The sequence below is a fragment of the Crinia signifera genome, chromosome 4, assembly GCF_055691185.1.
Source record: "Crinia signifera chromosome 4, ASM5569118v1, whole genome shotgun sequence".
Taxonomy (NCBI): Eukaryota; Metazoa; Chordata; class Amphibia; order Anura; family Myobatrachidae; genus Crinia; species Crinia signifera.
This window is the reverse complement of record NC_139220.1, coordinates 61,311,832-61,383,920: the sequence shown is the minus strand read 5'-3', so window position 1 is coordinate 61,383,920 and position 72,089 is coordinate 61,311,832.

The following is a 72,089-nucleotide window of genomic DNA, read 5'->3' as shown; positions in this document are numbered from 1 at the left end:
CAGAAACATTGCTTGACTGAAGTAACTCCGGTCCGATCTTCCGCAGTCAAAAGCCTTCCAGGTCTTCCCTCAGTGTACCATGCATTCAGTGATGTATTCAGTGAACAAGCCGCTGATGTTCTGCCTCCACACCGCCGGTGGGATTGTCCCATCGATCTCCTCCCTGGGAAGTCCCCTCCTAAGGGGCGTACCTATCCTCTGTCAATCCCTGAGACCAAAGCAATGTCTGAGTATATCCAAGAAAATCTCCAGAAAGGTTTCATCCGACCCTCTACCTCCCCTGCTGGTGCAGGATTCTTTTTCGTGAAAAAAAAAGATGGAGGGTTACGCCCATGCATAGACTATAGAGGTCTCAATGAGATAACCATCAAGAACAGTTATCCTCTTCCCTTGATCACCGAGTTATTTGATCGCATCAAAGGTGCGAAAATTTTTACCAAGCTTGACCTCAGAGGGGCGTATAATCTGATCAGAATTCGCCAAGGCGACGAATGGAAGACTGCCTTCAACACTAGAGATGGGCATTACGAGTATCTAGTGATGCCCTTCGGTCTCAGTAATGCACCCGCCGTCTTTCAAGAATTCGTCAATGAAATTTTCAGAGATGTTCTATATAAATATCTTGTTGTTTACCTCGACGACATTCTAATTTTTTCTTCAGATCTCCAGTCCCATCGTTCTCAAGTCAAAGAAGTGCTGTCCCGTTTACGTGCCAATAAGTTGTACGGTAAACTCTCCAAGTGCACATTCGAAGTTCCCCAGATATCCTTCCTAGGATATATCGTGTCTGGCTCAGAGTTGCGAATGGATCCCGCAAAACTCGAAGCCATCAACAGTTGGTCCCAACCAACCACCCTCAAAGCAGTCCAGCGTTTTATTGGCTTTGCCAATTACTACAGAAAATTTGTCAAAGGATTCTCCACCCTCATCGCTCCTATCACAGCTCTCACCCAAAAAGGTGCCAATCCAGCTGTCTGGTCCGAAGAAGCCTTGTCTGCATTCCACCTGCTAAAACAAGCCTTCATATCTGCCCCCATTCTCAAGCAGCCAGACACAGACAAACCCTTCCTCTTGGAAGTCGACGCCTCGAATGTGGGTGTTGGTGCTGTGCTCTCTCAAGTTACAGACGATGGCAAACAGCACCCCTGTGGGTTTTTCTCCCGGAAATTCCTCCCTGCCGAGAAAAACTACTCCATTGGCGATCAAGAGTTGTTGGCAATTAAACTTGCACTGGAAGAATGGCGTTATCTGTTAGAAGGGGCCAAGTTTCCCGTGTCCATCTTCACAGATCACAAAAACTTACTGTACGTCCAGACAGCCCAGTGTCTTAATTCCCGCCAAGCTCGTTGGTCCTTATTCTTCTCACGATTCAGTTTTAAAATTTTCTATCGTCCTGGGTCCCAGAATGCAAAAGCTGATGCACTGTCCCGCTCTATGGAAGATGACACAGTGCTACAAGAACAGCGTCCCATCATCAGTCCTACAGCCTTTGCCGCCACCCATGTGTCACCCGTGCCACCTCGAGGAAAGATGCTGGTTCTACCAGGGCTCCAGCCCAAAGTCTTATCGTGGGCTCACGCCTCGCCTTTCTCCGGTCACCCAGGCGTTCACAAAACCCTGGAAATTCTTCGCCGGTCATATTGGTGGCCTTACATGAAAAAAGATGTCCAGGATTTCGTGGCCTCATGTCCTACCTGTGCCCAGCATAAAGTCCATCGTCAGTCCCCTGCAGGTTCTCTCCTTCCGTTGCACACTCCCATGCGTCCCTGGACGCACATTTCCATGGACTTTATCTCTGAACTCCCTAAGTCTCAAGAATGTAATACCATCTGGGTGGTGGTAGACCGGTTCTCCAAAATGGCACATTTCATTCCATTGACTGGCCTGCCCTCTGCTCCCAAGCTCGCCCAGATCTTCATTCAACACATCTTTCGAATTCATGGACTCCCTGCAGACATTGTCTCCGATCGTGGAGTACAATTTGTAGCCCGCTTCTGGAGAGCTCTCTGTTCTGCCCTGAAGGTAAAATTGAACTTTTCCACAGCGTACCACCCACAGTCTAACGGGCAAACAGAGAGAGTTAACCAAGATCTGGAAGCATTCCTCCGTCTGTATACCTCCTCGTCACAAGACAACTGGGTCAGTCTACTGCCTTGGGCTGAATTTGCCCACAACTTCAGATACCACTCTGCTACTGGCTACTCTCCTTTCTACGTAGTTTACGGTCAACACCCTTGACCACCAACCTTTGAGCCTTTACCAGCCTTGGAAGTGCCTGCCGCATCGTCCACACTCAAAATTTTTCACAAGTCTGGAAAAATGTGCATGTTTCTCTCAAGAAAGCCTCAAAAAGATACAAAATCTTTGCTGACCGTAAAAGAAGAGCAGTTCCTCAGTTAAAACTTGGTGACAAAGTATGGCTCTCCACTCGAAATCTTCGCCTACGAGTCCCGTCCATGAAATTCGCCCCCGATTCATTGGGCCATTCCCTGTGATCCGAAGGATCAACCCGGTAGCTTATAAGCTGAAGTTACCACCATACCTGAAGATCCCAAATTCCTTCCACATATCCTTATTGCGACCTCTCGTCCTCAACCGGTTCCAAAGTACCACTCCTGAGCTCCCCAGAGTCTATACCCATCGAGGGGTTGAATTCGAGGTCGATAAGGTGGTGGATTCTCGCAAAAGATATGGAAACATCCAATACCTCATCGATTGGAAGGGCTATGGCCCGGAAGAAAGAAGCTGGATCAATGCTGAAGATGTGCATGCTCCCCGTTTGATTGCAGCTTTTCATAAAGACAATCCGAGTAAGCCCAAAGGGTGTTCGGTGCCCACCCTTAAAGGGGGGGGGTACTGTCATGATCCCCGGTTCTCGCACTGCTCGCATGCGCCCCTTACCGGCACGCTGGGGTAGTGTCCTCCGTAGGTCGGCTGCCGGCACAGTCGGCAATCCCTGGCGTGATGTCTTTTGCTTCCAAGTCGCCCCTGCGTCACTGTGAGCTCCAGGTGTATTCCCTGATCAAGCTGCGGGTCACATGATCCAGGTAAACTCCAACTCACTTCCTGGTCTGTGCTGCTGCTGCGGCTAATTCCATCACCTGCGTCTGATTCCCTAATCACCTGGAGGGATAAAAACCCAGCTCACAGCCTCCTCCTTGTCTTGAACAACTCGTCAGTTTACCTGTGAGTTCTCCAGCGTTAAGCTCCTGTCAAGACTCCCCACGTGCTCCAGAGGTCCGGTTTCCTGAGTCCGCTGTCACCTGTGTTACTCTCAGCGTCCTGGTTATTCCACTCCTGCCAGAAGTCTCCACGTGTTTCCATCTGCCGTGTGATCCTGTCTTCTCGTGCAGCCCAGGTTACTCTCTCAGTGTCCGGTTATCCGTGGGTTCCCTACCTGTCTCCCCTCGGCTCTCAGGCCGCTCCAGTGATCCTCAGTGATCTCAAGTACCGGCTCCCTAGCCGCTCCAGCGATCCCCAGTGATCACAAGTACCGGCTCCCTAGCCGCTCCAGCGATCCCCAGTGATCTCAGGTATCGGCTCCCTAGCCGCCCCAGTGTCACCAAGTGTCTCCAGTATCTCCAGCGTCCCTCTGTGTTACCCCCGTGTCATCCTCGGCTTCCAGGCCGCATCACTCATCTCTCAAGTACCCTCCGTGTTGCTGTATAGCATTCAGTGCCATCGACCACCATCGATGGTTTAAGTACCCCGTTAAAAGACTCTTGTGCTTCAACTCCGCCAAAGCCACAGGGGAACCTGGGCAGAGGGCCGCGACCTGGTCGGCAGTTGCAGCGAAGTCCATATCCCCTTGCGGGGGTCCCTGGTGAACACCACTGTCGGCTTAGACCCCGCGCCTCCGCTTTAGGTTTCAGCAAATCCCCTGTGTCCCCGGCAGTTCATCTCCCTCCTGTCTCCGTGCATGAGCTCCAGCTATCTCAAGTCTCCTCGCTTCCAGTTCCCTGCGCCCTCCACTGGCGCACCCAGGTCAGTGCCGGGAACACAGACAGTCCAGGCCGTGACAGTTCTATGAATAGAACCCTGTGTTTTATGAATGAAACCATGTGTTCTCTGAATGGAAACCACCCGTGATCTATAAATATAACCATCTGTTCTATGAATAAAACCTTGTGTTCTATGAATAGAACCCTGTGTTCTATAAATGGAACCCTGTGTTCTATGAATATAACCCTGTGTTTTATGAATGAAATTATGTGTTCTCTGAATGGAAACCACCCGTGATCTATAAATATAACCATGTGTTCTATGAATAAAACATTGTGTTCTATGAATAGAACCCTGTGTTCTATGAATAGAACCCTGTGTTTTATGAATGAAACCATGTGTTCTCTGAATGGAAACCACCCGTGATCTTTAAATATAACCATCTGTTCTATGAATAAAACCTTGTGTTCTATGAACAGAACCCTGTGTTCTATAAATGGAACCCTGTGTTCTATGAATAGAACCCTGTGTTTTATGAATGAAATTATGTGTTCTCTGAATGGAAACCACCCATGATCTATAAATATAACCATGTGTTCTACGAATAAAACCTTGTGTTCTATTAATAGAACCCTGTGTTCTATGAATGGAACCCTGTGTTCTATGAATAGAACCCTGTGTTTTATGAATGAAACCATGAGTTCTCTGAATGGAAACCACCCGTGATCTATAATTATAACCATCTGTTCTATGAATAAAATCTTGTGTTCTATGAATAGAACCCTATGTTCTATAAATGGAACCCTGTGTTCTATGAATAGAACCCTGTGTTTTATGAATGAAATTATGTGTTCTCTGAATGGAAACCACCCGTGATCTATAAATATAACCATGTGTTCTATGAATAAAACCTTGTGTTCTATTAATAGAACCCTGTGTTCTATGAATGGAACCCTGTGTTCTATGAATAGAACCATGTGTTTTATGAATGAAACCATGTGTTCTCTGAATGAAAACCACCCGTGAACTATAAATATAACCATCTTTTCTATGAATAAAACCTTGTGTTCTATGAATAGAACCCTGTGTTCTATAAATGGAACCCTGTGTTCTATGAATAAAACCCTGTGTTTTATTAATGAAATTATGTGTTCTCTGAATGAAAACCACCCGTGATCTATAAATATAACCATGTGTTCTATGAATAAAACCTTGTGTTCTATGTAAAGAACCCTGTGTTCTATGAATGGAACCCTGTGTTCTATGAATAGAACCCTGTGTTTTATGAATGAAACCATGTGTTCTCTGAATGGAAACCAACCGTGATCTATAAATATAACCATCTGTTCTATGAATAAAACCTTGTGTTCTATGAATAGAACCCTGTGTTCTATAAATGGAACCTTGTGTTCTATGAATAGAACACTGTGTTTTAGGAATGAAATTATGTGTTCTCTGAATGGAAACCACCCGTGATCTATAAATATAACCATGTGTTCTATGAATAAAACCTTGTGTTTTATTAATAGAACCATGTGTTCTATGAATGGAACCCTGTGTTCTATGAATAGAACCCTGTGTTTTATGAAGGAAACCATGTGATCTCTGAATGGAAACCACCCGTGATCTATAAATATAACCATTTGTTCTATGAATAAAACCTTGTGCTATTTGAATAGAACCTTGTGTTCTATGAATGGAACCTTGTGTTCTATGAATAGAACCCTGTGTTTTATGAATGAAATTATGTGTTCTCTGAATGGAAACAACCCATGATCTATAAATATAACCATGTGTTCTATAAATAAAACCTTGTGTTCTATTAATAGAACCCTGTGTTCTATGAATAGAACCCTGTGTTCTATGAATAGAACCCTGTGTTTTATGAATGAAACCATGTGTTCTCTGAATGGAAACCACCCGTGATCTATAAATATAACCATCTGTTCTATGAATAAAACCTTGTGTTCTATGAATAGAACCCTGTGTTCTATGAATGGAACCCTGTGTTCTATGAATAGAACCCTGTGTTTTATGAATGAAACCATGTGTTCTCTGAATGGAAACCACCCGTGATCTTTAAATATAACCATCTGTTCTATGAATAAAACCTTGTGTTCTATGAACAGAACCCTGTGTTCTATAAATGGAACCCTGTGTTCTATGAATAGAACCCTGTGTTTTATGAATGAAATTATGTGTTCTCTGAATGGAAACCACCCATGATCTATAAATATAACCATGTGTTCTACGAATAAAACCTTGTGTTCTATTAATAGAACCCTGTGTTCTATGAATGGAACCCTGTGTTCTATGAATAGAACCCTGTGTTTTATGAATGAAACCATGAGTTCTCTGAATGGAAACCACCCGTGATCTATAATTATAACCATCTGTTCTATGAATAAAATCTTGTGTTCTATGAATAGAACCCTATGTTCTATAAATGGAACCCTGTGTTCTATGAATAGAACCCTGTGTTTTATGAATGAAATTATGTGTTCTCTGAATGGAAACCACCCGTGATCTATAAATATAACCATGTGTTCTATGAATAAAACCTTGTGTTCTATTAATAGAACCCTGTGTTCTATGAATGGAACCCTGTGTTCTATGAATAGAACCATGTGTTTTATGAATGAAACCATGTGTTCTCTGAATGAAAACCACCCGTGAACTATAAATATAACCATCTTTTCTATGAATAAAACCTTGTGTTCTATGAATAGAACCCTGTGTTCTATAAATGGAACCCTGTGTTCTATGAATAAAACCCTGTGTTTTATTAATGAAATTATGTGTTCTCTGAATGAAAACCACCCGTGATCTATAAATATAACCATGTGTTCTATGAATAAAACCTTGTGTTCTATGTAAAGAACCCTGTGTTCTATGAATGGAACCCTGTGTTCTATGAATAGAACCCTGTGTTTTATGAATGAAACCATGTGTTCTCTGAATGGAAACCAACCGTGATCTATAAATATAACCATCTGTTCTATGAATAAAACCTTGTGTTCTATGAATAGAACCCTGTGTTCTATAAATGGAACCTTGTGTTCTATGAATAGAACACTGTGTTTTAGGAATGAAATTATGTGTTCTCTGAATGGAAACCACCCGTGATCTATAAATATAACCATGTGTTCTATGAATAAAACCTTGTGTTTTATTAATAGAACCATGTGTTCTATGAATGGAACCCTGTGTTCTATGAATAGAACCCTGTGTTTTATGAAGGAAACCATGTGATCTCTGAATGGAAACCACCCGTGATCTATAAATATAACCATTTGTTCTATGAATAAAACCTTGTGCTATTTGAATAGAACCTTGTGTTCTATGAATGGAACCTTGTGTTCTATGAATAGAACCCTGTGTTTTATGAATGAAATTATGTGTTCTCTGAATGGAAACAACCCATGATCTATAAATATAACCATGTGTTCTATAAATAAAACCTTGTGTTCTATTAATAGAACCCTGTGTTCTATGAATAGAACCCTGTGTTCTATGAATAGAACCCTGTGTTTTATGAATGAAACCATGTGTTCTCTGAATGGAAACCACCCGTGATCTATAAATATAACCATCTGTTCTATGAATAAAACCTTGTGTTCTATGAATAGAACCCTGTGTTCTATGAATGGAACCCTGTGTTCTATGAATAGAACCCTGTGTTTTATGAATGAAACCATGTGTTCTCTGAATGGAAACCACCCGTGATCTATAAATATAACCATCTGTTCTATGAATAAAACCTTGTGTTCTATGAATAGAACCCTGTGTTCTATAAATGGAACCCTGTGTTCTATGAATAGAACACTGTTTTTTAGGAATGAAATTATGTGTTCTCTGAATGGAAACCACCCGTGATCTATAAATATAACCATGTGTTCTATGAATAAAACCTTGTGTTCTATTAATAGAACCCTGTGTTCTATGAATGGAACCCTGTGTTCTATGAATAGAACCCTGTGTTTTATGAATGAAACCATGTGTTCTCTGAATGGAAACCACCCGTGATCTATAAATATAACCATCTGTTCTATGAATAAAACCTTGTGCTATTTGAATAGAACCCTGTGTTCTATGAATGGAACCCTGTGTTTTATGAATGAAATTATGTGTTCTCTGAATGGAAACAACCCATGATCTATAAATATAACCATGTGTTCTATAAATAAAACCTTGTGTTCTATTAACAGAACCCAGTGTTCTATGAATAGAACCCTGTGTTCTATGAATAGAACCCTGTGTTTTATGAATGAAGCCATGTGTTCTCTGAATGGAAACCACCCGTGATCTATAAATATAACCATCTGTTCTATGAATAAAACCTTGTGTTCTATGAATAGAACCCTGTGTTCTATGAATAGAACCCTGTGTTCTATAAATGGAACCCTGTGTTCTATGAATATAACCCTGTGTTTTATGAATGAAATTATGTGTTCTCTGAATGGAAACCACCCGTGATCTATAAATATAACCATCTGTTTTATGAATAAAACCTTGTGTTCTATGAATAGAACCCTGTGTTCTATGAATGGAACCCTGTGTTCTATGAATAAAACCCTGTGTTTTATGAATGAAATTATGTGTTCTCTGAATGGAAACCACCCATGATCTATAAATATAACCATGTGTTCTATGAATAAAACCTTGTGTTCTATTAATAGAACCCTGTGTTCTATGAATGGAACCCTGTGTTCTATGAATAGAACCCTGTGTTTTATGAATGAAACCATGTGTTCTCTGAATGGAAACCACCCGTGATCTATAAATATAACCATCTGTTCTATGAATAAAACCTTGTGTTCTATGAATATAACCCTGTGTTCTATAAATGGAACCCTGTGTTCTATGAATAGAACACTGTGTTTTAGGAATGAAATTATGTGTTCTCTGAATGGAAACCACCCATGATCTATAAATATAACCATGTGTTCTATAAATAAAACCTTGTGTTCTATTAATAGAACCCTGTGTTCTATGAATAGAACCCTGTGTTTTATGAATGAAACCACGTGTTCTCTGAATGGAAACCACCAGTGATCTATAAATATAACCATCTGTTCTATAAATATAACCATCTGTTCTATGAATAAAACTTTGTGTTCTATGAATAGAACCCTGTGTTCTATGAATAGAACCCTGTGTTCTACAAATGGAACCCTGTGTTCTATGAATATAACCCTGTGTTTTATGAATGAAATTATGTGTTCTCTGAATGGAAACCACCCGTGATCTATAAATATAACCATCTGTTCTATGAATAAAACCTTGTGTTCTATGAATAGAACCCTGTGTTCTATGAATGGAACCCTGTGTTCTATGAATAGAACCCTGTGTTTTATGAATGAAATTATGTGTTCTCTGAATGGAAACCACCCATGATCTATAAATATAACCATGTGTTCTATGAATAAAACCTTGTGTTCTATTAATAGAACCCTGTGTTCTATGAATGGAACCCTGTGTTCTATGAATAGAACCCTGTGTTTTATGAATGAAACCATGTGTTCTCTGAATGGAAACCACCCGTGATCTATAAATATAACCATCTGTTCTATGAATAAAACCTTGTGTTCTATGAATAGAACCCTGTGTTCTATAAATGGAACCCTGTGTTCTATGAATAGAACCCTGTGTTTTATTAATGAAATTATGTGTTCTCTGAATGAAAACCACCCGTGATCTATAAATATAACCATGTGTTCTATGAATAAAACCTTGTGTTCTATGTATAGAACCCTGTGTTCTATGAATGGAACCCTGTGTTCTATGAATAGAACCCTGTGTTTTATGAATGAAACCATGTGTTCTCTGAATGGAAACCACCCGTGATCTATAAATATAACCATCTGTTCTATGAATAAAACCTTGTGTTCTATGAATAGAACCCTGTGTTCTATAAATGGAACCCTGTGTTCTATGAATATAACCCTGTGTTTTATGAATGAAATTATGTGTTCTCTGAATGGAAACCACCCGTGATCTATAAATATAACCATGTGTTCTATGAATAAAACATTGTGTTCTATGAATAGAACCCTGTGTTCTATGAATGGAACCCTGTGTTCTATGAATAGAACCCTGTGTTTTATGAATGAAACCATGTGTTCTCTGAATGGAAACCAACCGTGATCTATAAATATAACCATCTGTTCTATGAATAAAACCTTGTGTTCTATGAATAGAACCCTGTGTTCTATAAATGGAACCTTGTGTTCTATGAATAGAACACTGTGTTTTAGGAATGAAATTATGTGTTCTCTGAATGGAAACCACCCGTGATCTATAAATATAACCATGTGTTCTATGAATAAAACCTTGTGTTTTATTAATAGAACCCTGTGTTCTATGAATGGAACCCTGTGTTCTATGAATAGAACCCTGTGTTTTATAAAGGAAACCATGTGATCTCTGAATGGAAACCACCCGTGATCTATAAATATAACCATCTGTTCTATGAATAAAACCTTGTGCTATTTGAATAGAACCTTGTGTTCTATGAATGGAACCTTGTGTTCTATGAATAGAACCCTGTGTTTTATGAATGAAATTATGTGTTCTCTGAATGGAAACAACCCATGATCTATAAATATAACCATGTGTTCTATATATAAAACCTTGTGTTCTATGAATAGAACCCTGTGTTCTATGAATAGAACCCTGTGTTCTATGAATAGAACCCTGTGTTTTATGAATGAAACCATGTGTTCTCTGAATGGAAACCACCCGTGATCTATAAATATAACCATCTGTTCTATGAATAAAACCTTGTGTTCTATGAATAGAACCCTGTGTTCTATGAATGGAACCCTGTGTTCTATGAATAGAACCCTGTGTTTTATGAATGAAACCATGTGTTCTCTGAATGGAAACCACCCGTGATCTATAAATATAACCATCTGTTCTATGAATAAAACCTTGTGTTCTATGAATAGAACCCTGTGTTCTATAAATGGAACCCTGTGTTCTATGAATAGAACACTGTGTTTTAGGAATGAAATTATGTGTTCTCTGAATGGAAACCACCCGTGATCTATAAATATAACCATGTGTTCTATGAATAAAACCTTGTGTTCTATTAATAGAACCCTGTGTTCTATGAATGGAACCCTGTGTTCTATGAATAGAACCCTGTGTTTTATGAATGAAACCATGTGTTCTCTGAATGGAAACCACCCGTGATCTATAAATATAACCATCTGTTCTATGAATAAAACCTTGTGCTATTTGAATAGAACCCTGTGTTCTATGAATGGAACCCTGTGTTTTATGAATGAAATTATGTGTTCTCTGAATGGAAACAACCCATGATCTATAAATATAACCATGTGTTCTATAAATAAAACCTTGTGTTCTATTAATAGAACCCAGTGTTCTATGAATAGAACCCTGTGTTCTATGAATAGAACCCTGTGTTTTATGAATGAAGCCATGTGTTCTCTGAATGGAAACCACCCGTGATCTATAAATATAACCATCTGTTCTATGAATAAAACCTTGTGTTCTATGAATAGAACCCTGTGTTCTATGAATGGAACCCTGTGTTCTATGAATAGAACCCTGTGTATTATGAATGAAACCATGTGTTCTCTGAATGGAAACCACCCGTGATCTATAAATATAACCATCTGTTCTATGAATAACACCTTGTGTTCTATGAATAGAACCCTGTGTTCTATGAATGGAACCCTGTGTTCTATGAATAGAACCCTGTGTATTATGAATGAAACCATGTGTTCTCTGAATGGAAACCACCCGTGATCTATAAATATAACCATCTGTTCTACGAATAAAACCTTGTGTTCTATGAATAGAACCCTGTGTTCTATAAATGAAACCCTGTGTTCTATGAATAGAACACTGTGTTTTAGGAATGAAATTATGTGTTCTCTGAATGGAAACCACCCATGATCTATAAATATAACCATGTGTTCTATGAATAAAACCTTGTGTTCTATTAATAGAACCATGTGTTCTATGAATGGAACCCTGTGTTCTATGAATAGAACCCTGTGTTTTATGAATGAAACCATGTGTTCTCTGAATGGAAACCACCCGTGATCTATAAATATAACCATCTGTTCTATGAATAAAACCTTGTGCTATTTGAATAGAACCCTGTGTTCTATGAATGGAACCCTGTGTTTTATGAATGAAATTATGTGTTCTCTGAATGGAAACAACCCATGATCTATAAATATAACCATGTGTTCTATAAATAAAACCTTGTGTTCTATTAATAGAACCCAGTGTTCTATGAATAGAACCCTGTGTTCTATGAATAGAACCCTGTGTTTTATGAATGAAGCCATGTGTTCTCTGAATGGAAACCACCCGTGATCTATAAATATAACCATCTGTTCTATGAATAAAACCTTGTGTTCTATGAATAGAACCCTGTGTTCTATGAATGGAACCCTGTGTTCTATGAATAGAACCCTGTGTATTATGAATGAAACCATGTGTTCTCTGAATGGAAACCACCCGTGATCTATAAATATAACCATCTGTTCTATGAATAACACCTTGTGTTCTATGAATAGAACCCTGTGTTCTATGAATGGAACCCTGTGTTCTATGAATAGAACCCTGTGTATTATGAATGAAACCATGTGTTCTCTGAATGGAAACCACCCGTGATCTATAAATATAACCATCTGTTCTATGAATAAAACCTTGTGTTCTATGAATAGAACCCTGTGTTCTATAAATGAAACCCTGTGTTCTATGAATAGAACACTGTGTTTTAGGAATGAAATTATGTGTTCTCTGAATGGAAACCACCCATGATCTATAAATATAACCATGTGTTCTATGAATAAAACCTTGTGTTCTATTAATAGAACCATGTGTTCTATGAATGGAACCCTGTGTTCTATGAATAGAACCCTGTGTTTTATGAATGAAACCATGTGTTCTCTGAATGGAAACCACCCGTGATCTATAAATATAACCATCTGTTCTATGAATAAAACCTTGTGCTATTTGAATAGAACCCTGTGTTCTATGAATGGAACCCTGTGTTTTATGAATGAAATTATGTGTTCTCTGAATGGAAACAACCCATGATCTATAAATATAACCATGTGTTCTATAAATAAAACCTTGTGTTCTATTAATAGAACCCAGTGTTCTATGAATAGAACCCTGTGTTCTATGAATAGAACCCTGTGTTTTATGAATGAAGCCATGTGTTCTCTGAATGGAAACCACCCGTGATCTATAAATATAACCATCTGTTTTATGAATAAAACCTTGTGTTCTATGAATAGAACCCTGTGTTCTATGAATGGAACCCTGTGTTCTATGAATAGAACCCTGTGTATTATTAATGAAACCATGTGTTCTCTGAATGGAAACCACCCGTGATCTATAAATATAACCATCTGTTCTATGAATAACACCTTGTGTTCTATGAATAGAACCCTGTGTTCTATGAATGGAACCCTGTGTTCTATGAATAGAACCCTGTGTATTATGAATGAAACCATGTGTTCTCTGAATGGAAACCACCCGTGATCTATAAATATAACCATCTGTTCTATGAATAAAACCTTGTGTTCTATGAATAGAACCCTGTGTTCTATAAATGAAACCCTGTGTTCTATGAATAGAACACTGTGTTTTAGGAATGAAATTATGTGTTCTCTGAATGGAAACCACCCATGATCTATAAATATAACCATGTGTTCTATGAATAAAACCTTGTGTTCTATTAATAGAACCATGTGTTCTATGAATGGAACCCTGTGTTCTATGAATAGAACCCTGTGTTTTATTAATTAAACCATGTGTTCACTGAATGAAAACCACCTGTGATCTATAAATATAACCATGTGTTCTATGAATAAAACCTTGTGTTCTATGTATAGAACCCTGTGTTTTATGAATGAAACCATGTGTTCTCTAAATGGAAACCACCCGTGATCTATAAATATAACCATCTGTTCTATGAATAAAACCTTGTGTTCTATGAATAGAACCCTGTGTACTATAAATGGAACCCTGTGTTCTATGAATATAACCCTGTGTTTTATGAATGAAATTATGTGTTCTCTGAATGGAAACCACCCGTGATCTATAAATATAACCATGTGTTCTATGAATAAAACCTTGTGTTCTATTAATAGAACCCTGTGTTCTATGAATGGAACCCTGTGTTCTATGAATAGAACCCTGTGTTTTATGAATGAAACCATGTGTTCTCTGAATGGAAACCACCCGTGATCTATAAATATAACCATCTGTTCTATGAATAAAACCTTGTGCTATTTGAATAGAACCCTGTGTTCTATGAATGGAACCCTGTGTTTTATGAATGAAATTATGTGTTCTCTGAATAGAAACAACCCATGATCTATAAATATAACCATGTGTTCTATAAATAAAACCTTGTGTTCTATTAACAGAACCCAGTGTTCTATGAATAGAACCCTGTGTTCTATGAATAGAACCCTGTGTTTTATGAATGAAGCCATGTGTTCTCTGAATGGAAACCACCCGTGATCTATAAATATAACCATCTGTTTTATGAATAAAACCTTGTGTTCTATGAATAGAACCCTGTGTTCTATGAATGGAACCCTGTGTTCTATGAATAGAACCCTGTGTATTATGAATGAAACCATGTGTTCTCTGAATGGAAACCACCCGTGATCTATAAATATAACCATCTGTTCTATGAATAACACCTTGTGTTCTATGAATAGAACCCTGTGTTCTATGAATGGAACCCTGTGTTCTATGAATAGAACCCTGTGTATTATGAATGAAACCATGTGTTCTCTGAATGGAAACCACCCGTGATCTATAAATATAACCATCTGTTCTATGAATAAAACCTTGTGTTCTATTAATAGAACCCTGTGTTCTATAAATGAAACCCTGTGTTCTATGAATAGAACACTGTGTTTTAGGAATGAAATTATGTGTTCTCTGAATGGAAACCACCCATGATCTATAAATATAACCATGTGTTCTATGAATAAAACCTTGTGTTCTATTAATAGAACCATGTGTTCTATGAATGGAACCCTGTGTTCTATGAATAGAACCCTGTGTTTTATTAATTAAACCATGTGTTCACTGAATGAAAACCACCTGTGATCTATAAATATAACCATGTGTTCTATGAATAAAACCTTGAGTTCTATGTATAGAACCCTGTGTTTTATGAATGAAACCATGTGTTCTCTAAATGGAAACCACCCGTGATCTATAAATATAACCATCTGTTCTATGAATAAAACCTTGTGTTCTATGAATAGAACCCTGTGTACTATAAATGGAACCCTGTGTTCTATGAATATAACCCTGTGTTTTATGAATGAAATTATGTGTTCTCTGAATGGAAACCACCCGTGATCTATAAATATAACCATGTGTTCTATGAATAAAACCTTGTGTTCTATTAATAGAACCCTGTGTTCTATGAATGGAACCCTGTGTTCTATGAATAGAACCCTGTGTTTTATGAATGAAACCATGTGTTCTCTGAATGGAAACCACCCGTGATCTATAAATATAACCATCTGTTCTATGAATAAAACCTTGTGTTCTATGAATAGAACCCTGTGTTCTATAAATGGAACCCTGTGTTCTATGAATAGAACACTGTGTTTTAGGAATGAAATTATGTGTTCTCTGAATGGAAACCACCCGTGATCTATAAATATAACCATGTGTTCTATGAATAAAACCTTGTGTTCTATTAATAGAACTCTGTGTTCTATGAATGGAACCCTGTGTTCTATGAATAGAACCCTGTGTTTTATGAATGAAACCATGTGTTCTCTGAATGGAAACCACCCGTGATCTATAAATATAACCATCTGTTCTATGAATAAAACCTTGTGTTCTATGAATTGAACCCTGTGTTCTATGAATGGAACCCTGTGTTCTATGAATAGAACCCTGTGTTTTATGAATGAAATTATGTGTTCTCTGAATGGAAACCACCCGTGATCTATAAATATAACCATGTGTTCTATGAATAAAACCTTGTGTTCTATTAATAGAACCCTGTTTTCTATGAATGGAACCCTGTGTTCTATGAATAGAACCCTGTGTTTTATTAATTAAACCATGTGTTCACTGAATGAAAACCACCCGTGATCTATAAATATAACCATGTGTTCTATGAATAAAACCTTGTGTTCTATTAATAGTACCCTGTGTTCTATGAATGGAACCCTGTGTTCTATGAATAGAACCCTGTGTTCTATGAATAGAACCCTGTGTTTTATTAATTAAACCATGTGTTCACTGAATGAAAACCACCCGTGATCTATAAATATAACCATGTGTTCTATGAATAAAACCTTGTGTTCTATGTATAGAACCCTGTGTTCTATGAATGGAACCCTGTTTTCTATGAATAGAACCCTGTGTTTTATGAATGAAACCATGTGTTCTCTGAATGGAAACCACCCGTGATCTATAAATATAACCATATGTTCTATGAATAAAACCTTGTGTTCTACTAATATAACCCTGTGTTCTATGAATGGAACCCTGTGTTCTATGAAGAGAACCCTGTGTTTTATGAATGAAACCATGTGTTCTCTGAATGGAAACCACCCGTGATCTATAAATATAACCATGTGTTCTATGAATAAAACCTTGTGTTCTATGTATAGAACCCTGTGTTCTATGAATGGAACCCTGTGTTCTATGAATATAACCCTGTGTTTTATGAATGAAATTATGTGTTCTCTGAATGGAAACCACCCGTGATCTATAAATATAACCATGTGTTCTATGAATAAAACCTTGTGTTCTATTAATAGAACCCTGTGTTCTATGAATGGAACCCTGTGTTCTATGAATGGAACCCTGTGTTCTATGAATAGAACCCTGTGTTTTATGAATGAAACCATGTGTTCTCTGAATGGAAACCACCCGTGATCTATAAATATAACCATCTGTTCTATGAATAAAACCTTGTGTTCTATGAATAGAACCCTGTGTTTTATAAATGGAACCCTGTGTTCTATGAATAGAACACTGTGTTTTAGGAATGAAATTATGTGTTCTCTGAATGGAAACCACCCGTGATCTATAAATATAACCATGTGTTCTATGAATAAAACCTTGTGTTCTATTAATAGAACCCTGTGTTCTATGAATGGAACCCTGTGTTCTATGAATAGAACCCTGTGTTTTATGAATGAAGCCATGTGTTCTCTGAATTGAAACCACCCGTGATCTATAAATATAACCATCTGTTTTATGAATAAAACCTTGTGTTCTATGAATAGAACCCTGTGTTCTATGAATGGAACCCTGTGTTCTATGAATAGAACCCTGTGTATTATTAATGAAACCATGTGTTCTCTGAATGGAAACCACCCGTGATCTATAAATATAACCATCTGTTCTATGAATAACACCTTGTGTTCTATGAATAGAACCCTGTGTTCTATGAATGGAACCCTGTGTTCTATGAATAGAACCCTGTGTATTATGAATGAAACCATGTGTTCTCTGAATGGAAACCACCCGTGATCTATAAATATAACCATCTGTTCTATGAATAAAACCTTGTGTTCTATGAATAGAACCCTGTGTTCTATAAATGAAACCCTGTGTTCTATGAATAGAACACTGTGTTTTAGGAATGAAATTATGTGTTCTCTGAATGGAAACCACCCATGATCTATAAATATAACCATGTGTTCTATGAATAAAACCTTGTGTTCTATTAATAGAACCATGTGTTCTATGAATGGAACCCTGTGTTCTATGAATAGAACCTTGTGTTTTATTAATTAAACCATGTGTTCACTGAATGAAAACCACCTGTGATCTATAAATATAACCATGTGTTCTATGAATAAAACCTTGTGTTCTATGTATAGAACCCTGTGTTTTATGAATGAAACCATGTGTTCTCTAAATGGAAACCACCCGTGATCTATAAATATAACCATCTGTTCTATGAATAAAACCTTGTGTTCTATGAATAGAACCCTGTGTACTATAAATGGAACCCTGTGTTCTATGAATATAACCCTGTGTTTTATGAATGAAATTATGTGTTCTCTGAATGGAAACCACCCGTGATCTATAAATATAACCATGTGTTCTATGAATAAAACCTTGTGTTCTATTAATAGAACCCTGTGTTCTATGAATGGAACCCTGTGTTCTATGAATAGAACCCTGTGTTTTATGAATGAAACCATGTGTTCTCTGAATGGAAACCACCCGTGATCTATAAATATAACCATCTGTTCTATGAATAAAACCTTGTGCTATTTGAATAGAACCCTGTGTTCTATGAATGGAACCCTGTGTTTTATGAATGAAATTATGTGTTCTCTGAATAGAAACAACCCATGATCTATAAATATAACCATGTGTTCTATAAATAAAACCTTGTGTTCTATTAACAGAACCCAGTGTTCTATGAATAGAACCCTGTGTTCTATGAATATAACCCTGTGTTTTATGAATGAAATTATGTGTTCTCTGAATGGAAACCACCCGTGATCTATAAATATAACCATGTGTTCTATGAATAACACCTTGTGTTCTATGAATAGAACCCTGTGTTCTATGAATGGAACCCTGTGTTCTATGAATAGAACCCTGTGTATTATGAATGAAACCATGTGTTCTCTGAATGGAAACCACCCGTGATCTATAAATATAACCATCTGTTCTATGAATAAAACCTTGTGTTCTATTAATAGAACCCTGTGTTCTATAAATGAAACCCTGTGTTCTATGAATAGAACACTGTGTTTTAGGAATGAAATTATGTGTTCTCTGAATGGAAACCACCCATGATCTATAAATATAACCATGTGTTCTATGAATAAAACCTTGTGTTCTATTAATAGAACCATGTGTTCTATGAATGGAACCCTGTGTTCTATGAATAGAACCCTGTGTTTTATTAATTAAACCATGTGTTCACTGAATGAAAACCACCTGTGATCTATAAATATAACCATGTGTTCTATGAATAAAACCTTGAGTTCTATGTATAGAACCCTGTGTTTTATGAATGAAACCATGTGTTCTCTAAATGGAAACCACCCGTGATCTATAAATATAACCATCTGTTCTATGAATAAAACCTTGTGTTCTATGAATAGAACCCTGTGTACTATAAATGGAACCCTGTGTTCTATGAATATAACCCTGTGTTTTATGAATGAAATTATGTGTTCTCTGAATGGAAACCACCCGTGATCTATAAATATAACCATGTGTTCTATGAATAAAACCTTGTGTTCTATTAATAGAACCCTGTGTTCTATGAATGGAACCCTGTGTTCTATGAATAGAACCCTGTGTTTTATGAATGAAACCATGTGTTCTCTGAATGGAAACCACCCGTGATCTATAAATATAACCATCTGTTCTATGAATAAAACCTTGTGTTCTATGAATAGAACCCTGTGTTCTATAAATGGAACCCTGTGTTCTATGAATAGAACACTGTGTTTTAGGAATGAAATTATGTGTTCTCTGAATGGAAACCACCCGTGATCTATAAATATAACCATGTGTTCTATGAATAAAACCTTGTGTTCTATTAATAGAACTCTGTGTTCTATGAATGGAACCCTGTGTTCTATGAATAGAACCCTGTGTTTTATGAATGAAACCATGTGTTCTCTGAATGGAAACCACCCGTGATCTATAAATATAACCATGTGTTCTATGAATAAAACCTTGTGTTCTATTAATAGAACTCTGTGTTCTATGAATGGAACCCTGTGTTCTATGAATAGAACCCTGTGTTTTATGAATGAAATTATGTGTTCTCTGAATGGAAACCACCCGTGATCTATAAATATAACCATGTGTTCTATGAATAAAACCTTGTGTTCTATTAATAGAACCCTGTTTTCTATGAATGGAACCCTGTGTTCTATGAATAGAACCCTGTGTTTTATTAATTAAACCATGTGTTCACTGAATGAAAACCACCCGTGATCTATAAATATAACCATGTGTTCTATGAATAAAACCTTGTGTTCTATTAATAGTACCCTGTGTTCTATGAATGGAACCCTGTGTTCTATGAATAGAACCCTGTGTTCTATGAATAGAACCCTGTGTTTTATTAATTAAACCATGTGTTCACTGAATGAAAACCACCCGTGATCTATAAATATAACCATGTGTTCTATGAATAAAACCTTGTGTTCTATGTATAGAACCCTGTGTTCTATGAATGGAACCCTGTTTTCTATGAATAGAACCCTGTGTTTTATGAATGAAACCATGTGTTCTCTGAATGGAAACCACCCGTGATCTATAAATATAACCATGTGTTCTATGAATAAAACCTTGTGTTCTATGTATAGAACCCTGTGTTCTATGAATGGAACCCTGTGTTCTATGAATATAACCCTGTGTTTTATGAATGAAATTATGTGTTCTCTGAATGGAAACCACCCGTGATCTATAAATATAACCATGTGTTCTATGAATAAAACCTTGTGTTCTATTAATAGAACCCTGTGTTCTATGAATGGAACCCTGTGTTCTATGAATGGAACCCTGTGTTCTATGAATAGAACCCTGTGTTTTATGAATGAAACCATGTGTTCTCTGAATGGAAACCACCCGTGATCTATAAATATAACCATCTGTTCTATGAATAAAACCTTGTGTTCTATGAATAGAACCCTGTGTTCTATAAATGGAACCCTGTGTTCTATGAATAGAACACTGTGTTTTAGGAATGAAATTATGTGTTCTCTGAATGGAAACCACCCGTGATCTATAAATATAACCATGTGTTCTATGAATAAAACCTTGTGTTCTATTAATAGAACCCTGTGTTCTATGAATGGAACCCTGTGTTCTATGAATAGAACCCTGTGTTTTATGAATGAAACCATGTGTTCTCTGAATGGAAAACACCCGTGATCTATAAATATAACCATCTGTTCTATGAATAAAACCTTGTGTTCTATGAATAGAACCCTGTGTTCTATAAATGGAACCCTGTGTTCTATGAATAGAACACTGTGTTTTAGGAATGAAATTATGTGTTCTCTGAATGGAAACCACCCATGATCTATAAATATAACCATGTGTTCTATAAATAAAACCTTGTGTTCTATTAATAGAACCCTGTGTTCTATGAATGGAACCCTGTGTTTTATGAATGAAACCATGTGTTCTCTGAATGGAAACCACCCATGATCTATAAATATAACCATCTGTTCTATGAATAAAACCTTGTGTTCTATGAATAGAACCCTGTGTTCTATGAATGGAACCCTGTGTTCTATGAATAGAACCCTGTGTTTTATGAATGAAATTATGTGTTCTCTGAATGGAAACCACCCATGATCTATAAATATAACCATGTGTTCTATGAATAAAACCTTGTGTTCTATTAATAGAAAACTGTGTTCTATGAATGGAACCCTGTGTTCTATGAATAGAACCCTGTGTTTTATGAATGAAACCATGTGTTCTCTGAATGGAAACCACCCGTGATCTATAAATATAACCATCTGTTCTATGAATAAAACCTTGTGCTATTTGAATAGAACCCTGTGTTCTATGAATGGAACCCTGTGTTCTATGAATAGAACCCTGTGTTTTATGAATGAAACCATGTGATCTCTGAATGGAAACCACCCGTGATCTATAAATATAACCATCTGTTCTATGAATAAAACCTTGTGTTCTATGAATAGAACCCTGTGTTCTATAAATGGAACCCTGTGTTCTATGAATAGAACACTGTGTTTTAGGAATGAAATTATGTGTTCTCTGAATGGAAACCACCCGTGATCTATAAATATAACCATGTGTTCTATGAATAAAACCTTGTGTTCTATTAATAGAACCCTGTGTTCTATGAATGGAACCCTGTGTTCTATGAATAGAACCCTGTGTTTTATGAATGAAACCATGTGTTCTCTGAATGGAAACCACCCGTGATCTATAAATATAACCATCTGTTCTATGAATAAAACCTTGTGTTCTATGAATTGAACCCTGTGTTCTATGAATGGAACCCTGTGTTCTATGAATAGAACCCTGTGTTTTATGAATGAAATTATGTGTTCTCTGAATGGAAACCACCCGTGATCTATAAATATAACCATGTGTTCTATGAATAAAACCTTGTGTTCTATTAATAGAACCCTGTGTTCTATGAATGGAACCCTGTGTTCTATGAATAGAACCCTGTGTTTTATTAATTAAACCATGCGTTCACTGAATGAAAACCACCCGTGATCTATAAATATAACCATGTGTTCTATGAATAAAACCTTGTGTTCTATTAATAGAACCCTGTGTTCTATGAATGGAACCCTGTGTTCTATGAATAGAACCCTGTGTTTTATTAATTAAACCATGTGTTCACTGAATGAAAACCACCCGTGATCTATAAATATAACCATGTGTTCTATGAATAAAACCTTGTGTTCTATGTATAGAACCCTGTGTTCTATGAATGGAACCCTGTTTTCTATGAATAGAACCCTGTGTTTTATGAATGAAACCATGTGTTCTCTGAATGGAAACCACCCGTGATCTATAAATATAACCATCTGTTCTATGAATAAAACCTTGTGTTCTACTAATATAACCCTGTGTTCTATGAATGGAACCCTGTGTTCTATGAAGAGAACCCTGTGTTTTATGAATTAAACCATGTGTTCTCTGAATGGAGACCACCCGTGATCTATAAATATAACCATGTGTTCTATGAATAAAACCTTGTGTTCTATGTATAGAACCCTGTGTTCTATGAATGGAACCCTGTGTTCTATGAATACAACCCTGTGTTTTATGAATGAAATTATGTGTTCTCTGAATGGAAACCACCCGTGATCTATAAATATAACCATGTGTTCTATGAATAAAACCTTGTGTTCTATTAATAGAACCCTGTGTTCTATGAATGGAACCCTGTGTTCTATGAATAGAACCCTGTGTTTTATGAATGAAACCATGTGTTCTCTGAATGGAAAACACCCGTGATCTATAAATATAACCATCTGTTCTATGAATAAAACCTTGTGTTCTACTAATAGAACCCTGTGTTCTATGAATGGAACCCTGTGTTCTATGAAGAGAACCCTGTGTTTTATGAATGAAACCATGTGTTCTCTGAATGGAAACCACCCGTGATCTATAAAAATAACCATCTGTTCTATGAATAAAACCTTGTGTTCTATGAATAGAACCCTGTGTTCTATAAATGGAACCCTGTGTTCTATGAATAGAACACTGTGTTTTAGGAATGAAATTATGTGTTCTCTGAATGGAAACCACCCGTGATCTATAAATATAACCATGTGTTCTATGAATAAAACCTTGTGTTCTATTAATAGAACCCTGTGTTCTATGAATGGAACCCTGTGTTCTATGAATAGAACCCTGTGTTTTATGAATGAAACCATGTGTTCTCTGAATGGAAAACACCCGTGATCTATAAATATAACCATCTGTTCTATGAATAAAACCTTGTGTTCTATGAATAGAACCCTGTGTTCTATAAATGGAACCCTGTGTTCTATGAATAGAACACTGTGTTTTAGGAATGAAATTATGTGTTCTCTGAATGGAAACCACCCATGATCTATAAATATAACCATGTGTTCTATAAATAAAACCTTGTGTTCTATTAATAGAACCCTGTGTTCTATGAATGGAACCCTGTGTTTTATGAATGAAACCATGTGTTCTCTGAATGGAAACCACCCGTGATCTATAAATATAACCATCTGTTCTATGAATAAAACCTTGTGTTCTATGAATAGAACCCTGTGTTCTATGAATGGAACCCTGTGTTCTATGAATAGAACCCTGTGTTTTATGAATGAAATTATGTGTTCTCTGAATGGAAACCACCCATGATCTATAAATATAACCATGTGTTCTATGAATAAAACCTTGTGTTCTATTAATAGAAAACTGTGTTCTATGAATGGAACCCTGTGTTCTATGAATAGAACCCTGTGTTTTATGAATGAAACCATGTGTTCTCTGAATGGAAACCACCCGTGATCTATAAATATAACCATCTGTTCTATGAATAAAACCTTGTGCTATTTGAATAGAACCCTGTGTTCTATGAATGGAACCCTGTGTTTTATGAATGAAATTATGTGTTCTCTGAATGGAAACAACCCATGATCTATAAATATAACCATGTGTTCTATAAATAAAACCTTGTGTTCTATTAATAGAACCCAGTGTTCTATGAATAGAACCCTGTGTTCTATGAATAGAACCCTGTGTTTTATGAATGAAGCCATGTGTTCTCTGAATGGAAACCACCCGTGATCTATAAATATAACCATCTGTTCTATGAATAAAACCTTGTGTTCTATGAATAGAACCCTGTGTTCTATGAATGGAACCCTGTGTTCTATGAATAGAACCCTGTGTATTATGAATGAAACCATGTGTTCTCTGAATGGAAACCACCCGTGATCTATAAATATAACCATCTGTTCTATGAATAACACCTTGTGTTCTATGAATAGAACCCTGTGTTCTATGAATGGAACCCTGTGTTCTATGAATAGAACCCTGTGTATTATGAATGAAACCATGTGTTCTCTGAATGGAAACCACCCGTGATCTATAAATATAACCATCTGTTCTATGAATAAAACCTTGTGTTCTATGAATAGAACCCTGTGTTCTATAAATGAAACCCTGTGTTCTATGAATAGAACACTGTGTTTTAGGAATGAAATTATGTGTTCTCTGAATGAAAACCACCCATGATCTATAAATATAACCATGTGTTCTATGAATAAAACCTTGTGTTCTATTAATAGAACCATGTGTTCTATGAATATAACCCTGTGTTCTATGAATAGAACCCTGTGTTTTATGAATGAAACCATGTGTTCTCTGAATGGAAACCACCCGTGATCTATAAATATAACCATCTGTTCTATGAATAAAACCTTGTGCTATTTGAATAGAACCCTGTGTTCTATGAATGGAACCCTGTGTTTTATGAATGAAATTATGTGTTCTCTGAATGGAAACAACCCATGATCTATAAATATAACCATGTGTTCTATAAATAAAACCTTGTGTTCTATTAATAGAACCCAGTGTTCTATGAATAGAACCCTGTGTTCTATGAATAGAACCCTGTGTTTTATGAATGAAGCCATGTGTTCTCTGAATGGAAACCACCCGTGATCTATAAATATAACCATCTGTTTTATGAATAAAACCTTGTGTTCTATGAATAGAACCCTGTGTTCTATGAATGGAACCCTGTGTTCTATGAATAGAACCCTGTGTATTATGAATGAAACCATGTGTTCTCTGAATGGAAACCACCCGTGATCTATAAATATAACCATCTGTTCTATGAATAACACCTTGTGTTCTATGAATAGAGCCCTGTGTTCTATGAATGGAACCCTGTGTTCTATGAATAGAACCCTGTGTATTATGAATGAAACCATGTGTTCTCTGAATGGAAACCACCCGTGATCTATAAATATAACCATCTGTTCTATGAATAAAACCTTGTGTTCTATGAATAGAACCCTGTGTTCTATAAATGAAACCCTGTGTTCTATGAATAGAACACTGTGTTTTAGGAATGAAATTATGTGTTCTCTGAATGGAAACCACCCATGATCTATAAATATAACCATGTGTTCTATGAATAAAACCTTGTGTTCTATTAATAGAACCATGTGTTCTATGAATGGAACCTTGTGATTCTATGAATAGAACCCTGTGTTTTATTAATTAAACCATGTGTTCACTGAATGAAAACCACCTGTGATCTATAAATATAACCATGTGTTCTATGAATAAAACCTTGTGTTCTATGTATAGAACCCTGTGTTTTATGAATGAAACCATGTGTTCTCTAAATGGAAACCACCCGTGATCTATAAATATAACCATCTGTTCTATGAATAAAACCTTGTGTTCTATGAATAGAACCCTGTGTACTATAAATGGAACCCTGTGTTCTATGAATATAACCCTGTGTTTTATGAATGAAATTATGTGTTCTCTGAATGGAAACCACCCGTGATCTATAAATATAACCATGTGTTCTATGAATAAAACCTTGTGTTCTATTAATAGAACCCTGTGTTCTATGAATGGAACCCTGTGTTCTATGAATAGAACCCTGTGTTTTATGAATGAAACCATGTGTTCTCTGAATGGAAAACACCCGTGTTCTATAAATATAACCATCTGTTCTATGAATAAAACCTTGTGCTATTTGAATAGAACCCTGTGTTCTATGAATGGAACCCTGTGTTTTATGAATGAAATTATGTGTTCTCTGAATGGAAACAACCCATGATCTATAAATGTAACCATGTGTTCTATAAATAAAACCTTGTGTTCTATTAATAGAACCCAGTGTTCTATGAATAGAACCCTGTGTTCTATGAATAGAACCCTGTGTTTTATGAATGAAGCCATGTGTTCTCTGAATGGAAACCACCCGTGATCTATAAATATAACCATCTGTTCTATGAATAAAACCTTGTGTTCTATGAATAGAACCCTGTGTTCTATGAATGGAACCCTGTGTTCTATGAATAGAACCCTGTGTATTATGAATGAAACCATGTGTTCTCTGAATGGAAACCACCCGTGATCTATAAATATAACCATCTGTTCTATGAATAACACCTTGTGTTCTATGAATAGAACCCTGTGTTCTATGAATGGAACCCTGTGTTCTATGAATAGAACCCTGTGTATTATGAATGAAACCATGTGTTCTCTGAATGGAAACCACCCGTGATCTATAAATATAACCATCTGTTCTATGAATAAAACCTTGTGTTCTATGAATAGAACCCTGTGTTCTATAAATGAAACCCTGTGTTCTATGAATAGAACACTGTGTTTTAGGAATGAAATTATGTGTTCTCTGAATGGAAACCACCCATGATCTATAAATATAACCATGTGTTCTATGAATAAAACCTTGTGTTCTATTAATAGAACCATGTGTTCTATGAATGGAACCCTGTGTTCTATGAATAGAACCCTGTGTTTTATGAATGAAACCATGTGTTCTCTGAATGGAAACCACCCGTGATCTATAAATATAACCATCTGTTCTATGAATAAAACCTTGTGTTCTATGAATAGAACTCTGTGTTCTATAAATGAAACCCTGTGTTCTATGAATAGAACACTGTGTTTTAGGAATGAAATTATGTGTTCTCTGAATGGAAACCACCCGTGATCTATAAATATAACCATGTGTTCTATGAATAAAACCTTGTGTTCTATTAATAGAACCATGTGTTCTATGAATGGAACCCTGTGTTCTATGAATAGAACCCTGTGTTTTATGAATGAAACCATGTGTTCTCTGAATGGAAACCACCCGTGATCTATAAATATAACCATCTGTTCTATGAATAAAACCTTGTGCTATTTGAATAGAACCCTGTGTTCTATGAATGGAACCCTGTGTTTTATGAATGAAATTATGTGTTCTCTGAATGGAAACAACCCATGATCTATAAATATAACCATGTGTTCTATAAATAAAACCTTGTGTTCTATTAATAGAACCCAGTGTTCTATGAATAGAACCCTGTGTTCTATGAATAGAACCCTGTGTTTTATGAATGAAGCCATGTGTTCTCTGAATGGAAACCACCCGTGATCTATAAATATAACCATCTGTTTTATGAATAAAACCTTGTGTTCTATGAATAGAACCCAGTGTTCTATGAATGGAACTCTGTGTTCTATGAATAGAACCCTGTGTATTATGAATGAAACCATGTGTTCTCTGAATGGAAACCACCCGTGATCTATAAATATAACCATCTGTTCTATGAATAACACCTTATGTTCTATGAATAGAACCCTGTGTTCTATTAATGGAACCCTGTGTTCTATGAATAGAACCCTGTGTATTATGAATGAAACCATGTGTTCTCTGAATGGAAACCACCCGTGATCTATAAATATAACCATCTGTTCTATGAATAAAACCTTGTGTTCTATGAATAGAACCCTGTGTTCTATAAATGAAACCCTGTGTTCTATGAATAGAACACTGTGTTTTAGGAATGAAATTATGTGTTCTCTGAATGGAAACCACCCATGATCTATAAATATAACCATGTGTTCTATGAATAAAACATTGTGTTCTATTAATAGAAACATGTGTTCTATGAATGGAACCCTGTGTTCTATGAATAGAACCCTGTGTTTTATTAATTAAACCATGTGTTCACTGAATGAAAACCACCTGTGATCTATAAATATAACCATGTGTTCTATGAATAAAACCTTGTGTTCTATGTATAGAACCCTGTGTTTTATGAATGAAACCATGTGTTCTCTAAATGGAAACCACCCGTGATCTATAAATATAACCATCTGTTCTATGAATAAAACCTTGTGTTCTATGAATAGAACCCTGTGTACTATAAATGGAACCCTGTGTTCTATTAATATAACCCTGTGTTTTATGAATGAAATTATGTGTTCTCTGAATGGAAACCACCCGTGATCTATAAATATAACCATCTGTTCTATGAATAAAACCTTGTGCTATTTGAATAGAACCCTGTGTTCTATGAATGGAACCCTGTGTTTTATGAATGAAATTATGTGTTCTCTGAATGGAAACAACCCATGATCTATAAATATAACCATGTGTTCTATAAATAAAACCTTGTGTTCTATTAATAGAACCCAGTGTTCTATGAATAGAACCCTGTGTTCTATGAATAGAACCCTGTGTTTTATGAATGAAGCCATGTGTTCTCTGAATGGAAACCACCCGTGATCTATAAATATAACCATCTGTTCTATGAATAAAACCTTGTGTTCTATGAATAGAACCCTGTGTTCTATGAATGGAACCCTGTGTTCTATGAATAGAACCCTGTGTATTATGAATGAAACCATGTGTTCTCTGAATGGAAACCACCCGTGATCTATAAATATAACCATCTGTTCTATGAATAACACCTTGTGTTCTATGAATAGAACCCTGTGTTCTATGAATGGAACCCTGTGTTCTATGAATAGAACCCTGTGTATTATGAATGAAACCATGTGTTCTCTGAATGGAAACCACCCGTGATCTATAAATATAACCATCTGTTCTATGAATAAAACCTTGTGTTCTATGAATAGAACCCTGTGTTCTATAAATGAAACCCTGTGTTCTATGAATAGAACACTGTGTTTTAGGAATGAAATTATGTGTTCTCTGAATGGAAACCACCCATGATCTATAAATATAACCATGTGTTCTATGAATAAAACCTTGTGTTCTATTAATAGAACCATGTGTTCTATGAATGGAACCCTGTGTTCTATGAATAGAACCATGTGTTTTATGAATGAAACCATGTGTTCTCTGAATGGAAACCACCCGTGATCTATAAATATAACCATCTGTTCTATGAATAACACCTTGTGTTCTATGAATAGAACCCTGTGTTCTATGAATGGAACCCTGTGTTCTATGAATAGAACCCTGTGTATTATGAATGAAACCATGTGTTCTCTGAATGGAAACCACCTGTGATCTATAAATATAACCATCTGTTCTATGAATAAAACCTTGTGTTCTATGAATAGAACCCTGTGTTCTATAAATGAAACCCTGTGTTCTATGAATAGAACACTGTGTTTTAGGAATGAAATTATATGTTCTCTGAATGGAAACCACCCATGATCTATAAATATAACCATGTGTTCTATGAATAAAACCTTGTGTTCTATTAATAGAACCATGTGTTCTATGAATGGAACCCTGTGTTCTATGAATAGAACCCTGTGTTTTATTAATTAAACCATGTGTTCACTGAATGAAAACCACCTGTGATCTATAAATATAACCATGTGTTCTATGAATAAAACCTTGTGTTCTATGTATAGAACCCTGTGTTTTATGAATGAAACCATGTGTTCTCTAAATGGAAACCACCCGTGATCTATAAATATAACCATCTGTTCTATGAATAAAACCTTGTGTTCTATGAATAGAACCCTGTGTACTATAAATGGAACCCTGTGTTCTATGAATATAACCCTGTGTTTTATGAATGAAATTATGTGTTCTCTGAATGGAAACCACCCGTGATCTATAAATATAACCATGTGTTCTATGAATAAAACCTTGTGTTCTATTAATAGAACCCTGTGTTCTATGAATGGAACCCTGTGTTCTATGAATAGAACCCTGTGTTTTATGAATGAAACCATGTGTTCTCTGAATGGAAACCACCTGTGATCTATAAATATAACCATCTGTTCTATGAATAAAACCTTGTGTTCTATGAATAGAACCCTGTGTTCTATAAATGGAACCCTGTGTTCTATGAATAGAACACTGTGTTTTAGGAATGAAATTATGTGTTCTCTGAATGGAAACCACCCGTGATCTATAAATATAACCATGTGTTCTATGAATAAAACCTTGTGTTCTATTAATAGAACCCTGTGTTCTATGAATGGAACCCTGTGTTCTATGAATAGAACCCTGTGTTTTATGAATGAAACCATGTGTTCTCTGAATGGAAACCACCCGTGATCTATAAATATAACCATCTGTTCTATGAATAAAACCTTGTGTTCTATGAATAGAACCCTGTGTTCTATAAATGGAACCCTGTGTTCTATGAATAGAACACTGTGTTTTAGGAATGAAATTATGTGTTCTCTGAATGGAAACCACCCGTGATCTATAAATATAACCATGTGTTCTATGAATAAAACCTTGTGTTCTATTAATAGAACCCTGTGTTCTATGAATGGAACCCTGTGTTCTATGAATAGAACCCTGTGTTTTATGAATGAAACCATGTGTTCTCTGAATGGAAACCACCCGTGATCTATAAATATAACCATCTGTTCTATGAATAAAACCTTGTGTTCTATGAATAGAACCCTGTGTTCTATAAATGAAACCCTGTGTTCTATGAATAGAACACTGTGTTTTAGGAATGAAATTATGTGTTCTCTGAATGGAAACCACCCATGATCTATAAATATAACCATGTGTTCTATGAATAAAACCTTGTGTTCTATTAATAGAACCATGTGTTCTATGAATGGAACCCTGTGTTCTATGAATAGAACCCTGTGTTTTATGAATGAAACCATGTGTTCTCTGAATGGAAACCACCCGTGATCTATAAATATAACCATCTGTTCTATGAATAACACCTTGTGTTCTATGAATAGAACCCTGTGTTCTATGAATGGAACCCTGTGTTCTATGAATAGAACCCTGTGTATTATGAATGAAACCATGTGTTCTCTGAATGGAAACCACCTGTGATCTATAAATATAACCATCTGTTCTATGAATAAAACCTTGTGTTCTATGAATAGAACCCTGTGTTCTATAAATGAAACCCTGTGTTCTATGAATAGAACACTGTGTTTTAGGAATGAAATTATATGTTCTCTGAATGGAAACCACCCATGATCTATAAATATAACCATGTGTTCTATGAATAAAACCTTGTGTTCTATTAAAAGAACCATGTGTTCTATGAATGGAACCCTGTGTTCTATGAATAGAACCCTGTGTTTTATTAATTAAACCATGTGTTCACTGAATGAAAACCACCTGTGATCTATAAATATAACCATGTGTTCTATGAATAAAACCTTGTGTTCTATGTATAGAACCCTGTGTTTTATGAATGAAACCATGTGTTCTCTAAATGGAAACCACCCGTGATCTATAAATATAACCATCTGTTCTATGAATAAAACCTTGTGTTCTATGAATAGAACCCTGTGTACTATAAATGGAACCCTGTGTTCTATGAATATAACCCTGTGTTTTATGAATGAAATTATGTGTTCTCTGAATGGAAACCACCCGTGATCTATAAATATAACCATGTGTTCTATGAATAAAACCTTGTGTTCTATTAATAGAACCCTGTGTTCTATGAATGGAACCCTGTGTTCTATGAATAAAACCCTGTGTTTTATGAATGAAACCATGTGTTCTCTGAATGGAAACCACCTGTGATCTATAAATATAACCATCTGTTCTATGAATAAAACCTTGTGTTCTATGAATAGAACCCTGTGTTCTATAAATGGAACCCTGTGTTCTATGAATAGAACACTGTGTTTTAGGAATGAAATTATGTGTTCTCTGAATGTAAACCACCCGTGATCTATAAATATAACCATGTGTTCTATGAATAAAACCTTGTGTTCTATTAATAGAACCCTGTGTTCTATGAATGGAACCCTGTGTTCTATGAATAGAACCCTGTGTTTTATGAATGAAACCATGTGTTCTCTGAATGGAAACCACCCGTGATCTATAAATATAACCATCTGTTCTATGAATAAAACCTTGTGTTCTATGAATAGAACCCTGTGTTCTATAAATGGAACCCTGTGTTCTATGAATAGAACACTGTGTTTTAGGAATGAAATTATGTGTTCTCTGAATGGAAACCACCCGTGATCTATAAATATAACCATGTGTTCTATGAATAAAACCTTGTGTTCTATTAATAGAACCCTGTGTTCTATGAATGGAACCCTGTGTTCTATGAATAGAACCCTGTGTTTTATGAATGAAACCATGTGATCTCTGAATGGAAACCACCCGTGATCTATAAATATAACCATCTGTTCTATGAATAAAACCTTGTGTTCTATGAATAGAACCCTGTGTTCTATAAATGGAACCCTGTGTTCTATGAATAGAACACTGTGTTTTAGGAATGAAATTATGTGTTCTCTGAATGGAAACCACCCGTGATCTATAAATATAACCATGTGTTCTATGAATAAAACCTTGTGTTCTATTAATAGAACCCTGTGTTCTATGAATGGAACCCTGTGTTCTATGAATAGAACCCTGTGTTTTATGAATGAAACCATGTGTTCTCTGAATGGAAACCACCCGTGATCTATAAATATAACCATCTGTTCTATGAATAAAACCTTGTGTTCTATGAATTGAACCCTGTGTTCTATGAATGGAACCCTGTGTTCTATGAATAGAACCCTGTGTTTTATGAATGAAATTATGTGTTCTCTGAATGGAAACCACCCATGATCTATAAATATAACCATGTGTTCTATGAATAAAACCTTGTGTTCTATTAATAGAACCATGTGTTCTATGAATGGAACCCTGTGTTCTATGAATAGAACCCTGTGTTTTATTAATTAAACCATGTGTTCACTGAATGAAAACCACCTGTGATCTATAAATATAACCATGTGTTCTATGAATAAAACCTTGTGTTCTATGTATAGAACCCTGTGTTTTATGAATGAAACCATGTGTTCTCTAAATGGAAACCACCCGTGATCTATAAATATAACCATCTGTTCTATGAATAAAACCTTGTGTTCTATGAATAGAACCCTGTGTACTATAAATGGAACCCTGTGTTCTATGAATATAACCCTGTGTTTTATGAATCAAATTATGTGTTCTCTGAATGGAAACCACCCGTGATCTATAAATATAACCATGTGTTCTATGAATAAAACCTTGTGTTCTATTAATAGAACCCTGTGTTCTATGAATGGAACCCTGTGTTCTATGAATAGAACCCTGTGTTTTATGAATGAAACCATGTGTTCTCTGAATGGAAACCACCCGTGATCTATAAATATAACCATCTGTTCTATGAATAAAACCTTGTGCTATTTGAATAGAACCCTGTGTTCTATGAATGGAACCCTGTGTTTTATGAATGAAATTATGTGTTCTCTGAATGGAAACAACCCATGATCTATAAATATAACCATGTGTTCTATAAATAAAACCTTGTGTTCTATTAATAGAACCCAGTGTTCTATGAATAGAACCCTGTGTTCTATGAATAGAACCCTGTGTTTTATGAATGAAGCCATGTGTTCTCTGAATGGAAACCACCCGTGATCTATAAATATAACCATCTGTTTTATGAATAAAACCTTGTGTTCTATGAATAGAACCCTGTGTTCTATGAATGGAACCCTGTGTTCTATGAATAGAACCCTGTGTATTATGAATTAAACCATGTGTTCTCTGAATGGAAACCACCCGTGATCTATACATATAACCATCTGTTCTATGAATAACACCTTGTGTTCTATGAATAGAACCCTGTGTTCTATGAATGGAACCCTGTGTTCTATGAATAGAACCCTGTGTATTATGAATGAAACCATGTGTTCTCTGAATGGAAACCACCCGTGATCTATAAATATAACCATCTGTTCTATGAATAAAACCTTGTGTTCTATGAATAGAACCCTGTGTTCTATAAATGAAACCCTGTGTTCTATGAATAGAACACTGTGTTTTAGGAATGAAATTATATGTTCTCTGAATGGAAACCACCCATGATCTATAAATATAACCATGTGTTCTATGAATAAAACCTTGTGTTCTATTAATAGAACCATGTGTTCTATGAATGGAACCCTGTGTTCTATGAATAGAACCCTGTGTTTTATTAATTAAACCATGTGTTCACTGAATGAAAACCACCTGTGATCTATAAATATAACCATGTGTTCTATGAATGGAACCCTGTGTTCTATGAATGAAACCATGTGTTCTCTAAATGGAAACCACCCGTGATCTATAAATATAACCATCTGTTCTATGAATAAAACCTTGTGTTCTATGAATAGAACCCTGTGTACTATAAATGGAACCCTGTGTTCTATGAATATAACCCTGTGTTTTATGAATGAAATTATGTGTTCTCTGAATGGAAACCACCCGTGATCTATAAATATAACCATGTGTTCTATGAATAAAACCTTGTGTTCTATTAATAGAACCCTGTGTTCTATGAATGGAACCCTGTGTTCTATGAATAGAACCCTGTGTTTTATGAATGAAACCATGTGTTCTCTGAATGATAACCACCTGTGATCTATAAATATAACCATCTGTTCTATGAATAAAACCTTGTGTTCTATGAATAGAACCCTGTGTTCTATAAATGGAACCCTGTGTTCTATGAATAGAACACTGTGTTTTAGGAATGAAATTATGTGTTCTCTGAATGGAAACCACCCGTGATCTATAAATATAACCATGTGTTCTATGAATAAAACCTTGTGTTCTATTAATAGAACCCTGTGTTCTATGAATGGAACCCTGTGTTCTATGAATAGAACCCTGTGTTTTATGAATGAAACCATGTGATCTCTGAATGGAAACCACCCGTGATCTATAAATATAACCATCAGTTCTATGAATAAAACCTTGTGTTCTATGAATAGAACCCTGTGTTCTATAAATGGAACCCTGTGTTCTATGAATAGAACACTGTGTTTTAGGAATGAAATTATGTGTTCTCTGAATGGAAACCACACGTGATCTATAAATATAACCATGTGTTCTATGATTAAAACCTTGTGTTCTATTAATAGAACCCTGTGTTCTATGAATGGAACCCTGTGTTCTATGAATAGAACCCTGTGTTTTATGAATGAAACCATGTGTTCTCTGAATGGAAACCACCCGTGATCTATAAATATAACCATCTGTTCTATGAATAAAACCTTGTGTTCTATGAATTGAACCCTGTGTTCTATGAATGGAACCCTGTGTTCTATGAATAGAACCCTGTGTTTTATGAATGAAATTATGTGTTCTCTGAATGGAAACCACCCGTGATCTATAAATATAACCATGTGTTCTATGAATAAAACCTTGTGTTCTATTAATAGAACCCTGTGTTCTATGAATGGAACCCTGTGTTCTATGAATAGAACCCTGTGTTTTATTAATTAAACCATGTGTTCACTGAATGAAAACCACCCGTGATCTATAAATATAACCATGTGTTCTATGAATAAAACCTTGTGTTCTATTAATAGAACCCTGTGTTCTATGAATGGAACCCTGTGTTCTATGAATAGAACCCTGTGTTTTATTAATTAAACCATGTGTTCACTGAATGAAAACCACCCGTGATCTATAAATATAACCATGTGTTCTATGAATAAAACCTTGTGTTCTATGTATAGAACCCTGTGTTCTATGAATGGAACCCTGTGTTCTATGAATAGAACCCTGTTTTCTATGAATAGAACCCTGTGTTTTATGAATGAAACCATGTGTTCTCTGAATGGAAACCACCCGTGATCTATAAATATAACCATCTGTTCTATGAATAAAACCTTGTGTTCTACTAATAGAACCCTGTGTTCTATGAATGGAACCCTGTGTTCTATGAAGAGAACCCTGTGTTTTATGAATGAAACCATGTGTTCTCTGAATGGAAACCACCCGTGATCTATAAATATAACCATGTGTTCTATGAATAAAACCTTGTGTTCTATGTATAGAACCCTGTGTTCTATGAATGGAACCCTGTGTTCTATGAATATAACCCTGTGTTTTATGAATGAAATTATGTGTTCTCTAAATGGAAACCACCCGTGATCTATAAATATAACCATGTGTTCTATGAATAAAACCTTGTGTTCTATTAATAGAACCCTGTGTTCTATGAATGGAACCCTGTGTTCTATGAAGAGAACCCTGTGTTTTATGAATGAAACCATGTGTTCTCTGAATGGAAACCACCCGTGATCTATAAATATAACCATCTGTTCTATGAATAAAACCTTGTGTTCTATGAATAGAACCCTGTGTTCTATAAATGGAACCCTGTGTTCTATGAATAGAACACTGTGTTTTAGGAATGAAATTATGTGTTCTCTGAATGGAAACCACCCATGATCTATAAATATAACCATGTGTTCTATAAATAAAACCTTGTGTTCTATTAATAGAACCCTGTGTTCTATGAATGGAACCCTGTGTTTTATGAATGAAACCATGTGTTCTCTGAATGGAAACCACCCGTGATCTATAAATATAACCATCTGTTCTATGAATAAAACCTTGTGTTCTATGAATAGAACCCTGTGTTCTATGAATGGAACCCTGTGTTCTATGAATAGAACCCTGTGTTTTATGAATGAAATTATGTGTTCTCTGAATGGAAACCACCCATGATCTATAAATATAACCATGTGTTCTATGAATAAAACCTTGTGTTCTATTAATAGAACCCTGTGTTCTATGAATGGAACCCTGTGTTCTATGAATAGAACCCTGTGTTTTATGAATGAAACCATGTGTTCTCTGAATGGAAACCACCCGTGATCTATAAATATAACCATCTGTTCTATGAATAAAACCTTGTGTTCTATGAATAGAACCCTGTGTTCTATGAATGGAACCCTGTGTTCTATGAATAGAACCCTGTGTTTTATGAATGAAACCATGTGTTCTCTGAATGGAAACCACCCGTGATCTATAAATATAACCATCTGTTCTATGAATAAAACCTTGTGTTCTATTAATAGAACTCTGTGTTCTATGAATGGAACCCTGTGTTCTATGAATAGAACCCTGTGTTTTATGAATGAAACTATGTGTTCTCTGAATGGAAACCACCCGTGATCTATAAATATAACCATCTGTTCTATGAATAAAACCTTGTGTTCTATGAATAGAACCCTGTGTTCTATAAATGGAACCCTGTGTTCTATGAATATAACCCTGTGTTTTATGAATGAAATTATGTGTTCTCTGAATGGAAACCACCCGTGATCTATAAATATAACCATCTGTTCTATGAATAAAACCTTGTGTTCTATTAATAGAACTCTGTGTTCTATGAATGGAACCCTGTGTTCTATGAATAGAACCCTGTGTTTTATGAATGAAACTATGTGTTCTCTGAATGGAAACCACCCGTGATCTATAAATATAACCATCTGTTCTATGAATAAAACCTTGTGTTCTATGAATAGAACCCTGTGTTCTATAAATGGAACCCTGTGTTCTATGAATAGAACATTGTGTTTTAGGAATGAAATTATGTGTTCTCTGAATGGAAACCACCCATGATCTATAAATATAACCATGTGTTCTCTAAATAAAACCTTGTGTTCTATTAATAGAACCCTGTGTTCTATGAATGGAACCCTGTGTTCTATGAATAGAACCCTGTGTTTTATGAATGAAACCATGTGTTCTCTGAATGGAAACCACCCGTGATCTATAAATATAACCATCTGTTCTATGAATAAAACCTTGTGTTCTATGAATAGAACCCTGTGTTCTATGAATAGAACCATGTGTTCTATAAATGGAACCCTGTGTTCTATGAATATAACCCTGTGTTTTATGAATGAAATTATGTGTTCTCTGAATAGAAACCACCCGTGATCTATAAATATAACCATCTGTTCTATGAATAAAACCTTGTGTTCTATGAATAGAACCCTGTGTTCTATGAATGGAACCCTGTGTTCTATGAATAGAACCCTGTGTTTTATGAATGAAATTATGTGTTCTCTGAATGGAAACCACCCATGATCTATAAATATAACCATGTGTTCTATGAATAAAACCTTGTGTTCTATTAATAGAACCCTGTGTTCTATGAATGGAACCCTGTGTTCTATGAATAGAACCCTGTGTTTTATGAATGAAACCATGTGTTCTCTGAAAGGAAACCACCCGTGATCTATAAATATAACCATCTGTTCTATGAATAAAACCTTGTGTTCTATAAATGGTACCCTGTGTTCTATGAATATAACCCTGTGTTTTATTAATGAAATTATGTGTTCTCTGAATGGAAACCAACCGTGATCTATAAATATAACCATCTGTTCTATGAATAAAACCTTGTGTTCTATGAATAGAACCCTGTGTTCTATAAATGGAATCCTGTGTTCTATGAATAGAACCCTGTGTTTTAGGAATGAAATTATGTGTTCTCTGAATGGAAACCACCTGTGATCTATAAATATAACCATGTGTTCTATGAATAAAACCTTGTGTTCAATTAATAGAACAGTGTGTTCTATGAATGGAACCCTGTATTCTATGAATAGAACCCTGTGTTTTATGAATGAAACCATGTGTTCTCTGAATGGAAACCACCCATGATCTATAAATATAACCATGTGTTCTATAAATAAAACCTTGTGTTCTATTAATAGAACCCTGTGTTCTATGAATGGAACCCTGTGTTCTATGAATAGAACCCTGTGTTTTATGAATGAAACCATGTGTTCTCTGAATGGAAACCACCCGTGATCTATAAATATAACCATCTGTTCTATGAATAAAACCTTATGTTCTATGAATAGAACCCTGTGTTCTATAAATGGAACCCTGTGTTCTATGAATAGAACATTGTGTTTTAGGAATGAAATTATGTGTTCTCTGAATGGAAACCACCCATGATCTATAAATATAACCATGTGTTCTCTAAATAAAACCTTGTGTTCTATTAATAGAACCCTGTGTTCTATGAATGGAACCCTGTGTTCTATGAATAGAACCCTGTGTTTTATGAATGAAACCATGTGTTCTCTGAATGGAAACCACCCGTGATCTATAAATATAACCATCTGTTCTATGAATAAAACCTTGTGTTCTATGAATAGAACCCTGTGTTCTATGAATAGAACCATGTGTTCTATAAATGGAACCCTGTGTTCTATGAATATAACCCTGTGTTTTATGAATGAAATTATGTGTTCTCTGAATAGAAACCACCCGTGATCTATAAATATAACCATCTGTTCTATGAATAAAACCTTGTGTTCTATGAATAGAACCCTGTGTTCTATGAATGGAACCCTGTGTTCTATGAATAGAACCCTGTGTTTTATGAATGAAATTATGTGTTCTCTGAATGGAAACCACCCATGATCTATAAATATAACCATGTGTTCTATGAATAAAACCTTGTGTTCTATTAATAGAACCCTGTGTTCTATGAATGGAACCCTGTGTTCTATGAATAGAACCCTGTGTTTTATGAATGAAACCATGTGTTCTCTGAAAGGAAACCACCCGTGATCTATAAATATAACCATCTGTTCTATGAATAAAACCTTGTGTTCTATAAATGGTACCCTGTGTTCTATGAATATAACCCTGTGTTTTATTAATGAAATTATGTGTTCTCTGAATGGAAACCAACCGTGATCTATAAATATAACCATCTGTTCTATGAATAAAACCTTGTGTTCTATGAATAGAACCCTGTGTTCTATAAATGGAATCCTGTGTTCTATGAATAGAACCCTGTGTTTTAGGAATGAAATTATGTGTTCTCTGAATGGAAACCACCTGTGATCTATAAATATAACCATGTGTTCTATGAATAAAACCTTGTGTTCAATTAATAGAACAGTGTGTTCTATGAATGGAACCCTGTATTCTATGAATAGAACCCTGTGTTTTATGAATGAAACCATGTGTTCTCTGAATGGAAACCACCCATGATCTATAAATATAACCATGTGTTCTATAAATAAAACCTTGTGTTCTATTAATAGAACCCTGTGTTCTATGAATGGAACCCTGTGTTCTATGAATAGAACCCTGTGTTTTATGAATGAAACCATGTGTTCTCTGAATGGAAACCACCCGTGATCTATAAATATAACCATCTGTTCTATGAATAAAACCTTATGTTCTATGAATAGAACCCTGTGTTCTATAAATGGAACCCTGTGTTCTATAAATAGAACACTGTGTTTTAGGAATGAAATTATGTGTTCTCTGAATGGAAACCACCCGTGATCTATAAATATAACCATGTGTTCTATGAATAAAACCTTGTGTTCAATTAATAGAACCCTGTGTTCTATGAATGGAACCCTGTATTCTATGAATAGAACCCTGTGTTTTATGAATGAAACCATGTGTTCTCTGAATGAAAACCACCCGTGATCTATAAATATAACCATCTGTTCTATGAATAAAACCTTGTGCTATTTGAATAGAACCCTGTGTTCTATGAATGGAACCCTGTGTTCTATGAATAGAACCCTGTGTTTTATGAATGAAATTATGTGTTCTCTGAATGGAAACAACCCATGATCTATAAATATAAGCATGTGTTCTATAAATAAAACCTTGTGTTCTATGAACAGAACCCTGTGTTCTATGAATAGAACCCTGTGTTCTATGAATAGAACCCTGTGTTTTAGGAATGAAATTATGTGTTCTCTGAATAGAAACCACCCGTGATCTATAAATATAACCATCTGTTCTATGAATAAAACCTTGTGTTCTATGAATAGAACCCTGTGTTCTATGAATGGAACCCTGTGTTCTATGAATAGAACCCTGTGTTTTATGAATGAAATTATGTGTTCTCTGAATGGAAACCACCCATGATCTATAAATATAACCATGTGTTCTATAAATAAAACCTTGTGTTCTATTAATAGAACCCTGTGTTCTATGAATGGAACCCTGTGTTCTATGAATAGAACCCTGTGTTTTATGAATGAAACCATGTGTTCTCTGAAAGGAAACCACCCGTGATCTATAAATATAACCATCTGTTCTATGAATAAAACCTTGTGTTCTATGAATAGAACCCTGTGTTCTATAAATGGAACCCTGTGTTCTATGAATAGAACCCTGTGTTTTCTTAATGAAATTATGTGTTCTCTGAATGAAAACCACCTGTGATCTATAAATATAACCATGTGTTCTATGAATAAAACCTTGTGTTCTATGTATAGAACCCTGTGTTCTATGAATGGAACCCTGTGTTCTATGAATAGAACCCTGTGTTTTATGAATGAAACCATGTGTTCTCTGAATGGAAACCACCCGTGATCTATAATTATAACCATCTGTTCTATGAATAAAATCTTGTGTTCTATGAATATAACCCTGTGTTTTATGAATGAAATTATGTGTTCTCTGAATGGAAACCACCCGTGATCTATAAATATAACCATGTGTTCTATGAATAAAACATTGTGTTCTATTCATAGAACCCTAGGTTCTATGAATAGAACTCTGTGTTTTATAAATGAAACCATGTGTTCTCTGAATGGAAACCACCCATTATCTTTAAATATAACCATCTGTTCTATGAATAAAACCTTGTGTTCTATGAATAGAACCCTGTGTTCTATAAATGGAACCCTGTGTTCTATGAATATAACCCTGTGTTTTATGAATGAAATTATGTGTTCTCTGAATGGAAACCACCCGTGATCTATAAATATAACCATGTGTTCTATGAATAAAACATTGTGTTCTATTAATAGAACCCTGTGTTCTATGAATAGAACCCTGTGTTTTATAAATGAAACCATGAGTTCTCTGAATGGAAACCACCCGTGATCTATAATTATAACCATCTGTTCTATGAATAAAATCTTGTGTTCTATGAATAGAACCCTGTGTTTTATTAATGAAATTATGTGTTCTCTGAATGAAAACCACCTGTGATCTATAAATATAACCATGTGTTCTATGAATAAAACCTTGTGTTCTATGTATAGAACCCTGTGTTCTATGAATGGAACCCTGTGTTCTATGAATAGAACCCTGTGTTTTATGAATGAAACCATGTGTTCTCTGAATGGAAACCACCCGTGATCTATAAATATAACCATCTGTTCTATGAATAAAAACTTGTGTTCTATGAATAGAACCCTGTGTTCTATAAATGGAACCCTGTGTTCTATGAATATAAGCCTGTGTTTTATGAATGAAATTATGTGTTCTCTGAATGGAAACTACCCGTGATCTATAAATATAACCATGTGTTCTATGAATAAAACATTGTGTTCTATTAATAGAACCCTGTGTTCTATGAATAGAACCCTGTGTTTTATAAATGAAACCATGTGTTCTCTGAATGGAAACCACCCGTGATCTTTAAATATAACCATCTGTTCTATGAATAAAACCTTGTGTTCTATGAACAGAACCCTGTGTTCTATAAATGGAACCCTGTGTTCTATGAATAGAACACTGTGTTTTAGGAATGAAATTATGTGTTCTCTGAATGGAAACCGCCCGTGATCTATAAATATAACCATGTGTTCTATGAATAAAACCTTGTGTTCTATTAATAGAACCCTGTGTTCTATGAATGGAACCCTGTGTTCTATGAATAGAACCCTGAGTTTTATTAATGAAACCATGTGTTCTCTGAATGGAAATAACCCGTGATCTATAAATATAACCATCTGTTCTATGAATAAAACCTTGTGTTCTATGAATAGAACCCTGTGTTCTACAAATGGAACCCTGTGTTCTATGAATAGAACCCTGTGTTTTATGAATTAAATTAGGTGTTCTCTGAATGGAAACCACCCGTAATCTATAAATATAACCATGTGTTCTATGAATAAAACCTTGTGTTCTATTAATAGAACCCTGTGTTCTATGAATGGAACCCTGTGTTCTATGAATAGAACCCTGTGTTTTATGAATGAAACCATGTGTTCTCTGAATGGAAACCACCCGTGATCTATAAATATAACCATCTATTCTATGAATAAAACCTTGTGTTCTATAAATAGAACCCTGTGTTCTATAAATGGACCCTGTGGTCTATGAATAAAACCCTGTGTTTTATTAATGAAATTATGTGTTCTCTGAATGAAAACCACCCGTGATCTATAAATATAACCATGTGTTTTATGAATAAAACCTTGTGTTCTATGTATAGAACCCTGTGTTCTATGAATGGAACCCTGTGTTCTATGAATAGAACCCTGTGTTTTATGAATGAAACCATGTGTTCTCTGAATGGAAACCAACCGTGATCTATAAATATAACCATCTGTTCTATGAATAAAACCTTGTGTTCTATGAATAGAACCCTGTGTTCTATAAATGGAATCCTGTGTTCTATGAATAGAACCCTGTGTTTTAGGAATGAAATTATGTGTTCTCTGAATGGAAACCACCTGTGATCTATAAATATAACCATGTGTTCTATGAATATAACCTTGTGTTCAATTAATAGAACAGTGTGTTCTATGAATGGAACCCTGTATTCTATGAATAGAACCCTGTGTTTTATGAATGAAACCATGTGTTCTCTGAATGGAAACCACCCATGATCTATAAATATAACCATGTGTTCTATAAATAAAACCTTGTGTTCTATTAATAGAACCCTGTGTTCTATGAATGGAACCCTGTGTTCTATGAATAGAACCCTGTGTTTTATGAATGAAACCATGTGTTCTCTGAATGGAAACCACCCGTGATCTATAAATATAACCATCTGTTCTATGAATAAAACCTTATGTTCTATGAATAGAACCCTGTGTTCTATAAATGGAACCCTGTGTTCTATAAATAGAACACTGTGTTTTATGAATGAAATTATGTGTTCTCTGAATGGAAACCACCCGTGATCTATAAATATAACCATGTGTTCTATGAATAAAACCTTGTGTTCAATTAATAGAACCCTGTGTTCTATGAATGGAACCCTGTATTCTATGAATAGAACCCTGTGTTTTATGAATGAAACCATGTGTTCTCTGAATGGAAACCACCCGTGATCTATAAATATAACCATCTGTTCTATGAATAAAACCTTGTGCTATTTGAATAGAACCCTGTGTTCTATGAATGGAACCCTGTGTTCTATGAATAGAACCCTGTGTTTTAGGAATGAAATTATGTGTTCTCTGAATGGAAACCACCTGTGATCTATAAATATAACCATGTGTTCTATGAATATAACCTTGTGTTCAATTAATAGAACAGTGTGTTCTATGAATGGAACCCTGTATTCTATGAATAGAACCCTGTGTTTTATGAATGAAACCATGTGTTCTCTGAATGGAAACCACCCATGATCTATAAATATAACCATGTGTTCTATAAATAAAACCTTGTGTTCTATTAATAGAACCCTGTGTTCTATGAATGGAACCCTGTGTTCTATGAATAGAACCCTGTGTTTTATGAATAAAACCATGTGTTCTCTGAATGGAAACCACCCGTGATCTATAAATATAACCATCTGTTCTATGAATAAAACCTTATGTTCTATGAATAGAACCCTGTGTTCTATAAATGGAACCCTGTGTTCTATAAATAGAACACTGTGTTTTAGGAATGAAATTATGTGTTCTCTGAATGGAAACCACCCGTGATCTATAAATATAACCATGTGTTCTATAAATAAAACCTTGTGTTCAATTAATAGAACCCTGTGTTCTATGAATGGAACCCTGTATTCTATGAATAGAACCCTGTGTTTTATGAATGAAACCATGTGTTCTCTGAATAGAAACCACCCGTGATCTATAAATATAACCATCTGTTCTATGAATAAAACCTTGTGCTATTTGAATAGAACCCTGTGTTCTATGAATGGAACCCTGTGTTCTATGAATAGAACCCTGTGTTTTATGAATGAAATTATGTGTTCTCTGAATGGAAACAACCCATGATCTATAAATATAAGCATGTGTTCTATAAATAAAACATTGTGTTATATTAATAGAACCCTGTGTTCTATGAATAGAACCCTGTGTTCTATGAATAGAACCCTGTGTTTTATGAATGAAACCATGTGTTCTCTGAATAGAAACCACCCGTGATCTATAAATATAACCATCTGTTCTATGAATAAAACCTTGTGTTCTATGAATAGAACCCTGTGTTCCATGAATGGAACCCTGTGTTCTATGAATAGAACCCTGTGTTTTATGAATGAAATTATGTGTTCTCTGAATGGAAACCACCCATGATCTATAAATATAACCATGTGTTCTATGAATAAAACCTTGTGTTCTATTAATAGAACCCTGTGTTCTATGAATGGAACCCTGTGTTCTATGAATAGAACCCTGTGTTTTATGAATGAAACCATGTGTTCTCTGAAAGGAAACCACCCGTGATCTATAAATATAACCATCTGTTCTATGAATAAAACCTTGTGTTCTATGAATAGAACCCTGTGTTCTATAAATGGAACCCTGTGTTCTATGAATAGAACCCATTGTTTTATTAATGAAATTATGTGTTCTCTGAATGAAAACCACCTGTGATCTATAAATATAACCATGTGTTCTATGAATAAAACCTTGTGTTCTATGTATAGAACCCTGTGTTCTATGAATGGAACCCTGTGTTCTATGAATAGAACCCTGTGTTTTATGAATGAAACCATGTGTTCTCTGAATGGAAACCACCCGTGATCTATAATTATAACCATCTGTTCTATGAATAAAATCTTGTGTTCTATGAATATAACCCTGTGTTTTATGAATGAAATTATGTGTTCTCTGAATGGAAACCACCCGTGATCTATAAATATAACCATGTGTTCTATGAATAAAACATTGTGTTCTATTAATAGAACCCTAGGTTCTATGAATAGAACCCTGTGTTTTATAAATGAAACCATGTGTTCTCTGAATGGAAACCACCCATGATCTTTAAATATAACCATCTATTCTATGAATAAAACCTTGTGTTCTATGAATAGAACCCTGTGTTCTATAAATGGAACCCTGTGTTCTATGAATATAACCCTGTGTTTTATGAATGAAATTATGTGTTCTCTGAATGGAAACCACCCGTGATCTATAAATATAACCATGTGTTCTATCAATAAAACATTGTGTTCTATTAATAGAACCCTGTGTTCTATGAATAGAACCCTGTGTTTTATAAATGAAGCCATGTGTTCTCTGAAAGGAAACCACCCGTGATCTATAAATATAACCATCTGTTCTATGAATAAAACCTTGTGTTCTATGAATAGAACCCTGTGTTCTATAAATGGAACCCTGTGTTCTATGAATAGAACCCTGTGTTTTATTAATGAAATTATGTGTTCTCTGAATGAAAACCACCTGTGATCTATAAATATAACCATGTGTTCTATGAATAAAACCTTGTGTTCTATGTATAGAACCCTGTGTTCTATGAATGGAACCCTGTGTTCTATGAATAGAACCCTGTGTTTTATGAATGAAACCATGTGTTCTCTGAATGGAAACCACCCGTGATCTATAATTATAACCATCTGTTCTATGAATAAAATCTTGTGTTCTATGAATATAACCCTGTGTTTTATGAATGAAATTATGTGTTCTCTGAATGGAAACCACCCGTGATCTATAAATATAACCATGTGTTCTATGAATAAAACATTGTGTTCTATTAATAGAACCCTAGGTTCTATGAATAGAACCCTGTGTTTTATAAATGAAACCATGTGTTCTCTGAATGGAAACCACCCATGATCTTTAAATATAACCATCTGTTCTATGAATAAAACCTTGTGTTCTATGAATAGAACAGTGTGTTCTATAAATGGAACCCTGTGTTCTATGAATATAACCCTGTGTTTTATGAATGAAATTATGTGTTCTCTGAATGGAAACCACCCGTGATCTATAAATATAACCATGTGTTCTATGAATAAAACATTGTGTTCTATTAATAGAACCCTGTGTTCTATGAATAGAACCCTGTGTTTTATAAATGAAACCATGTGTTCTCTGAATGGAAACCACCCGTGATCTTTAAATATAACCATCTGTTCTATGAATAAAACCTTGTGTTCTATGAACAGAACCCTGTGTTCTATAAATGGAACCCTGTGTTCTATGAATAGAACACTGTGTTTTAGGAATGAAATTATGTGTTCTCTGAATGGAAACCACCCGTGATCTATAAATATAACCATGTGTTCTATGAATAAAACCTTGTGTTCTATGTATAGAACCCTGTGTTCTATGAATGGAACCCTGTGTTCTATGAATAGAACCCTGTGTTTTATGAATGAAACCATGTGTTCTCTGAATGGAAACCACCCGTGATCTATAAATATAACCATCTGTTCTATGAATAAAAACTTGTGTTCTATGAATAGAACCCTGTGTTCTATAAATGGAACCCTGTGTTCTATGAATATAAGCCTGTGTTTTATGAATGAAATTATGTGTTCTCTGAATGGAAACCACCCGTGATCTATAAATATAACCATGTGTTCTATGAATAAAACATTGTGTTCTATTAATAGAACCCTGTGTTCTATGAATAGAACCCTGTGTTTTATAAATGAAACCATGTGTTCTCTGAATGGAAACCACCCGTGATCTTTAAATATAACCATCTGTTCTATGAATGAAACCTTGTGTTCTATGAACAGAACCCTGTGTTCTATAAATGGAACCCTGTGTTCTATGAATAGAACACTGTGTTTTAGGAATGAAATTATGTGTTCTCTGAATGGAAACCACCCGTGATCTATAAATATAACCATGTGTTCTATGAATAAAACCTTGTGTTCTATTAATAGAACCCTGTGTTCTATGAATGGAACCCTGTGTTCTATGAATAGAACCCTGTGTTTTATGAATGAAACCATGAGTTCTCTGAATGGAAACCACCCGTGATCTATAATTATAACCATCTGTTCTATGAATAAAATCTTGTGTTCTATGAATAGAACCCTGTGTTCTATAAATGGAACCCTGTGTTCTATGAATAGAACCCTGTGTTTTATGAATGAAATTATGTGTTCTCTGAATGGAAACCACCCGTGATCTATAAATATAACCATGTGTTCTATGAATAAAACCTTGTGTTCTATTAATAGAACCCTGTGTTCTATGAATGGAACCCTGTGTTCTATGAATAGAACCCTGTGTTTTATGAATGAAACCATGTGTTCTCTGAATGGAAATAACCCGTGATCTATAAATATAACCATCTGTTCTATGAATAAAACCTTGTGTTCTATGATTAGAAACCTGTGTTCTATAAATGGAACCCTGTGTTCTATGAATAGAACACTGTGTTTTAGGAATGAATTTATGTGTTCTCTGAATGGAAACCAACCGTGATCTATAAATATAACCATGTGTTCTATGAATAAAACCTTGTGTTCTATTAATAGAACCCTGTGTTCTATGAATGGAACCCTGTGTTCTATGAATAGAACCCTGTGTTTTATGAATGAAACCATGTGTTCTCTGAATGAAAACCACCCGTGATCTATAAATATAACCATCTTTTCTATGAATAAAACCTTGTGTTCTATGAATAGAACCCTGTGTTCTACAAATGGAACCCTGTGTTCTATGAATAGAACCCTGTGTTTTATGAATTAAATTAGGTGTTCTCTGAATGGAAACCACCCGTAATCTATAAATATAACCATGTGTTCTATGAATAAAACCTTGTGTTCTATTAATAGAACCCTGTGTTCTATGAATGGAACCCTGTGTTCTATGAATAGAACCCTGTGTTTTATGAATGAAACCATGTGTTCTCTGAATGGAAACCACCCGTGATCTATAAATATAACCATCTATTCTATGAATAAAACCTTGTGTTCTATGAATAGAACCCTGTGTTCTATAAATGGAACCCTGTGTTCTATGAATAAAACCCTGTGTTTTATTAATGAAATTATGTGTTCTCTGAATGAAAACCACCCGTGATCTATAAATATAACCATGTGTTTTATGAATAAAACCTTGTGTTCTATGTATAGAACCCTGTGTTCTATGAATGGAACCCTGTGTTCTATGAATAGAACCCTGTGTTTTATGAATGAAACCATGTGTTCTCTGAATGGAAACCAACCGTGATCTATAAATATAACCATCTGTTCTATGAATAAAACCTTGTGTTCTATGAATAGAACCCTGTGTTCTATAAATGGAATCCTGTGTTCTATGAATAGAACCCTGTGTTTTAGGAATGAAATTATGTGTTCTCTGAATGGAAACCACCTGTGATCTATAAATATAACCATGTGTTCTATGAATAAAACCTTGTGTTCAATTAATAGAACAGTGTGTTCTATGAATGGAACCCTGTATTCTATGAATAGAACCCTGTGTTTTATGAATGAAACCATGTGTTCTCTGAATGGAAACCACCCGTGATCTATAAATATAACCATCTGTTCTATGAATAAAACCTTGTGCTATTTGAATAGAACCCTGTGTTCTATGAATGGAACCCTGTGTTCTATGAATAGAACCCTGTGTTTTATGAATGAAATTATGTGTTCTCTGAATGGAAACAACCCATGATCTATAAATATAACCATCTGTTCTATGAATAAAACCTTGTGTTCTATGAATAGAACCCTGTGTTCTATGAATGGAACCCTGTGTTCTATGAATAGAACCCTGTGTTTTATGAATGAAACCATGTGTTCTCTGAATGGAAACCACCCGTGATCTATAAATATAACCATCTGTTCTATGAATAAAACCTTGTGTTCTATGAATAGAACCCTGTGTTCTATGAATAGAACCATGTGTTCTATAAATGGAACCCTGTGTTCTATGAATATAACCCTGTGTTTTATGAATGAAATTATGTGTTCTCTGAATAGAAACCACCCGTGATCTATAAATATAACCATCTGTTCTATGAATAAAACCTTGTGTTCTATGAATAGAACCCTGTGTTCTATGAATGGAACCCTGTGTTCTATGAATAGAACCCTGTGTTTTATGAATGAAATTATGTGTTCTCTGAATGGAAACCACCCATGATCTATAAATATAACCAAGTGTTCTATGAATAAAACCTTGTGTTCTATTAATAGAACCCTGTGTTCTATGAATGGAACCCTGTGTTCTATGAATAGAACCCTGTGTTTTATGAATGAAACCATGTGTTCTCTGAAAGGAAACCACCCGTGATCTATAAATATAACCATCTGTTCTATGAATAAAACCTTGTGTTCTATAAATGGTACCCTGTGTTCTATGAATATAACCCTGTGTTTTATTAATGAAATTATGTGTTCTCTGAATGGAAACCAACCGTGATCTATAAATATAACCATCTGTTCTATGAATAAAACCTTGTGTTCTATGAATAGAACCCTGTGTTCTATAAATGGAATCCTGTGTTCTATGAATAGAACCCTGTGTTTTAGGAATGAAATTATGTGTTCTCTGAATGGAAACCACCTGTGATCTATAAATATAACCATGTGTTCTATGAATAAAACCTTGTGTTCAATTAATAGAACAGTGTGTTCTATGAATGGAACCCTGTATTCTATGAATAGAACCCTGTGTTTTATGAATGAAACCATGTGTTCTCTGAATGGAAACCACCCATGATCTATAAATATAACCATGTGTTCTATAAATAAAACCTTGTGTTCTATTAATAGAACCCTGTGTTCTATGAATTGAACCCTGTGTTCTATGAATAGAACCCTGTGTTTTATGAATGAAACCATGTGTTCTCTGAATGGAAACCACCCGTGATCTATAAATATAACCATCTGTTCTATGAATAAAACCTTATGTTCTATGAATAGAACCCTGTGTTCTATAAATGGAACCCTGTGTTCTATAAATAGAACACTGTGTTTTAGGAATGAAATTATGTGTTCTCTGAATGGAAACCACCCGTGATCTATAAATATAACCATGTGTTCTATGAATAAAACCTTGTGTTCAATTAATAGAACCCTGTGTTCTATGAATGGAACCCTGTATTCTATGAATAGAACCCTGTGTTTTATGAATGAAACCATGTGTTCTCTGAATGAAAACCACCCGTGATCTATAAATATAACCATCTGTTCTATGAATAAAACCTTGTGCTATTTGAATAGAACCCTGTGTTCTATGAATGGAACCCTGTGTTCTATGAATAGAACCCTGTGTTTTATGAATGAAATTATGTGTTCTCTGAATGGAAACAACCCATGATCTATAAATATAAGCATGTGTTCTATAAATAAAACCTTGTGTTCTATGAACAGAACCCTGTGTTCTATGAATAGAACCCTGTGTTCTATGAATAGAACCCTGTGTTTTAGGAATGAAATTATGTGTTCTCTGAATAGAAACCACCCGTGATCTATAAATATAACCATCTGTTCTATGAATAAAACCTTGTGTTCTATGAATAGAACCCTGTGTTCTATGAATGGAACCCTGTGTTCTATGAATAGAACCCTGTGTTTTATGAATGAAATTATGTGTTCTCTGAATGGAAACCACCCATGATCTATAAATATAACCATGTGTTCTATAAATAAAACCTTGTGTTCTATTAATAGAACCCTGTGTTCTATGAATGGAACCCTGTGTTCTATGAATAGAACCCTGTGTTTTATGAATGAAACCATGTGTTCTCTGAAAGGAAACCACCCGTGATCTATAAATATAACCATCTGTTCTATGAATAAAACCTTGTGTTCTATGAATAGAACCCTGTGTTCTATAAATGGAACCCTGTGTTCTATGAATAGAACCCTGTGTTTTCTTAATGAAATTATGTGTTCTCTGAATGAAAACCACCTGTGATCTATAAATATAACCATGTGTTCTATGAATAAAACCTTGTGTTCTATGTATAGAACCCTGTGTTCTATGAATGGAACCCTGTGTTCTATGAATAGAACCCTGTGTTTTATGAATGAAACCATGTGTTCTCTGAATGGAAACCACCCGTGATCTATAATTATAACCATCTGTTCTATGAATAAAATCTTGTGTTCTATGAATATAACCCTGTGTTTTATGAATGAAATTATGTGTTCTCTGAATGGAAACCACCCGTGATCTATAAATATAACCATGTGTTCTATGAATAAAACATTGTGTTCTATTCATAGAACCCTAGGTTCTATGAATAGAACTCTGTGTTTTATAAATGAAACCATGTGTTCTCTGAATGGAAACCACCCATTATCTTTAAATATAACCATCTGTTCTATGAATAAAACCTTGTGTTCTATGAATAGAACCCTGTGTTCTATAAATGGAACCCTGTGTTCTATGAATATAACCCTGTGTTTTATGAATGAAATTATGTGTTCTCTGAATGGAAACCACCCGTGATCTATAAATATAACCATGTGTTCTATGAATAAAACATTGTGTTCTATTAATAGAACCCTGTGTTCTATGAATAGAACCCTGTGTTTTATAAATGAAACCATGAGTTCTCTGAATGGAAACCACCCGTGATCTATAATTATAACCATCTGTTCTATGAATAAAATCTTGTGTTCTATGAATAGAACCCTGTGTTTTATTAATGAAATTATGTGTTCTCTGAATGAAAACCACCTGTGATCTATAAATATAACCATGTGTTCTATGAATAAAACCTTGTGTTCTATGTATAGAACCCTGTGTTCTATGAATGGAACCCTGTGTTCTATGAATAGAACCCTGTGTTTTATGAATGAAACCATGTGTTCTCTGAATGGAAACCACCCGTGATCTATAAATATAACCATCTGTTCTATGAATAAAAACTTGTGTTCTATGAATAGAACCCTGTGTTCTATAAATGGAACCCTGTGTTCTATGAATATAAGCCTGTGTTTTATGAATGAAATTATGTGTTCTCTGAATGGAAACTACCCGTGATCTATAAATATAACCATGTGTTCTATGAATAAAACATTGTGTTCTATTAATAGAACCCTGTGTTCTATGAATAGAACCCTGTGTTTTATAAATGAAACCATGTGTTCTCTGAATGGAAACCACCCGTGATCTTTAAATATAACCATCTGTTCTATGAATAAAACCTTGTGTTCTATGAACAGAACCCTGTGTTCTATAAATGGAACCCTGTGTTCTATGAATAGAACACTGTGTTTTAGGAATGAAATTATGTGTTCTCTGAATGGAAACCGCCCGTGATCTATAAATATAACCATGTGTTCTATGAATAAAACCTTGTGTTCTATTAATAGAACCCTGTGTTCTATGAATGGAACCCTGTGTTCTATGAATAGAACCCTGAGTTTTATTAATGAAACCATGTGTTCTCTGAATGGAAATAACCCGTGATCTATAAATATAACCATCTGTTCTATGAATAAAACCTTGTGTTCTATGAATAGAACCCTGTGTTCTACAAATGGAACCCTGTGTTCTATGAATAGAACCCTGTGTTTTATGAATTAAATTAGGTGTTCTCTGAATGGAAACCACCCGTAATCTATAAATATAACCATGTGTTCTATGAATAAAACCTTGTGTTCTATTAATAGAACCCTGTGTTCTATGAATGGAACCCTGTGTTCTATGAATAGAACCCTGTGTTTTATGAATGAAACCATGTGTTCTCTGAATGGAAACCACCCGTGATCTATAAATATAACCATCTATTCTATGAATAAAACCTTCGTGTTCTATGAATAGAACCCTGTGTTCTATAAATGGACCCTGTGGTCTATGAATAAAACCCTGTGTTTTATTAATGAAATTATGTGTTCTCTGAATGAAAACCACCCGTGATCTATAAATATAACCATGTGTTTTATGAATAAAACCTTGTGTTCTATGTATAGAACCCTGTGTTCTATGAATGGAACCCTGTGTTCTATGAATAGAACCCTGTGTTTTATGAATGAAACCATGTGTTCTCTGAATGGAAACCAACCGTGATCTATAAATATAACCATCTGTTCTATGAATAAAACCTTGTGTTCTATGAATAGAACCCTGTGTTCTATAAATGGAATCCTGTGTTCTATGAATAGAACCCTGTGTTTTAGGAATGAAATTATGTGTTCTCTGAATGGAAACCACCTGTGATCTATAAATATAACCATGTGTTCTATGAATATAACCTTGTGTTCAATTAATAGAACAGTGTGTTCTATGAATGGAACCCTGTATTCTATGAATAGAACCCTGTGTTTTATGAATGAAACCATGTGTTCTCTGAATGGAAACCACCCATGATCTATAAATATAACCATGTGTTCTATAAATAAAACCTTGTGTTCTATTAATAGAACCCTGTGTTCTATGAATGGAACCCTGTGTTCTATGAATAGAACCCTGTGTTTTATGAATGAAACCATGTGTTCTCTGAATGGAAACCACCCGTGATCTATAAATATAACCATCTGTTCTATGAATAAAACCTTATGTTCTATGAATAGAACCCTGTGTTCTATAAATGGAACCCTGTGTTCTATAAATAGAACACTGTGTTTTATGAATGAAATTATGTGTTCTCTGAATGGAAACCACCCGTGATCTATAAATATAACCATGTGTTCTATGAATAAAACCTTGTGTTCAATTAATAGAACCCTGTGTTCTATGAATGGAACCCTGTATTCTATGAATAGAACCCTGTGTTTTATGAATGAAACCATGTGTTCTCTGAATGGAAACCACCCGTGATCTATAAATATAACCATCTGTTCTATGAATAAAACCTTGTGCTATTTGAATAGAACCCTGTGTTCTATGAATGGAACCCTGTGTTCTATGAATAGAACCCTGTGTTTTAGGAATGAAATTATGTGTTCTCTGAATGGAAACCACCTGTGATCTATAAATATAACCATGTGTTCTATGAATATAACCTTGTGTTCAATTAATAGAACAGTGTGTTCTATGAATGGAACCCTGTATTCTATGAATAGAACCCTGTGTTTTATGAATGAAACCATGTGTTCTCTGAATGGAAACCACCCATGATCTATAAATATAACCATGTGTTCTATAAATAAAACCTTGTGTTCTATTAATAGAACCCTGTGTTCTATGAATGGAACCCTGTGTTCTATGAATAGAACCCTGTGTTTTATGAATGAAACCATGTGTTCTCTGAATGGAAACCACCCGTGATCTATAAATATAACCATCTGTTCTATGAATAAAACCTTATGTTCTATGAATAGAACCCTGTGTTCTATAAATGGAACCCTGTGTTCTATAAATAGAACACTGTGTTTTAGGAATGAAATTATGTGTTCTCTGAATGGAAACCACCCGTGATCTATAAATATAACCATGTGTTCTATAAATAAAACCTTGTGTTCAATTAATAGAACCCTGTGTTCTATGAATGGAACCCTGTATTCTATGAATAGAACCCTGTGTTTTATGAATGAAACCATGTGTTCTCTGAATAGAAACCACCCGTGATCTATAAATATAACCATCTGTTCTATGAATAAAACCTTGTGCTATTTGAATAGAACCCTGTGTTCTATGAATGGAACCCTGTGTTCTATGAATAGAACCCTGTGTTTTATGAATGAAATTATGTGTTCTCTGAATGGAAACAACCCATGATCTATAAATATAAGCATGTGTTCTATAAATAAAACATTGTGTTATATTAATAGAACCCTGTGTTCTATGAATAGAACCCTGTGTTCTATGAATAGAACCCTGTGTTTTATGAATGAAACCATGTGTTCTCTGAATAGAAACCACCCGTGATCTATAAATATAACCATCTGTTCTATGAATAAAACCTTGTGTTCTATGAATAGAACCCTGTGTTCCATGAATGGAACCCTGTGTTCTATGAATAGAACCCTGTGTTTTATGAATGAAATTATGTGTTCTCTGAATGGAAACCACCCATGATCTATAAATATAACCATGTGTTCTATGAATAAAACCTTGTGTTCTATTAATAGAACCCTGTGTTCTATGAATGGAACCCTGTGTTCTATGAATAGAACCCTGTGTTTTATGAATGAAACCATGTGTTCTCTGAAAGGAAACCACCCGTGATCTATAAATATAACCATCTGTTCTATGAATAAAACCTTGTGTTCTATGAATAGAACCCTGTGTTCTATAAATGGAACCCTGTGTTCTATGAATAGAACCCTGTGTTTTATTAATGAAATTATGTGTTCTCTGAATGAAAACCACCTGTGATCTATAAATATAACCATGTGTTCTATGAATAAAACCTTGTGTTCTATGTATAGAACCCTGTGTTCTATGAATGGAACCCTGTGTTCTATGAATAGAACCCTGTGTTTTATGAATGAAACCATGTGTTCTCTGAATGGAAACCACCCGTGATCTATAATTATAACCATCTGTTCTATGAATAAAATCTTGTGTTCTATGAATATAACCCTGTGTTTTATGAATGAAATTATGTGTTCTCTGAATGGAAACCACCCGTGATCTATAAATATAACCATGTGTTCTATGAATAAAACATTGTGTTCTATTAATAGAACCCTAGGTTCTATGAATAGAACCCTGTGTTTTATAAATGAAACCATGTGTTCTCTGAATGGAAACCACCCATGATCTTTAAATATAACCATCTATTCTATGAATAAAACCTTGTGTTCTATGAATAGAACCCTGTGTTCTATAAATGGAACCCTGTGTTCTATGAATATAACCCTGTGTTTTATGAATGAAATTATGTGTTCTCTGAATGGAAACCACCCGTGATCTATAAATATAACCATGTGTTCTATCAATAAAACATTGTGTTCTATTAATAGAACCCTGTGTTCTATGAATAGAACCCTGTGTTTTATAAATGAAACCATGTGTTCTCTGAAAGGAAACCACCCGTGATCTATAAATATAACCATCTGTTCTATGAATAAAACCTTGTGTTCTATGAATAGAACCCTGTGTTCTATAAATGGAACCCTGTGTTCTATGAATAGAACCCTGTGTTTTATTAATGAAATTATGTGTTCTCTGAATGAAAACCACCTGTGATCTATAAATATAACCATGTGTTCTATGAATAAAACCTTGTGTTCTATGTATAGAACCCTGTGTTCTATGAATGGAACCCTGTGTTCTATGAATAGAACCCTGTGTTTTATGAATGAAACCATGTGTTCTCTGAATGGAAACCACCCGTGATCTATAATTATAACCATCTGTTCTATGAATAAAATCTTGTGTTCTATGAATATAACCCTGTGTTTTATGAATGAAATTATGTGTTCTCTGAATGGAAACCACCCGTGATCTATAAATATAACCATGTGTTCTATGAATAAAACATTGTGTTCTATTAATAGAACCCTAGGTTCTATGAATAGAACCCTGTGTTTTATAAATGAAACCATGTGTTCTCTGAATGGAAACCACCCATGATCTTTAAATATAACCATCTGTTCTATGAATAAAACCTTGTGTTCTATGAATAGAACAGTGTGTTCTATAAATGGAACCCTGTGTTCTATGAATATAACCCTGTGTTTTATGAATGAAATTATGTGTTCTCTGAATGGAAACCACCCGTGATCTATAAATATAACCATGTGTTCTATGAATAAAACATTGTGTTCTATTAATAGAACCCTGTGTTCTATGAATAGAACCCTGTGTTTTATAAATGAAACCATGTGTTCTCTGAATGGAAACCACCCGTGATCTTTAAATATAACCATCTGTTCTATGAATAAAACCTTGTGTTCTATGAACAGAACCCTGTGTTCTATAAATGGAACCCTGTGTTCTATGAATAGAACACTGTGTTTTAGGAATGAAATTATGTGTTCTCTGAATGGAAACCACCCGTGATCTATAAATATAACCATGTGTTCTATGAATAAAACCTTGTGTTCTATGTATAGAACCCTGTGTTCTATGAATGGAACCCTGTGTTCTATGAATAGAACCCTGTGTTTTATGAATGAAACCATGTGTTCTCTGAATGGAAACCACCCGTGATCTATAAATATAACCATCTGTTCTATGAATAAAAACTTGTGTTCTATGAATAGAACCCTGTGTTCTATAAATGGAACCCTGTGTTCTATGAATATAAGCCTGTGTTTTATGAATGAAATTATGTGTTCTCTGAATGGAAACCACCCGTGATCTATAAATATAACCATGTGTTCTATGAATAAAACATTGTGTTCTATTAATAGAACCCTGTGTTCTATGAATAGAACCCTGTGTTTTATAAATGAAACCATGTGTTCTCTGAATGGAAACCACCCGTGATCTTTAAATATAACCATCTGTTCTATGAATGAAACCTTGTGTTCTATGAACAGAACCCTGTGTTCTATAAATGGAACCCTGTGTTCTATGAATAGAACACTGTGTTTTAGGAATGAAATTATGTGTTCTCTGAATGGAAACCACCCGTGATCTATAAATATAACCATGTGTTCTATGAATAAAACCTTGTGTTCTATTAATAGAACCCTGTGTTCTATGAATGGAACCCTGTGTTCTATGAATAGAACCCTGTGTTTTATGAATGAAACCATGAGTTCTCTGAATGGAAACCACCCGTGATCTATAATTATAACCATCTGTTCTATGAATAAAATCTTGTGTTCTATGAATAGAACCCTGTGTTCTATAAATGGAACCCTGTGTTCTATGAATAGAACCCTGTGTTTTATGAATGAAATTATGTGTTCTCTGAATGGAAACCACCCGTGATCTATAAATATAACCATGTGTTCTATGAATAAAACCTTGTGTTCTATTAATAGAACCCTGTGTTCTATGAATGGAACCCTGTGTTCTATGAATAGAACCCTGTGTTTTATGAATGAAACCATGTGTTCTCTGAATGGAAATAACCCGTGATCTATAAATATAACCATCTGTTCTATGAATAAAACCTTGTGTTCTATGATTAGAAACCTGTGTTCTATAAATGGAACCCTGTGTTCTATGAATAGAACACTGTGTTTTAGGAATGAATTTATGTGTTCTCTGAATGGAAACCAACCGTGATCTATAAATATAACCATGTGTTCTATGAATAAAACCTTGTGTTCTATTAATAGAACCCTGTGTTCTATGAATGGAACCCTGTGTTCTATGAATAGAACCCTGTGTTTTATGAATGAAACCATGTGTTCTCTGAATGAAAACCACCCGTGATCTATAAATATAACCATCTTTTCTATGAATAAAACCTTGTGTTCTATGAATAGAACCCTGTGTTCTACAAATGGAACCCTGTGTTCTATGAATAGAACCCTGTGTTTTATGAATTAAATTAGGTGTTCTCTGAATGGAAACCACCCGTAATCTATAAATATAACCATGTGTTCTATGAATAAAACCTTGTGTTCTATTAATAGAACCCTGTGTTCTATGAATGGAACCCTGTGTTCTATGAATAGAACCCTGTGTTTTATGAATGAAACCATGTGTTCTCTGAATGGAAACCACCCGTGATCTATAAATATAACCATCTATTCTATGAATAAAACCTTGTGTTCTATGAATAGAACCCTGTGTTCTATAAATGGAACCCTGTGTTCTATGAATAAAACCCTGTGTTTTATTAATGAAATTATGTGTTCTCTGAATGAAAACCACCCGTGATCTATAAATATAACCATGTGTTTTATGAATAAAACCTTGTGTTCTATGTATAGAACCCTGTGTTCTATGAATGGAACCCTGTGTTCTATGAATAGAACCCTGTGTTTTATGAATGAAACCATGTGTTCTCTGAATGGAAACCAACCGTGATCTATAAATATAACCATCTGTTCTATGAATAAAACCTTGTGTTCTATGAATAGAACCCTGTGTTCTATAAATGGAATCCTGTGTTCTATGAATAGAACCCTGTGTTTTAGGAATGAAATTATGTGTTCTCTGAATGGAAACCACCTGTGATCTATAAATATAACCATGTGTTCTATGAATAAAACCTTGTGTTCAATTAATAGAACAGTGTGTTCTATGAATGGAACCCTGTATTCTATGAATAGAACCCTGTGTTTTATGAATGAAACCATGTGTTCTCTGAATGGAAACCACCCGTGATCTATAAATATAACCATCTGTTCTATGAATAAAACCTTGTGCTATTTGAATAGAACCCTGTGTTCTATGAATGGAACCCTGTGTTCTATGAATAGAACCCTGTGTTTTATGAATGAAATTATGTGTTCTCTGAATGGAAACAACCCATGATCTATAAATATAACCATCTGTTCTATGAATAAAACCTTGTGTTCTATGAATAGAACCCTGTGTTCTATGAATGGAACCCTGTGTTCTATGAATAGAACCCTGTGTTTTATGAATGAAATTATGTGTTCTCTGAATGGAAACCACCCATGATCTATAAATATAACCATGTGTTCTATGAATAAAACCTTGTGTTCTATTAATATAACCCTGTGTTCTATGAATGGAACCCTGTGTTCTATGAATAGAACCCTGTGTTTTATAAATGAAACCATGTGTTCTCTGAAAGGAAACCACCCGTGATCTATAAATATAACCATCTGTTCTATGAATAAAACCTTGTGTTCTATGAATAGAACCCTGTGTTCTATAAATGGAACCCTGTGTTCTATGAATAGAACCCTGTGTTTTATTAATGAAATTATGTGTTCTCTGAATGAAAACCACCTGTGATCTATAAATATAACCATGTGTTCTATGAATAAAACCTTGTGTTCTATGTATAGAACCCTGTGTTCTATGAATGGAACCCTGTGTTCTATGAATAGAACCCTGTGTTTTATGAATGAAACCATGTGTTCTCTGAATGGAAACCAACCGTGATCTATAAATATAACCATCTGTTCTATGAATAAAACCTTGTGTTCAATTAATAGAACCCTGTGTTCTATAAATGGAACCCTGTGTTCTATGAATAGAACCCTGTGTTTTATTAATGAAATTATGTGTTCTCTGAATGAAAACCACCCGTGATCTATAAATATAACCATGTGTTTTATGAATAAAACCTTGTGTTCTATGTATAGAACCCTGTGTTCTATGAATAGAACCCTGTGTTCTATGAATGGAACCCTGTGTTCTATGAATAGAACCCTGTGTTTTATGAATGAAACCATGTGTTCTCTGAATGGAAACCAACCGTGATCTATAAATATAACCATCTGTTCTATGAATAAAACCTTGTGTTCTATGAATAGAACCCTGTGTTCTATAAATGGAATCCTGTGTTCTATGAATAGAACCCTGTGTTTTAGGAATGAAATTATGTGTTCTCTGAATGGAAACCACCTGTGATCTATAAATATAACCATGTGTTCTATGAATAAAACCTTGTGTTCAATTAATAGAACAGTGTGTTCTATGAATGGAACCCTGTATTCTATGAATAGAACCCTGTGTTTTATGAATGAAACCATGTGTTCTCTGAATGGAAACCACCCATGATCTATAAATATAACCATGTGTTCTATAAATAAAACCTTGTGTTCTATTAATAGAACCCTGTGTTCTATGAATGGAACCCTCTGTTCTATGAATAGAACCCTGTGTTTTATGAATGAAACCATGTGTTCTCTGAATGGAAACCACCCGTGATCTATAAATATAACCATCTGTTCTATGAATAAAACCTTATGTTCTATGAATAGAACCCTGTGTTCTATAAATGGAACCCTGTGTTCTATAAATAGAACACTGTGTTTTAGGAATGAAATTATGTGTTCTCTGAATGGAAACCACCCGTGATCTATAAATATAACCATGTGTTCTATGAATAAAACCTTGTGTTCAATTAATAGAACCCTGTGTTCTATGAATGGAACCCTGTATTCTATGAATAGAACCCTGTGTTTTATGAATGAAACCATGTGTTCTCTGAATGGAAACCACCCGTGATCTATAAATATAACCATCTGTTCTATGAATAAAACCTTGTGCTATTTGAATAGAACCCTGTGTTCTATGAATGGAACCCTGTGTTCTATGAATAGAACCCTGTGTTTTATGAATGAAATTATGTGTTCTCTGAATGGAAACAACCCATGATCTATAAATATAAGCATGTGTTCTATAAATAAAACATTGTGTTCTATTAATAGAACCCTGTGTTCTATGAATAGAACCCTGTGTTCTATGAATAGAACCCTGTGTTTTATGAATGAAACCATGTGTTCTCTGAATAGAAACCACCCGTGATCTATAAATATTACCATCTGTTCTATGAATAAAACCTTGTGTTCTATGAATAGAACCCTGTGTTCTATGAATGGAACCCTGTGTTCTATGAATAGAACCCTGTGTTTTATGAATGAAATTATGTGTTCTCTGAATGGAAACCACCCATGATCTATAAATATAACCATGTGTTCTATGAATAAAACCTTGTGTTCTATTAATAGAACCCTGTGTTCTATGAATGGAACCCTGTGTTCTATGAATAGAACCCTGTGTTTTATGAATGAAACCATGTGTTCTCTGAAAGGAAACCACCCGTGATCTATAAATATAACCATCTGTTCTATGAATAAAACCTTGTGTTCTATGAATAGAACCCTGTGTTCTATAAATGGAACCCTGTGTTCTATGAATAGAACCCTGTGTTTTATTAATGAAATTATGTGTTCTCTGAATGAAAACCACCTGTGATCTATAAATATAACCATGTGTTCTATGAATAAAACCTTGTGTTCTATGTATAGAACCCTGTGTTCTATGAATGGAACCCTGTGTTCTATGAATAGAACCCTGTGTTTTATGAATGAAACCATGTGTTCTCTGAATGGAAACCACCCGTGATCTATAATTATAACCATCTGTTCTATGAATAAAATCTTGTGTTCTATGAATATAACCCTGTGTTTTATGAATGAAATTATGTGTTCTCTGAATGGAAACCACCCGTGATCTATAAATATAACCATGTGTTCTATGAATAAAACATTGTGTTCTATTAATAGAACCCTAGGTTCTATGAATAGAACCCTGTGTTTTATAAATGAAACCATGTGTTCTCTGAATGGAAACCACCCATGATCTTTAAATATAACCATCTGTTCTATGAATAAAACCTTGTGTTCTATGAATAGAACCCTGTGTTCTATAAATGGAACCCTGTGTTCTATGAATATAACCCTGTGTTTTATGAATGAAATTATGTGTTCTCTGAATGGAAACCACCCGTGATCTATAAATATAACCATGTGTTCTATGAATAAAACATTGTGTTCTATTAATAGAACCCTGTGTTCCATGAATAGAACCCTGTGTTTTATAAATGAAACCATGTGTTCTCTGAATGGAAACCACCCATGATCTTTAAATATAACCATCTGTTCTATGAATAAAACCTTGTGTTCTATGAACAGAACCCTGTGTTCTATGAATGGAACCCTGTGTTCTATGAATAGAACCCTGTGTTTTATGAATGAAACCATGAGTTCTCTGAATGGAAACCACCCGTGATCTATAATTATAACCATCTGTTCTATGAATAAAATCTTGTGTTCTATGAATAGAACCCTGTGTTTTATTAATGAAATTATGTGTTCTCTGAATGAAAACCACCTGTGATCTATAAATATAACCATGTGTTCTATGAATAAAACCTTGTGTTCTATGTATAGAACCCTGTGTTCTATGAATGGAACCCTGTGTTCTATGAATAGAACCCTGTGTTTTATGAATGAAACCATGTGTTCTCTGAATGGAAACCACCCGTGATCTATAAATATAACCATCTGTTCTATGAATAAAAACTTGTGTTCTATGAATAGAACCCTGTGTTCTATAAATGGAACCCTGTGTTCTATGAATATAAGCCTGTGTTTTATGAATGAAATTATGTGTTCTCTGAATGGAAACCACCCGTGATCTATAAATATAACCATGTGTTCTATGAATAAAACATTGTGTTCTATTAATAGAACCCTGTGTTCTATGAATAGAACCCTGTGTTTTATAAATGAAACCATGTGTTCTCTGAATGGAAACCACCCGTGATCTTTAAATATAACCATCTGTTCTATGAATAAAACCTTGTGTTCTATGAACAGAACCCTGTGTTCTATAAATGGAACCCTGTGTTCTATGAATAGAACACTGTGTTTTAGGAATGAAATTATGTGTTCTCTGAATGGAAACCACCCGTGATCTATAAATATAACCATGTGTTCTATGAATAAAACCTTGTGTTCTATTAATAGAACCCTGTGTTCTATGAATGGAACCCTGTGTTCTATGAATAGAACCCTGTGTTTTATGAATGAAACCATGAGTTCTCTGAATGGAAACCACCCGTGATCTATAATTATAACCATCTGTTCTATGAATAAAATCTTGTGTTCTATGAATAGAACCCTGTGTTCTATAAATGGAACCCTGTGTTCTATGAATAGAACCCTGTGTTTTATGAATGAAATTATGTGTTCTCTGAATGGAAACCACCCGTGATCTATAAATATAACCATGTGTTCTATGAATAAAACCTTGTGTTCTATTAATAGAACCCTGTGTTCTATGAATGGAACCCTGTGTTCTATGAATAGAACCCTGTGTTTTATGAATGAAACCATGTGTTCTCTGAATGGAAATAACCCGTGATCTATAAATATAACCATCTGTTCTATGAATAAAACCTTGTGTTCTATGATTAGAAACCTGTGTTCTATAAATGGAACCCTGTGTTCTATGAATAGAACACTGTGTTTTAGGAATTAATTTATGTGTTCTCTGAATGGAAACCAACCGTGATCTATAAATATAACCATGTGTTCTATGAATAAAACCTTGTGTTCTATTAATAGAACCCTGTGTTCTATGAATGGAACCCTGTGTTCTATGAATAGAACCCTGTGTTTTATGAATGAAACCATGTGTTCTCTGAATGAAAACCACCTGTGATCTATAAATATAACCATCTTTTCTATGAATAAAACCTTGTGTTCTATGAATAGAACCCTGTGTTCTACAAATGGAACCCTGTGTTCTATGAATAGAACCCTGTGTTTTATGAATTAAATTAGGTGTTCTCTGAATGGAAACCACCCGTAATCTATAAATATAACGATGTGTTCTATGAATAAAACCTTGTGTTCTATTAATAGAACCCTGTGTTCTATGAATCGAACCCTGTGTTCTATGAATAGAACCCTGTGTTTTATGAATGAAACCATGTGTTCTCTGAATGGAAACCACCCGTGATCTATAAATATAACCATCTATTCTATGAATAAAACCTTGTGTTCTATGAATAGAACCCTGTGTTCTATAAATGGAACCCTGTGTTCTATGAATAAAACCCTGTGTTTTATTAATGAAATTATGTGTTCTCTGAATGAAAACCACCCGTGACCTATAAATATAACCATGTGTTTTATGAATAAAACCTTGTGTTCTATGTATAGAACCCTGTGTTCTATGAATGAAACCCTGTGTTCTATGAATAGAACCCTGTGTTTTATGAATGAAACCATGTGTTCTCTGAATGGAAACCAACCGTGATCTATAAATATAACCATCTGTTCTATGAATAAAACCTTGTGTTCTATGAATAGAACCCTGTGTTCTATAAATGGAATCCTGTGTTCTATGACTAGAACCCTGTGTTTTAGGAATGAAATTATGTGTTCTCTGAATGGAAACCACCTGTGATCTATAAATATAACCATGTGTTCTATGAATAAAACCTTGTGTTCAATTAATAGAACAGTGTGTTCTATGAATGGAACCCTGTATTCTATGAATAGAACCCTGTGTTTTATGAATGAAACCATGTGTTCTCTGAATGGAAACCACCCATGATCTATAAATATAACCATGTGTTCTATAAATAAAACCTTGTGTTCTATTAATAGAACCCTGTGTTCTATGAATGGAACCCTGTGTTCTATGAATAGAACCCTGTTTTTTATGAATGAAACCATGTGTTCTCTGAATGGAAACCACCCGTGATCTATAAATATAACCATCTGTTCTATGAATAAAACCTTATGTTCTATGAATGGAACCCTGTGTTCTATAAATAGAACACTGTGTTTTAGGAATGAAATTATGTGTTCTCTGAATGGAAACCACCCATGATCTATAAATATAACCATGTGTTCTATAAATAAAACCTTGTGTTCAATTAATAGAACCCTGTGTTCTATGAATGGAACCCTGTATTCTATGAATAGAACCCTGTGTTTTATGAATGAAACCATGTGTTCTCTGAATGGAAACCACCCGTGATCTATAAATATAACCATCTGTTCTATGAATAAAACCTTGTGCTATTTGAATAGAACCCTGTGTTCTATGAATGGAACCCTGTGTTCTATGAATAGAACCCTGTGTTTTATGAATGAAATTATGTGTTCTCTGAATGGAAACAACCCATGATCTATAAATATAAGCATGTGTTCTATAAATAAAACATTGTGTTCTATTAATAGAACCCTGTGTTCTATGAATAGAACCCTGTGTTCTATGAATAGAACCCTGTGTTTTATGAATGAAACCATGAGTTCTCTGAATGGAAACCACCCGTGATCTATAATTATAACCATCTGTTCTATGAATAAAATCTTGTGTTCTATGAATAGAACCCTGTGTTTTATTAATGAAATTATGTGTTCTCTGAATGAAAACCACCTGTGATCTATAAATATAACCATGTGTTCTATGAATAAAACCTTGTGTTCTATGTATAGAACCCTGTGTTCTATGAATGGAACCCTGTGTTCTATGAATAGAACCCTGTGTTTTATGAATGAAACCATGTGTTCTCTGAATGGAAACCACCCGTGATCTATAAATATAACCATCTGTTCTATGAATAAAAACTTGTGTTCTATGAATAGAACCCTGTGTTCTATAAATGGAACCCTGTGTTCTATGAATATAAGCCTGTGTTTTATGAATGAAATTATGTGTTCTCTGAATGGAAACCACCCGTGATCTATAAATATAACCATGTGTTCTATGAATAAAACATTGTGTTCTATTAATAGAACCCTGTGTTCTATGAATAGAACCCTGTGTTTTATAAATGAAACCATGTGTTCTCTGAATGGAAACCACCCGTGATCTTTAAATATAACCATCTGTTCTATGAATAAAACCTTGTGTTCTATGATTAGAAACCTGTGTTCTATAAATGGAACCCTGTGTTATATGAATAGAACACTGTGTTTTAGGAATGAATTTATGTGTTCTCTGAATGGAAACCAACCGTGATCTATAAATATAACCATGTGTTCTATGAATAAAACCTTGTGTTCTATTAATAGAACCCTGTGTTCTATGAATGGAACCCTGTGTTCTATGAATAGAACCCTGTGTTTTATGAATGAAACCATGTGTTCTCTGAATGAAAACCACCCGTGATCTATAAATATAACCATCTATTCTATGAATAAAACCTTGTGTTCTATGAATAGAACCCTGTGTTCTATAAATGAAACCCTGTGTTCTATGAATAAAACCCTGTGTTTTATTAATGAAATTATGTGTTCTCTGATTGAAAACCACCCGTGATCTATAAATATAACCATGTGTTTTATGAATAAAACCTTGTGTTCTATGTATAGAACCCTGTGTTCTATGAATGGAACCCTGTGTTCTATGAATAGAACCCTGTGTTTTATGAATGAAACCATGTGTTCTCTGAATGGAAACCAACCGTGATCTATAAATATAACCATCTGTTCTATGAATAAAACCTTGTGTTCTATGAATAGAACCCTGTGTTCTATAAATGGAATCCTGTGTTCTATGAATAGAACCCTGTGTTTTAGGAATGAAATTATGTGTTCTCTGAATGGAAACCACCTGTGATCTATAAATATAACCATGTGTTCTATGAATAAAACCTTGTGTTCAATTAATAGAACAGTGTGTTCTATGAATGGAACCCTGTATTCTATGAATAGAACCCTGTGTTTTATGAATGAAACCATGTGTTCTCTGAATGGAAACCACCCATGATCTATAAATATAACCATGTGTTCTATAAATAAAACCTTGTGTTCTATTAATAGAACCCTGTGTTCTATGAATGGAACCCTGTGTTCTATGAATAGAACCCTGTGTTTTATGAATGAAACCATGTGTTCTCTGAATGGAAACCACCCGTGATCTATAAATATAACCATCTGTTCTATGAATAAAACCTTATGTTCTATGAATAGAACCCTGTGTTCTATAAATGGAACCCTGTGTTCTATAAATAGAACACTGTGTTTTAGGAATGAAATTATGTGTTCTCTGAATGGAAACCACCCGTGATCTATAAATATAACCATGTGTTCTATGAATAAAACCTTGTGTTCAATTAATAGAACCCTGTGTTCTATGAATGGAACCCTGTATTCTATGAATAGAACCCTGTGTTTTATGAATGAAACCATGTGTTCTCTGAATGGAATCCACCCGTGATCTATAAATATAACCATCTGTTCTATGAATAAAACCTTGTGCTATTTGAATAGAACCCTGTGTTCTATGAATGGAACCCTGTGTTCTATGAATAGAACCCTGTGTTTTATGAATGAAATTATGTGTTCTCTGAATGGAAACAACCCATGATCTATAAATATAAGCATGTGTTCTATAAATAAAACATTGTGTTCTATTAATAGAACCCTGTGTTCTATGAATAGAACCCTGTGTTCTATGAATAGAACCCTGTGTTTTATGAATGAAACCATGAGTTCTCTGAATGGAAACCACCCGTGATCTATAATTATAACCATCTGTTCTATGAATAAAATCTTGTGTTCTATGAATAGAACCCTGTTTTTTATGAATGAAACCATGTGTTCTCTGAATGGAAACCACCCGTGATCTATAAATATAACCATCTGTTCTATGAATAAAACCTTATGTTCTATGAATGGAACCCTGTGTTCTATAAATAGAACACTGTGTTTTAGGAATGAATTTATGTGTTCTCTGAATGGAAACCACCCATGATCTATAAATATAACCATGTGTTCTATAAATAAAACCTTGTGTTCAATTAATAGAACCCTGTGTTCTATGAATGGAACCCTGTATTCTATGAATAGAACCCTGTGTTTTATGAATGAAACCATGTGTTCTCTGAATGGAAACCACCCGTGATCTATAAATATAACCATCTGTTCTATGAATAAAACCTTGTGCTATTTGAATAGAACCCTGTGTTCTATGAATGGAACCCTGTGTTCTATGAATAGAACCCTGTGTTTTATGAATGAAATTATGTGTTCTCTGAATGGAAACAACCCATGATCTATAAATATAAGCATGTGTTCTATAAATAAAACATTGTGTTCTATTAATAGAACCCTGTGTTCTATGAATAGAACCCCGTGTTCTATGAATAGAACCCTGTGTTTTATGAATGAAACCATGAGTTCTCTGAATGGAAACCACCCGTGATCTATAATTATAACCATCTGTTCTATGAATAAAATCTTGTGTTCTATGAATAGAACCCTGTGTTTTATTAATGAAATTATGTGTTCTCTGAATGAAAACCACCTGTGATCTATAAATATAACCATGTGTTCTATGAATAAAACCTTGTGTTCTATGTATAGAACCCTGTATTCTATGAATGGAACCCTGTGTTCTATGAATAGAACCCTGTGTTTTATGAATGAAACCATGTGTTCTCTGAATGGAAACCACCCGTGATCTATAAATATAACCATCTGTTCTATGAATAAAAACTTGTGTTCTATGAATAGAACCCTGTGTTCTATAAATGGAACCCTGTGTTCTATGAATATAAGCCTGTGTTTTATGAATGAAATTATGTGTTCACTGAATGGAAACCACCCGTGATCTATAAATATAACCATGTGTTCTATGAATAAAACATTGTGTTCTATTAATAGAACCCTGTGTTCTATGAATAGAACCCTGTGTTTTATAAATGAAACCATGTGTTCTCTGAATGGAAACCACCCGTGATCTATAAATATAACCATGTGTTCTATGAATAAAACATTGTGTTCTATTCATAGAACCCTAGGTTCTATGAATAGAACCCTGTGTTTTATAAATGAAACCATGTGTTCTCTGAATGGAAACCACCCATGATCTTTAAATATAACCATCTGTTCTATGAATAAAACCTTGTGTTCTATGAATAGAACCCTGTGTTCTATAAATGGAACCCTGTGTTCTATGAATATAACCCTGTGTTTTATGAATGAAATTATGTGTTCTCTGAATGGAAACCACCCGTGATCTATAAATATAACCATGTGTTCTATGAATAAAACATTGTGTTCTATTAATAGAACCCTGTGTTCTATGAATAGAACCCTGTGTTTTATAAATGAAACCATGTGTTCTCTGAATGGAAACCACCCGTGATCTTTAAATATAACCATCTGTTCTATGAATAAAACCTTGTGTTCTATGAACAGAACCCTGTGTTCTATAAATGGAACCCTGTGTTCTATGAATAGAACACTGTGTTTTAGGAATGAAATTATGTGTTCTCTGAATGGAAACCACCCGTGATCTATAAATATAACCATGTGTTCTATGAAAAAAACCTTGTGTTCTATTAATAGAACCCTGTGTTCTATGAATGGAACCCTGTGTTCTATGAATAGAACCCTGTGTTTTATGAATGAAACCATGAGTTCTCTGAATGGAAACCACCCGTGATCTATAATTATAACCATCTGTTCTATGAATAAAATCTTGTGTTCTATGAATAGAACCCTGTGTTTTATTAATGAAATTATGTGTTCTCTGAATGAAAACCACCTGTGATCTATAAATATAACCATGTGTTCTATGAATAAAACCTTGTGTTCTATGTATAGAACCCTGTGTTCTATGAATGGAACCCTGTGTTCTATGAATAGAACCCTGTGTTTTATGAATGAAACCATGTGTTCTCTGAATGGAAACCACCCGTGATCTATAAATATAACCATCTGTTCTATGAATAAAAACTTGTGTTCTATGAATAGAACCCTGTGTTCTATAAATGGAACCCTGTGTTCTATGAATATAAGCCTGTGTTTTATGAATGAAATTATGTGTTCTCTGAATGGAAACCACCCGTGATCTATAAATATAACCATGTGTTCTATGAATAAAACATTGTGTTCTATTAATAGAACCCTGTGTTCTATGAATAGAACCCTGTGTTTTATAAATGAAACCATGTGTTCTCTGAATGGAAACCACCCGTGATCTTTAAATATAACCATCTGTTCTATGAATAAAACCTTGTGTTCTATGAACAGAACCCTGTGTTCTATAAATGGAACCCTGTGTTCTATGAATAGAACACTGTGTTTTAGGAATGAAATTATGTGTTCTCTGAATGGAAACCACCCGTGATCTATAAATATAACCATGTGTTCTATGAATAAAACCTTGTGTTCTATTAATAGAACCCTGTGTTCTATGAATGGAACCCTGTGTTCTATGAATATAACCCTGTGTTTTATGAATGAAACCATGAGTTCTCTGAATGGAAACCACCCGTGATCTATAATTATAACCATCTGTTCTATGAATAAAATCTTGTGTTCTATGAATAGAACCCTGTGTTCTATAAATGGAACCCTGTGTTCTATGAATAGAACCCTGTGTTTTATGAATGAAATTATGTGTTCTCTGAATGGAAACCACCCGTGATCTATAAATATAACCATGTGTTCTATGAATAAAACCTTGTGTTCTATTAATAGAACCCTGTGTTCTATGAATGGAACCCTGTGTTCTATGAATAGAACCCTGTGTTTTATGAATGAAACCATGTGTTCTCTGAATGGAAATAACCCGTGATCTATAAATATAACCATCTGTTCTATGAATAAAACCTTGTGTTCTATGATTAGAAACATGTGTTCTATAAATGGAACCCTGTGTTCTATGAATAGAACACTGTGTTTTAGGAATGAATTTATGTGTTCTCTGAATGGAAACCA